General features: G+C 43.9%; 3 protein-coding genes across 3 annotated transcripts in view; 1 reads left to right on the forward strand and 2 right to left on the reverse strand.

Annotated features, from left to right (window-relative positions):
- Positions 1–18128, reverse strand: part of NAPA (NSF attachment protein alpha) — a 20979-nt gene extending 2851 nt beyond the window's left edge. Inside the window, exons 1-9 of the mRNA XM_070949344.1 lie at positions 17890–18128; positions 11330–11412; positions 10724–10840; positions 7579–7625; positions 6915–6992; positions 5444–5499; positions 3750–3834; positions 2090–2194; positions 122–190 (exon numbers count right to left, since the gene is read on the reverse strand). Of these exons, the coding sequence (XP_070805445.1) occupies positions 122–190; positions 2090–2194; positions 3750–3834; positions 5444–5499; positions 6915–6992; positions 7579–7625; positions 10724–10840; positions 11330–11412; positions 17890–17993 (744 nt within the window). The 5' untranslated portion in view covers positions 17994–18128. The remainder of the gene's footprint in view (positions 1–121; positions 191–2089; positions 2195–3749; positions 3835–5443; positions 5500–6914; positions 6993–7578; positions 7626–10723; positions 10841–11329; positions 11413–17889) is intronic.
- A 1666-nt stretch (positions 18129–19794) lies between these two features.
- On the forward strand, positions 19795–25316 carry LOC139321233 (E3 SUMO-protein ligase ZBED1-like). Its single transcript, XM_070949891.1, has 3 exons — positions 19795–19836; positions 21643–21796; positions 23059–25316. The coding sequence occupies exons 2-3, from the start codon at positions 21649–21651 to the stop codon at positions 25107–25109; spliced, it is 2199 nt and encodes a 732-aa protein (XP_070805992.1). The 5' UTR covers positions 19795–19836; positions 21643–21648; the 3' UTR covers positions 25110–25316.
- A 4502-nt stretch (positions 25317–29818) lies between these two features.
- On the reverse strand, positions 29819–59399 carry ZNF541 (zinc finger protein 541). Its single transcript, XM_070949817.1, has 15 exons — positions 59096–59399; positions 57165–57408; positions 52582–54298; positions 50362–50420; positions 48981–49140; positions 46193–46336; positions 40680–41013; positions 39630–39693; positions 38822–38964; positions 38209–38312; positions 36234–36309; positions 35025–35113; positions 32830–32970; positions 31787–31968; positions 29819–29978 (listed from the first exon to the last, which is right to left on the reverse strand). Exons 1-15 carry the CDS (start codon positions 59397–59399, stop codon positions 29819–29821), a joined length of 3921 nt encoding a protein of 1306 aa, XP_070805918.1.
- Between the last annotated feature and the right edge of the window lie 11638 nt (positions 59400–71037).

Below are 71037 nucleotides of genomic sequence, written 5' to 3' on the forward strand. Positions count from 1 at the left end.
GGAGGTGGGGACCCTTTGAGAACTGTATGCAACGAAATTTCATTTTAATGTATGACGATTAGTGTACATTCGAAGTGACCATAAAGTTATTCTAAGTCTTCTAAGTGTAAGGACTACTCACTTTAACCAGTTTGCATTCTCTGGAATCCGTGAAAGCCGGGAACATTTCTTCGTACTTCTGTATAGCCAGCTGATTAAAAGGAAGGAAAAGTACGGAATCCCAGTTAGGGGGCTGGGTGAATCCAAAGGTATAGTAATAGTAAAGGACCTCAGGTTTTACAAAAGGTGAAACAGCAGATGAGCCTTTTAGACTGCAACACCTCTCTTCCTGCATTGAAATACTGCACAGGTAATAAATCACATTACTTTTAACTACAAGGTCTCAAGCCTTCACTCAAGATATTGCTCAAGCTTATACATAAGAATCTTCTCAGACTGGCTGAACTATGAGCTACACTATATAAGGTTCAAAGGCATTAAAGAGGAGGGTCAGATTTGAATCTCTTGTGTCCACATAGGGATTCCAGACTAATTCCCCATTTGACTCCTCCCCAGGATTGGCCAGCCTCTCTCCAACACCTTCAATATAAACTTCCGTTTGGGGGATTATTAAAGCAAAAATAAAGTTACTATTTGTCATGATGGTCATGAAGTTTTAGCTATCTTTTTCTCAACCATACACACCCTTAAACCCCTTGCTCATTCTGAAGAAATCAGATTCTTTCATGCAGAAGATCTCTGGCCTAGAGCTGCTTCAATACAAAGCTTTACAAAGAAGCATAAATTGAAAACATTGCATATGTCCCATTCAATTTTTATTTGTAAAGTTTTAACCCGTTTTTTAATTTTTAATCTACGATTTATTCACATGTGGCTTTACTATGATGCTGTAAATCGCCCAGAATCACTTAGGTTAAATGGGCAGGGTAGAAATTTAATTACAGAAATTGACAATTATACACTTCTGCATGGGCTCGGTATTTACGGACACTACCTGACAGAACTATTTACTGAGACTTTTAATAACCGATTATCTTATTTCCTTCAAGGCACAAATATTTATGTAACCCCCTAGAACCAGTAAGTTTATAGTCAGGGCTGTCCAACAGAGAAGATATTTTATGGAACGCATTGGGATTGCATGCAATAGTGAATTCACTTAAACATTCAGTGCTTTTGAACTTTAAGATTCATTTTATGCTGTCAGGCACGAAAGACCAGGTCTACACATGAAAGTTCAATTAAACTGATGTATTGCTACTTATGCCCATACACAAGAATATTTTCAACTAATTCACCTGCTTGGAATTCGATAAGGGTCAGTGGAATTCAAGGCGGGATTGGACTTAAGTTTGCTTGTGGATACTTAGGGATTCTAAGCTGATCCCTCTTTTCACCCTGCCCTCATCTGCCATTCCTTCTCCCACAATTATATATCTTTGCATTCCATTTTACCTTATGCTGTTTTATCTTACTCTTTTATCTTTACTCCATTTTATCTAGTCCCTTTTAGTCAGTGGTGGGATCCACCGATTGTAACAACCGGTTCGCTTTGCACGCTCTCTGGAGGCCAGGAATAGCCCCGTTCCTGGACTTCCAGTACTTCTGGTAGGCCCTCCCCAGGCTCCAGAGGCTTTCCTGGAGCCTCCAGGAGGGTGAAAACGGCCTCCGCTGTGCACCAGAGGCCGGAAACAGGCCTGTTTCTGGACTTCCAGTAGGCCAGTTTTTCACCCTCCCAGGGCCTCCGCACATGCCCTGCACTTACCTGGCATCCAAAATGGGCTGCATGGAGACTCCTGGGAGGGGAGGGGGTCAAACAGTCCTTGAAACAACCGGTTTGCCGAACCAGATTAAAATTAACATCCGGTTCGCCCGAACCGGTCCGAACCAGCTGAATCCCACCCGCTTTTAGTCTATTTTATTTCACTGTAGTCTATTTCATCACATTTCACTGTATCCTAACTTATCCCACTTTCCTGTATCTCACTGTGGCTGCAGCTCATGCTTGGATACGGCCAGCTACCTCAATCAGTAAAGAATACCATAAAGTTTTACAACAGTTCTAGAAACAAAACAACATTGTCCAAACCTTGGCGTTGAGCATGTCAATGCAGAAATGACAGAGGGCTGCTTTGAAGAAGTATTCCTTTGCACTGTATTTCAGCAAGGGGCTGTCCATGGCACTGGTCCCGACCTGGGGAGATTATAGAAAAGGTGGGGAAAAGAAGAAAATCAGAAAGGGAAGGTTGTTTTGAAGGACTTTTAAAAAAAAAAGAAGGAAGAAAATGATATGGTTATTTATATCCTTATAGTCAGGATGCAGCACCTGCCACAAAAGAGGCATGAAGGTTTGGTTTTCTTAAGAGAAGTCAGCAAATCTTACATACCGAGGAGTCCAAATATGGCAAATGCAGAGCAAAGAAGCAGGGTGGGGCAGGTAGGGAATATTAATTTGTGCTAGTGGTGTTTTTATTGATTGATTTGTATCTGTGATGTCTCCCTTGGACAACTCCTCCGATACCTGCTCAGATGTCAGCTCAGGGGAGGATGAGCCCATTCCTGGCACATCAGGAGTTGAGTTGACGGATGGCTCTAAACAGCCATCCGGAAGGGATTTGGAGGCGGCTTCAGCTAGGGAAAGTTTGTGTCAGAATATTCATGACTGGGAAGACATGGTAACAAGGTCAGCCAATGAATAGGCATAGCAACTAAGTCAGCCAATTGAGAGCTGAGACAGACTGGAGCCAGGGTGTGTCTTAGTCTGCAGCTTCTGAGTCTGTGCAGAGAAAGAGAAACTGAAACCAAGCAGTTGTCTGCTGATTTACTCTGCTGAAATGAAACTCTTCTCTGCTGTTGGTATTGTATATATATTCTTGTATATTAAGAAGTTAATGAATCTTGCTGAATCAGTTTATCTGTGTGCTTCTGGATTTGATTTTTGCAAGAAACTCTTGACAGTTTGCAGTGGCAAAGGGGGGAACTGCCTTCTGCACCTCATCTGAGAACACGTAGGACAGAGACACCATGTTCGGAATTGTGCCTTGGAGCCCCAATCTTGCAATCCTTTAAACAAATACAAATCTTGGTGCTCTCTTGAGTTTTGTTGTTTTCTTGCAGACGTTTCGTAAGCCAACTAGGTAACTTCATCAGTGCTAGAAGGGAGTGGAGTTTGCGGTTTATGAACCCCCCTCCTTTTTAGCACTGATGATGTTACCTAGTTGGCTCAGGAAACGTCTGTAAGAAAACCACCAAGCTCAGAGAGCACCAAGGACCCCGCGGTTCAATCCTGAGCTACAAATATTCTCTTCTATTGAAACAAAGCATGAAAATAGTTTCTCCCCCAAGTTCTTGAGGCAAGTTTGGTATGTGTCCATTTGGCACGGACTGCTTGGGTTATGGAGTATGTATGTTCCTCTGCTATTATGCTTATTCTTGTGCTTGTGCTTTAATGTAAATATTCTTCAGAGTCAGTGTTGAGCTGGGTAGCCTTATAAATGAGCAAACTCATGAATTATCTGACATTTAGCAAAAACAGAACTAGTCACAATAAATTTGTAAAATCCACAGAAGCAGCATCCCTGTTTCTCTTAACGTAAAATTCCGACTGCCGCCCCCCCCCCCTTAAAACTGGCAAATCTCAGCCCTGGTAGATTTTTGTTTTCACACCTCTTGTGATTCGATATGTTAAAGAGGTGCAGTTTTACGAGGGTTCAACGGAAGGAGGGGAAAAAGAACAGAAGCAACTGGACCTGCTCATAGATTTCAATAGCTTTCTGGTACTGCTCCAGCTGAGCTGCATAAGTGGCCACTTTCAGCAAACATTTGTTGGCAGAGCTGCAGGAAGAAAAGGGGAAAAAAAAGGATTGGAGGCAACTGGACACGGGAAGACCAGCAACTCCTCTTCCCCACCTGCCATCCCAGCCTCCATCATGCCCACCTGGGCAACATCTGTGGACCCCAAGACACCCTAACCAGCCAAGATGCAAAATGCAAATATGAGTTTTAAAAAGTAGCCTGAATGGGAGACAGTTGGGATTGCATTTTCCCCCAAGGCTTCTCTTCCTAGTCTAGAGAGACTTAAGAGTAGAACTGTACCTCTCCAAGGCAAGCATTGAGATAACGTGTCTATAATGAAGATTTCCAGAAAGTGCTCCTAACAACCAGGCTCTCTGCTTTCCCCAGGAGCCAAGATCTTTTTGAACTCGAGGACTAGCCTCAGATGCATTTCTGACTTCTTAGGTCTTGAAGCTGCTGCCTAAGCAATAAATCCTTTCTCCATGGTAACTAAATTCAGAATAATCCATTCAGACTAGATAACATATAAGGAGTTGGACCCTGGGTGTAAAGAATTATGAAAAGTATGATGCCACCTTGGATGGCTGATAGCCTGAAGACACTCCCACCGCCTTGTTAGCCTCCTAGCTTTTGAACTTTTTAACCTGATTCATTTCGACTTGCTTTAACTTGTTTTAACCCTGTTCTTAAACTATGCTTTTTTTATTCGTGTGTTTATATGGCTTTCATTAATTTGTTGTAAAATGCCCAGAGTCACTTAGGTGAGAGGAGTGGTGTAGAAATTTCTGAGAGTGATGAAGCTGCTCATTCTGATTCCAGAGATAATGTGTGCCTGAGGCACCGATCAAGCACTGATAATTTTGCCCACAGCTCCTATACCAATAGGAACAGCAAGAGCGCTTAAGTTTTATATACCGCTTCACAGCACTTTTACAGCCCTCTCTAAGCGGTTTACAGAGTCAGCCTCTTGCCCCCAGCAATCTGGGTCCTCATGTTACTGATCTTGGAAGGCCAAGTCAACCTTGAACCGGCCAGGATTGAACTGCTGGCAGTTGGCAGAACTAGCTTGCGATGCTGCATTCTAACCACTGCACCACCACAGCTCTAGGAAAATCCTTTGATGCAAATTTACTCATCTGGGGCAGATTTCAAACAACTGCTCCAAATCTCCACCACTGCTCCAAAACAGACCAAGTCATTTTGGTCTAAGTTTATAGAGAACTGTATTTCAAACCTGCGGCAGCCATTCACATGAAGAAAGCAAAAAAAAAAAAAAAAAAAGGTCTAATATGAGGTCAAAATAAGGCTGGATTAGTAGCGTAAGCTTTTAAGTCAGAGAAACTCATGAAAACATGAAGTACCAGCCAAGCCAGAACCACATTTTCATTGCTTTCCTATCCCCCCAAAAGCACAGCTATGATGAAATATTGCTTCAACTTTGCTTCAGGGAGCTGAATCACAAGGTCAACTCGAAATATTACATTAGCTTGCCATCACTGGAACACAAAAATCCTCTGGCCATTTCCAAAACAGATAGGCTGTCCATCCAGCTTTGATCCTTTTAAACCAGTCTGTTTTCTGACAAACAGGAACGGAACCATCGTAAAGCAGCCCAGAGCAGAAATGGAAACAGGAATGCTTGAATTACCTGTTTGATTCTTCACCTTTATAGTAATCGGCAGCTTGTTCGTAATGAGCTATTGCCTGAAAAGGAAGAAAAAAGGGAAATGGAAAGAAAACTGAATATATATGTGGCTTGAGTTGAGACCAAAAGTACACACACATACATAGACTTTTTCCCTGTAAGATCTTAGCAGATTCTTCCAAGGAGTTCATAAATAGCCAGTATTCCTTACACAATAGGGCCTTGCATGCCAAAGCTACTAGTCACAAAGAGTTTTTTCCCTCTGCTGAACACCAACTTCTCACAGTACTGTCTTATCCCTAAAGATATTTACCCAGGCAGTAGGACTGTGTTACTATTACCCTTCTCATCTTTTCTACTACCGTCTCCTATTGGTATCTCATGATTATATTACTTTGTTGTTAGCATGTACACGGAGAGCTCATGCATCAGGGACAAAATTCTTCTGTGTCTAATTACACTTGGCCAATACTTGTTATTGTTGTTGTTAGTTGCGAAGTCGTGACCGACACATTGCGAACCCATGGACTACGTTCCTCCAGGCCTTCCTGTCCTCTACCATCCTCTGGAGTACCATCCTCTGGAGCTCACGCCTACTGCTTCAGTGACTCCATCCAGCCACCTCGTTCTCTGTCGTCCTCTTTCTTTTGCCCTCATTCCTTCCCAGCATGAGGCTCTTCTCCAGTAAGTCCTTCCTTTTCATTAGGTGGCCAAAGTATTTGAGTTTCCTCTTCAGGATCTGGCCTTCTAAAGAGCAGTCAGGGTTGATCTCCTCTAGGACCGACCGGTTGGATTGCCTTGCAGTCCAAGGGACTCGCAGGAGTCTTCTCCAGCACCAGAGTTCAAAGGCCTCAATTCTTCAGTGCTCAGCCTTCCTTATAGTCCAACTTCCACAGCCATACATTGCAACTGGGATCACCATAGCCTTGACTATACGCACTTTTGTTGGCAGGGTGGTGTCTCTATATCTATATCTATATCTATATCTATATATAATATTGTATTCTGTTTAAAGACTCCAGCCTTTCTCCATTTTGGCAGTTAATTGTACTTAGGTCATTTGCAATGGGAGACACGATCCTCTCGTCTTTCCAGTCAAAAGTTGTCCAAAACTTCCAAATGAACTTTTAGTTCCGACTGTAACTCTGACTACAAACTGGTTTAATAAAGCACTAAACCTAATTCCTGGAGCCCATCAATTCCCCTTTTCTGCCCATCCGCCAACTAAATCCTTTGAAAAATGAACTTTTCCAAAGCTCCCACAATCTCAGGGTAAAGCCACCAGATTCACTGTTACAGTGAGAGGGGCGGCCTAATTGAATGAATAAAGAGCACACCATCGTAGACTCAGGGAGACAGGGTAGGACAGTGGGGCCTGGCGTGGTAAGATCCCTAGGGTCGCAAAGAGTTGGACACGACCACTGTAAGCAAGCTTGTTGAGACAGGGTCTACATGACCCGCCTGCTCGCCATACCTTTTCAATGTCCACCAGCTCAGACTCGTAGATCTCAGCTATGGTTATATGGTGCTTAGCTGCAATGGTGAAACGTCCCTGAAAAAGAAAGCCCAGAGAAGTAGAATGAATTAGAAACCAACTTTTGGGGATACCTGGATGTCTGTGTCCCACCCAAGGCAGTGCTCATCCATGGGTGATCCTCCTCAGCTATGCTGAAATCAGGAAATTATCCTGAACCTCCAGATTCTATAAAGGTCATAAAATTAGGCATGGCTTATTTAACGATCACTTTGCTTAGCCACAGAATTTCTGGACCTGACTGTGGTCATAACTCAAGGACTATCTGTAGTTTACTGCAATTCTGTAGCAAGAAGCACAAAGTGCCTTCTACCTCTAATGGGGATGTTTATTTCATCTATGGGCAATTCCGATGCACAAACCTTTGTCAGCATGATGACAGTACTACTACACAATTTGTGTGTTAGCCAGACAACCCGCCCCACACAGACACACACACCATTTGTGGTTTCCTTACTTGGGAGCCATGTCTAAAAAAATCCAGCCCGGAACTCGTGAAAAGCCATCCTCTATGTGGATTTGCCAAGTGAATGCTTTTTTCAAGCATAAAATATTCCCCGTTTTTAATTAAGAAGGGAGCTTCTGAATTATATAAGCAGCTTACCATGTCTGTGTAGATCTCAATAGCTCTGAGGAGACAATTAATGGCCTCTATTAAAAAAAAACACACACACACAAAGTAAGCCATTTTAAATACAGTAACGTGAAGAAATGAAGCCATTCATCAATGCAGCTCTCGCTAAACCTCCCTGAAAGGAACAGAAGGCAGGAATATTTATAGCATATTTCTTTTCTTGGATGAGATAAATAAGCACTTAAGGAAAAAAAAACTGCTGAGTTCTTCTTGGAACTGGGACAGAGTATCTCGAGAACGGAAGGGACTTTTCTGCGTGGCATTCTTCCTGAAGTGAGAACAGGACAAACTGCTGGGCACAGTCCTGGCATTAGGGACAGACGGAACTGCCAAGGATAAGCAACCCTAGGAAGGGTTCCAATGCTGCCATCATGTGGCTGTTTGAAGAACTGCAACACTGAACCTCTAAAAACACCTGGACAGGTAGTCCTCGATTTACAACAGTTCGTTTAGTGACCGTTCAAAATAACAATGGCACTGGGGAAAAAAGTGACCTATGGCCGTTTTGTTACAGTTACAATTTCTGCAGCATCCCCATGATCTTGGGACGGTTGCAATGTCCCCGGATCACATGATTTCCCTTTGGCAACCTCCTGACAAACAAAGTCAACGGGGCAGCCAGATTCACTTAACAAGTGTGCTACTAACTTAACTGCAGTGACTCACTTAACAACAGAGGCAAGAAAGGTCGTAAAATGGGGCAAAACTCACTTAAATGTCTCATTGAACAAATTCTGGCCTCAGTTGTGGTCGTAAGTCGAGGGCTAGCTGTACTGATATTGCAGGGAATTGGGCGATATATATTTAAAATAGCCTGAAAAAATAAAAAGTTGCACCTAATGCCAAAATATCAAAGCAAGAAGCACCACAGAAAAAAAAATACTTCTAGTAGACACCCACTGCTCCTCTTGGGCGATACAGGGAGAGCCTCAAAAGACCTATATTTCCTCTTATATAGACTGGCATTATTCCAAGCGTTTTTTAAATCAAATTATAAGCAGGAGAAAGTTTCCATGTCCCACTATTTCCTGCTCAAGAGAGGGATTTTTTCAACGCCTCAAAGCAGTGCAGGGATTCAAATAATTTTCAAATAATTTAACAACCGGTTCTCTGCCCTAATGACGCGCTGGGTGGGTGTGGCCAGGGGATGCGACAGCCAGCACTCTGCCTCCTCTCATAGCCGATAATCAGCTTCCAAGTCTTCAAAAAGATTAAACAAATCCCCGGTGAGGATTAAACGTGTTTTCTCCTCAAGTAACGTTTTCATCTTTCCAAACTATTGTCTGAGCCACGGTAGCTACCGAAAACAGATCTCTTGATTCAATTGCTCGCCGTTTTCTCATTAACAACTGCTAGCAACAAGGCGCAAAAAAAAAAGGATTTCTCGTCCTAGAAATAGACTCAAAAGCAAGAAGCCGTGCCTGAGACAAATTGTGGGTCAGTTAGATGTTGCCAGAGATGCATTCAAGAGAGACCAAAGCAAAACAAAACAAAAAAGTAAAATCTTCCTTGTAATCCTCTCCTAATCACAAAGGTTCGGGGTGGGTGGGGGAGGAAGAGCAGATTCATAATGCAAAGCTCGGATTTACTCTAAGCTACACAAAAAGATGACTTCTGGGCAAGCCTTCCTAAACTTAAACAGTAAGGCATTCAAATGAAGTGTGCGTTCATGGATTAGAATCAGGCAGTGTTGTTAAACTGCAACACTGCACCTAAAGGAAGGTATCTCTGTATATCCTGACAGGAGGTGAGCTGGCGAGTTTTTGCTCTTTGGCATTCTAGCAACCTGCAGCTTGATGGACGGTTTAAAGGCAGATCAAGTTGGTTAAGCATTAAGAGGCAAAGTGTAGTCCACTAATGTCATCGGATTAATAAAGCAGATACTCAGAAGTAGAGAATAATTGTAGTTTAGGGCTAAACTGAGGAGTCCTTGGTGTTCTCTGAGCTTGGTGGTTTCCTTGCAGATGTTTCATGACCCAACTAGGTAACGTCTTCAGTGTTAGAAGGGAGTAGGGTTTGGAGGAGGAGGAGGAGGAGGAGGAGGACTGTGGGGTCCTTGCTGCTCTTGGAGCTTGGTGGTTTTCTTGCAGACGTTTCATGACCCAACTAGGGAACATCATCAATGCTACGTTATTATGCTACTACTGATGATGTTCCCTATTTGGGTCATGAAATGTCTACAACCAAAAACCAGCCTCAGAGAATACTGAGGATCCTGGATACTCAAAATCTTTTCATCCCCTATGATGTATTTAACCAGAATCTAATTACTCATATTTTCTTATTTGAGCTGAACCAGGAAACTATGATTAACAGTCTCTCAAGAGAAGCCAGGGCCTTGAAGCTATTTCCATAGGCCATGGAAATGACTTAACAACAGGAGAAGGTGCTGCACATCTGGATGGCAGGGTCATGTGTGACTTGGCCCCTGAAGCCGTTGCTTAGTTCAGTTCTTGTCTTCCTCCTTCTAGTCATGCTCGAAATGACCAAAAGGGAAATAACTATCAATAAGTCAACAGCTATGTTGATTTACTTTTTTTGGGGAAAGGAAATATATATTTGTTGAAGCCTAAAGCATTGCTGGATACACTGCATGATGGAAACTCACATACTGTAGATCAGGGGTGTCAAACTCAAGGCCCAGGAGCCGGATTCATCCTGCAGGGTGCTTAGATCTGGCCCGCAGAGCCACCCTGGAAACAGTAAAGGACTGGCCCACCGTGCCTCTGCCAAGCAAAAACAGAGCTCAGGAGGGTCATGCACGGCCCTCCCAAGCTCTGTTTTCGCTGGCAGAGGGCTGCAGGAGGCCATCGCAGCTGAAAACAGAGCTCAATGGCAGAGCGTTTTCGCTGGTAGAGCGCTCGGGCCACCACCTGAGCCCCCGACATGAGGGATGTCGAGCTGGCCACGCCAACCCCGGCCCACGCGAGGTCAAACACAACCCTGAAATGGCCCCAAAAGAAATAGAGTTTGACACCCCTGCTGTAGATTAAACTGGTTTGCATAGGTTTAGTGGACATGATGGGAGATAGGAACGGATCATCCTCATGCCCCGAGGGGTAATCCTATCTTATTCTGCTAAGGCCGCAGGAGGACCTTACCCCCTTTTACTTACCTTGAGGATCAGCCTTTTTGAAAGCATTACCGGCGTCCACAAAGCTCATAGCTGCGTCATGCTTGTTCTGCAGCTGGAGATGGAGCTGAGCAGCCTGACAGAAAGCGTTCCCAGCAGCTACGAGAGAAAGAAGAGAGTCAAGGGACGGGGAGGGGGAATGAAAGGCTAGGGGCTTTTTAATCTGTAACTTAAAAGTTCAAATCCAGGGCTAAATTCTGAAGAGTTTGTGCTTTATCCTCCTCAGCTAGAAACAAAAGGCTAACAGGAAGAAAAATGCTTGGAATGTACAATCTTAGTCACTTTGTCATCATTGCTATCAAATCTTAGGGTATACCCATTGCTTGTAGAGCTCATACTTAAAACTGCATCACCTCCATAGCTTTGGGCAGTGGCAATTCCACAGCCAATGTGAATATTAGTCACTGTTCCAGTGCACTTGTCCAGCCCTTCCTGGTTCTGTAAGGCTGGTCAGGTACTTCCAGCAACTCGGGCTGAGGAACGTGCCTCTTTAAGAGGATGATCTATCAGCCGACGAAGTGATGTACGTATATCTTAGCAAGCCAAATACACCACAGTATGGGACACAGGATCAGATAGGCTACATACCACTCCAGTTCTTGGCCATTTTGAACATATTAGCCGCTCTGGCATAGATATCACATGCTTCTTCAGTCCTGGAGGAGCCACCTCTAGGGAGGAAAAGAACATGGTGCATCAGCAGAGAGCAGGTAGAATCATGAGCCAGAGGGAGGGGTCAAACGGGTCATCAGTCACGAGTCCCTTCGTGCCCTTAAGGCATCTAAGTCCAGCCCACCTTGAATTCCATTGACTCCTATCTACCACCAATTTGCTTTGACTGTTAGTAGTTTGGATTCTTGTAGAGAGCTTAAACTTGCAATAAATCTCTATATCCATTTGAACTGCCCGGATCTTCTGATTTCCCTGGTGCTTCACAAGAAGCATCTTAAAAAACTCTCCCTTTCTCCATATTGAATGTCCAACAGTTGTAGTGCTTAATATGTTGGCAAACAAAAGAATGTACAAGTATATTTTATATTTTAAATATACAAGTATAACTAAAGAATATTCTTTCTTTGTTGTATAAACATCTACATGTTTACACCTTTTTGAATAAGAGTCTACTATTAGCCACATAATTCTAACAAAAACTCTGCATGCAATTAAATAATGGCATGGCCGTAGGGGCTCCAAATACAGATTGTGTATTTCACAAGAAGGAACATGAATCAAAGGAAAGGCAAGTATAGCTTTATTTCAATCCAGATAGTAATATGATTTATGAACAAAACGATTGTTGTCTAAAGTATATGCCTTTGGTAAATTCAATCTGCATTTCACTTTCAATTAATACTTAGAAAATACTAAAGCACAAACCTTTGGAAACACCAAGTCTTCCTTTTTCCCCCCCTTAGAAATAAATGAGACATCTTGTGTACTACTGAATTACTGAATACAGACTCCAACATAAATATTAAAAAATGGACCTTTAGATTTATAGCATAATCAAGTCACACAACTTGTAGTTTATTGGATTTTAGTGTTTCAGTTCAAATAGCATCGGCTACTGAGACTTTTAAAACATACAACTTAAAAGCACTAATGCTTTAACTATGCCCACTACAGTTAAACATATTAAACCAGACCTCAAGGCTGGAGCTCAGGAAAAATAGTTGATCCATGTTTTCCAGAAACCACACATCATATCTGCCACAAAATGTTGCACCTGGTTATGCCAGCTCTGCTCTAATACCACCAGTTTGCAGAAAGCTTAAATTTTGTCTTACGGTTCCAGCATATTCCCTTCCAGAAAGTAATTTCCCTGCTCTGTCACTAGAAACCTACAATTCATTTTCTTCGAGAATCACTTACAGATGGCAGTCAGACTTTGCCAAATGCCAGAGTTTCAACCAAATAAAACCCAGGAAAAGGAAGTATTTTTAGTTAATGTTCTCTTGAAACATGAGAACAGAAAGGAAGGGGCCAAACTAAAGGGGCCGAGAAGCATAGAAATAATATCTCAATGCATGTATTTTGAGATGTTAAATTTCTTCAGTCAGTTCTGAAAAATGTACAGAATCCAATTTGGGAGATTTCCAAGCCATAGTGGTTGGAAAGCTTGCAGCCTCTAAGGAAAGTTGAGTTGTCAGTCACGGCTTAGCTCAGAGACATGAGTGATAAATTCCAGAAAATATTTTAACTGTTGCCCAAGATACATGGAGTATGCTGGCCTGGGAACAATTCACAGGGCTGGATGCAAAGAATTATTTCAAATTTTAAAACTCTGAAAATTTTGGACAACAGAGCTAAAAAAAAGGCGGGTCATTGTATATCCAACATATACGCTAAATGCTAGGAAGCCAAAATGTTTTGTCAGACTACAATTCTGTACAACATTTTATCCTTGTAACTAAGGAGAATGTCTTAAAGTAATCCAAAATGCTGCCTGCCAAATAGTTAAGAGGACCTTCTCTTAACAAAGAAAAAAAACATGCTATCTTTTCTGAAGCCAAGGACATGTTTAACATGGAAGGGATTTATGTACTGCCTTATACTAGCCAGTCAATGGCATGAAAACAAAATAAATGAGTGTAATAGACAAACATTTTAACCCACACAATGCATCAGCTGCCCTCATTTAATCAAGCTTGCATTCTTAAGTCCTTTAAAATCAACACATTCCAATTTACAGTACATAGTTGGCATTTGCTGTACATGCTATGGAAATTGTCTCTTGGGACCTTACTATTTTTGTAATGGACAGAAGGAATCTAGAGTAAGTTTGACTGGACCACAAACCTCAACCAATTTAGCAGTCAGAGTTCTTATCCTGGGAATTGCATTTTGCTATGAGGTAGATAATTTCAACGGCTTCCTTTCCAGTATTTCCATAGTTTTTTTTTCTGGGAGTAGAGATTTGTGAATTTAAGTATTGTTCTACACAAATCCCACCCAGTTACTACCAGTATGTGACCCCCTAATTGACTCTACACACATAATTATTCCCAGCAAACCTAGCACAAAAACAGGTAGGTGACATCATTATTGTTTGCACAGGAAGAATCTGGAATCTTTATAATCTATCACAGTTTCTCTACCTTCTTCCAGGTAACATACACCATCAATGTTGGCAATAAGATGGAAACTAATCTACAATTATTGTCACACCAGGCTTTTATTCACAGCCAGTGAGGAAAAAATAAACACCAATGTCCTGCTGCAGAAGTGTGTCCCATCTTTCAAGTCCCAGACTGACATTATATATAATACAAGGAATCAACCTTTATCATATACTCTCCATTCTCTCTTTGCCCATCTCCCACCTGGCAACAGTTGGTTGCATAATTGCCATATTAAGGCTCCCATATAGCCTTAAAAAAATTGCAGATCAAACTATTGCTCTTCCACTCGCGGGGAAAAAAAACAATTTCTCCTGAACTAGAGACATTACTCGGGTGCATGAAGAAATAAACCTTAAGCAATTGGTTGGGAAATATTTTGCCCCACTTAACTGACCTACTTTTGGCATGGAGCAACTATTAACCTCAGTGACTTGGTTAAGATATCTACCGTAACATCTATTCTAAACTTGACTTCTGCACTAGACCGCTCACTGTATGAAAACTCATTGTAGTATGTGTGCATTTCATTCTCCAGTTCTTTCTGAAATGCAATGGGACTTTCGTTGGCTCAATTTTGTAAGTTGAGGACTAATTTTGTGTTCTACTATGCCGCCCAGAGTCATCCTATTGAGGAGATGGGCGGTAGATAAATTTAATGAATAAATACAATGTAATGTGCCTCACTTGCTTGTAAACAATCCCTTGAATACTTTGCAGAATTTCCTTCTGGGAAGATAAGCTGGATCCATGCAAGTCTTGAGTGTGTCTAACTTACTCGGATCTGCAAGCTCCTAACACTACAGGTAGTCCTTGACTTACAACTACTCATTCAGCAACCACTGCAAGTTATGATAGCCCTGACTGAGCAGTAGCTGCAACTGGTCCTCAAAGTTCCAACTACTGCGGTGTCCTCGTAGTTACATGATCATGACAATACAAGTGCTGGGCAACTGGCTCACACTTATGGTGGTTGCAGCCACTCATGATCACAGGATCACCATTTGTGACCTTCCTTGATGTCTTCCCACAAGAAAAGTCAATGGGAAAGCCAGCAGGGAAAGCTACAAGTCATTCCCGTAAGTTGCTGCCACCACTTTTTCTCAAGAGGAGTCCTGTCCACTAGTAAGTGTCTGTCTGCAGCACCCCCACCTCAACAGCCCTCAACAGCCAGCTCATACTCACTAGAGCATGGGTGTCAAACTCACCCGCGTCATGTTGATGTCATCTGACATATCACAACATTTTTGCCTTCACGGAGCTGGGGTGGGCGTGGCCTGCATGTGACACATCTGGCTCACAGGCTGCCAGTTTGACATCCCTGCCCTAGAACCTACCACCCCCTCTGCAGGCTCACCTGCATTCCCTAGCATATGCATGCAGCTCTCGCCTGACCCTTATACTTCCTAGTGCCAAAAGCACCCTCCACTCCCCTTGCCTGGGGCTCCCATCTCTTCCCACTTAACTATCCACATGGTCCTGTAATTATGATGGCAACCAGGACTGATGTCACTAACTGGAGTGGTCACATGAGGTTAGACTTTACAACCATATCATTTAGCACTAGAAATTTTGGTCCCAATTGCGCTCATAACCTGAGGACTGCCTGCAGAGCTCAGCAGAATTTTAATTTTAGTCAAATGAAAATTCATGAAGGCAGAACAATGAATGACAAACTACACTGTTGTCCTCTAATAACATCATTCAAAGCTCTGTCATTACTTAAGATTAAATTAGCATAGGAAATCTATCCTCTTTATGACCTCTTTCAATCCTGTTTTGCCAACCACTAAAATCTGCTCATTTTTTTATACTGGGTTTCAAATAAAGAATAGTGCATTAAATCAGGACAGACTAGCTGTTCTACAGTGCTTAGTCCTGCTGCCTGCTCTAATTTTTTAACAATTATATTTCTACTATCTTGATAGTAAAACAAAAATCCACTAGCACCATATTACTACTAAGACCCATACTTTATAACTTTTTTGAGTTCCTGGCAGTCTTGCCCACACATTTTCAGACAGTTGTTGATTGGGTACTTTATCATCATTCAGCATCTTTTCTAGATCAGTATAAGCCCCCAAATGTGAACAACTATGTCAAATCAAATAGAGGGCAAAGCCCACTCCTTCTAGCGCTGATGATGTTCCCTTGCTGGGTCATGAAATGTCTGCAAGAAAACAACCAAACTCAGAGAGCACCAAAAACTCCAGTGTCCTCCTCCTCCTCCCACTCCCTTTTGGCACTGAAGAAGTTCAGGGAAAACCAAGGACCCCACAGTCCTAGTCCACCTTCTCCAATCTTCCAAAATCCCCATTCCCTTCCAGCACTGATGATGGTACCTAGATGATACCTGGTAATGAACTGTCTGCAAGAAAACAACCAAGGATCCCACAGTTGTCCTCCTTCTCTTCTCCACAATCCCCACTCCCTTTTGGCATTGATGATGATGAAAACCACCAAGCTCAGAGAGCACCAAGGACACCACAGTTCAACCTGGAGTTACAAATATTCCCTTCTATGTGGGTAATTTGTAATTGCTTGTTTGCCACTTTGGGGCAGCCACTACTGAGATGCTTAAGGCAACACAACTCTGGGGATTTTTGGTGTGTGAGTGGAATGTCTTTATTTGAGACTAGCAAAAGGGGCAATTCATTCTAGCATTTTAAAAACAAGGTTTTTCCCTAGAACATGGCTCCCCCAAAGGTCGATAAGTCTATCCATTATTATGGTTAAACTAGGATTTTTGTTTTCATAGAATACATGTTTGAGGGTCTCCTGCCTTGGACAGAGGGGGTAGGACTAGAAGACCCCCAAGGTCCCTTCCAAACCCTATCCTTCTCTGAGTCTGAAACTTCATGAAGGGACAGGACGAGCTGAAAGTACAGATCGTCCCCGACTTACAACAGTTCATTTAGTGATGGCTCAAAGTGACATCAGTGAAAAAAAGTGACATTTGGCCATTTTCGACACTTATGACAATTTGCAAAATCCCTAAGGTCACATGATCAAAATTCGCACACTCGGGCAACTAAAATGTACTTAGCGGGGTTTGCAGTGAGTGTCCCCATGGTTACCTGAGCCTCTCTTTTTTTTTTGCGACCTTCTGACCAGCTCAAAGTCCATGCGGGAAAACCAGACCCACCGAACTGCCTTCTTAACCAACTGCGGCGATTCACTTAAAAACGGTGGCGAAGGAGCCTTGGTGGAGCAGCGGACTAAAGCGCTGTTAAAGTAGCACTTAGCTGCCAGCTGCCTGCAATTACTGTGAGTTCGAATCTCACCAGGCTCAAGGTTGACTCAGCCTTCCATCCTTCCGAGGGAGGTAAAATGAGGACCCGGATTGTGGGGGCAATAAGATGACTTTGTATAAAATAGAACACCGCTTGGGGGGGGGGGCAAAAAAGCCCTACAAAGCAGGTATATACAAAAAGTATGAAGGCTATTGCTTAACGCATTGTCAGCCGCCCTGATTCTCCGGAAAAGGGCGGCATATAAATTGAACCAATCAATCAATCAATTAATCAATCAACAAATAAATAAATAAATAAATCCCCATTCCCTCCTCACTCCTGAGGGAAGGATATTGCAAAATCTCCATTCCCTCCCCACTCCTGGGGCCACCCAGAGGTGGTATTTGCCGGTTCTCTGAAAACGGGGGCAAAACTCCCTTAATAAAACCGCCCCCCTAAATTTTGAGGGGGGGGGTTCCACTTGTGGTCGTAAGTCGAGGACTACCCCTACCAGAGTCGTCCTAAAAACCGTTTCCTGCCCCTCAAAAACCCCAACGCGAAAATCGGCCGAAAGGGAAGGAAGCGCCGCCAAAGCAGCAAGGCCCGCAATCCAGGAGAGACCGAGGACCCGCCTGACAGTTTCGGCCGTACGGGCAAAAAGGCCTCCGGGGGCCCCTCAAGGCGGGAGAGGCCGGCCCGCTTCGGCCCTCCCTCTCTCTCTCCCTCTCTCTCTCCCCCTCCGTCCGCCCGTGCCGTCGGTTCTTCGCCTGACAGGCCGCCCGGCGCTGGGCCTTACCCGAAGAGCCCCGAGAAGAAGCCGTGGGAGCCGCGGACTTTCTTATCCGCCTCGGCGAGCAGCTGCAGCGCCTCCTTCTCCTTGCCGCTGGTGTCCATCGCCATGGCCGGCGGAGAACGGGCCCGCGCCCCGCGAAGAAGCCGAAGCTGAGGGGGAAAAGGGGAGGAAAAAAAAAAAAGAGGCCGGACGGACGAGCGTAACTGTCTCCCCTCACGGCTGTCTCCCCTCAGAGCGGTCGCTCTCCCTTCAGGCTGAGGGGAAAGAAGAGACGTCGCCTGACGCTTCCACGTCGGCACGCACAGCCAATGGGCGGCGGCGGCGGCTTGTAATTCCCGCCCCCACGTGACCTAAGCCGCGCCCTCTGGGCCGCCGACGCACGCACGCCCACCGCTGGAGTCTCCCTCACGTGACCCAAGGCCGTGCTGACTCACCAGAGTCACGTGAGGCCGGCGAAGTCCACCGCCGCAAGGGAGGTAGAGATGTCCAGGAGAGGGGGAGTTGGGCTGTACCATTTTTTTTTAATTTATGGGGGGTGGTGGTGGTGGTAGGGAGTTGAAATCCAATGCTTCGCTCAAAGGTAAAACTGGAACTGCGGACTTTTCCAAGGCGCGCTTCGGTTTTTGGTCCTCCCAAAGTTGCCCATGATCCGCAGCCAGGTTGGTTATGGATGATGGGTGTTGTAGTAGACCAGTTAACTGTTTCTGCCTTCCTCTTGGTGCACCCAGCCGGGGGAAGATCTGGGTTGCTTGAAAAATCAGGGGAAAGGAAAAGCACATTTTGCAAATGTGCCAAATTTGCAAAATTGCAGCAGTCTGGCTTTTCTTGATTCGCTCCAGTTAAAGGATTGGGTGCCCATCTCAGGATCTTCTAGATCTGGGGGGGGAGGGGGGGAGAGGAAACCAGAATCCCAACGTCCGTTTTTCCGAATTATTAGTCTGGTGCTGCTTTTAGCTGCTTCACACTGAATTGGTGAAATTCAATTTTTTTTACTACCGGTTCTGTGGGTGTGGCTTGGTGGGCGTGGTGTGGCTTGGTGGGCGTGGCAGAAGGATACTGCAAAATCTCCATTCCCACCCCACTCTGGGGGCCAGCCAGAAGGTTCTCCGAACTACTCAAAATTTCTGCTCCCGGTTCTACCGAACCTGTCAGAACCTGCTGGATTTCACCCCTGCACTACACCCAAGTGGCTCTCTTAAAAGACAAGAATGGTGGTGAAATAAATCGTAGGTTTAATCTGATTAAAAAGTGCATTTCTCCATACAATGCGCGCTTGTTGCAAAACTTTGCTCCGCGAAGGCACACTGTTCAATCCCCTCGAGAATCCAAGGACATTTTCAATTATCAAGGTCCTTTCCAACTCTTGTTATACTGTCACTCAATCAGAATAAAGCTGGAAGGGACCTTGGAGGTCGTCTAGTCCAACCCCTGTTCAAGCTGGAGACCCTATAACAGTGTTTCTCAACCTGCCCTATAACATTTCAGACAAGTGACTGTCCAGTCTCTTCTTAAAAAACTCCAGTGATGGAGCACCTACAACTTCTGACAGCAAGCTGTTCCATTAATTGGTTAATTGTCCTCACGGTTAGGAAGTTTCTCCTTGGTTCTAGGTTGCTTCTCTCCTCGATTAGTTTCCATCCATTGTTTCTGGTCCTGCCCTCGGGTGCTTTGCAGAATAAGTTGACCCCCTTCCTGTTTGTGGCAACCCCTCAAATGTCACCCTAATCCTTCTTTTCTCTAGACTAGCCAAACCCAAACTCTGCAACCGTTCTTTTCGCTCTTCATATCTGTTAGCTCTTGTCCTCAGCATTCTTCCTCTGCGGGAAACCCAGAAAGCGACTTGAGGTCAGTCCGTCTTTGCCAGGGGAAGTCCAGCATCCAGGTAGCAAAAATCCCAAATGCTGAGGACACACCTGAAGGGGAAAACATGTTAACACCACTAACAACACGGTAACAAACAAAATAAATAAATAAATCTTTGCAGCCATCGCACTCCAAGCACTGAAAGGGAGCTTCTAACAACTCCGGCAGATAAGGGCATCCTTTGTGGCTTGCCAGCTAAGCAGGAGAAAGGCAAGCTTTCAAAAAAAAAAATAAAAAGGCAGAAACGGGTTTTTTTAGCCTGGTTGTCCCAGGGAAGGAACCCCTCTCAATCCGCTTTTAGCCCTGCTGCGAACTTTTTAGAGGAGCCCTACAGGAATCACTTCCCCCGAAGAAAGGTTAGCCCTGTAATCCCATTTTGCTGCACCAGGAGCTGTGAGACCGCAAAGAACTGGCGGCTGCCCTCCCGCTCACCATAACAAAGGAGTGAGTATCCCTGCTTACAGCCGTTATCTCCCGCGTTAAGGATGGCAGGAATCTGAGGTGCCAAGTAGGTTGCCTTGGCTCCTTGAAAACTTTCGCCTTGCCTTTCACACGGTCCCAAAAGTGGCATTTGACTCGTTTTGGGGATGTTTTAACGGGAAGGATGGTGGGAAGGGCAGAGCGGAATTCCAGCAGGAAATTCACCTGTCCCTAAGGAACCTTTTGGCTTTTCCTGATGGACAGATCCGGTGAGTGTGTATGTCTAGCAAGATTGGGGTGAGCCTCTAATGGGAATCAAAACCTAATTCGCCTTGCCTCCCTCCGGATTTGAGGAGGTGCGTTTTGGAGCATCTCTTCGGTTATCGGATGAAATTGATACGGAGAAACCGGTGTCATAGGAGAAATCCATACAGACAAAATAATACATTCAAATTCGCATCCTCGTTTTAAATTGCTGCCCCGAACAGGTACGCTGTTGGCGCACACAGGATATTCGTATTTTTTTTTTCCTCCTTAGGTGGTTGCAGCAGCAATACAGAATTTTTTGGAGAGGGAATAACGGGGGCTAGTGTGCAACGGATAATAGCATCGTCGCTTTTCCTACCCTGGCGCATTCCGGTTCTGCTGGATTACAACTTCCATTCATTCCAACCAGCATGGCTTTACAGGATGATGGGGGTTGGAATCTCTTTTATGTAAAAAGTAAAAAAAAAACCATGGGGAAAGCTGCGCTAGCAATATGGGGCTGCGAGCTTGCATGGAATAAATCGTGTACGATTCTGAGATCGCGAGAAACAAGCGATGGAATAAATTGTGTAATTAACTACACATATTAAACATATCTATTCGTTATAAGCCAGCAATGCTGAATAGATAGACTTTTTTAAAAAAAAGACCAAAAAATCTGGAGTACTAGGACAAAGAAATTTCTAAACAGTTTGGTTGTATTAATAATCTACATACGAAAAGGATATCTGATTTTGCTGACTTAATAAATAAAATGCTGGCTGGGGAATTCTGAGAGTTGAAGTCCAAGCATCTTCCAAGCTACCAAGGCTGAGAAACACTCCATTAAACCTGATTTCTGAATTGTCCTTTACTATAATTTCAAGGACTTCTTCAGATCCTCTCCCTTAGCTGGACGCTATGCTGTTTTAGGTGATGGGAGTTGTAGTCAACGACGTGAGAACATTAAGTAGAACAAGGATTTTTTTCGGGATGAAATGTGGGTGTAAAAACCAATATAATGTAATTGACTAACCTCTATTATTTTATATTTTAACCTTTTATACTAGCACTGGATTACATGCCAGTGGTTTGCCCCAAACTGAAATAAACAAGTGTTTCAGCATTCGGTGCCAAAAAACACTGCTCTATATGAAAACGTATAAAGATCGGATTCACATGTTGTTTCTGATTCTGTTTTGCCCTGTTTCTCCCTCTCTTGATAAGACCGCAATGGAAGATGTGAGCTCCAAAAGGGTCAGCGACTTCTTACAGAAATGCGTCAAGCTTGAGGACAACGAAGGGGAGCCTCCCCCCAAGGAGATCTTGGAAGTTCAAAGCCTCCCTCTACTTGCTCCATCCTATCCTCAGACGGTGCAAGGTATGGGAATTTCTCCAGAAATCGCTGCACTTAGAACCAGGGTGGATAAAAATCAATGATTTTTTTTAAAAAAATCAAAAAAATCAGATTTTTTTTAATTTAAATTGGGGTTTTTTTTATTTAAATCGGATTTTTTTTTATTTAAATCGGATTTTTTTTATTTTTATTGAATTTATTTTAATAAAAAACTTTTGGGGCAAAAATCTATCGTAAGATAGTTTTCTATTTAAGATACATAAATAATTTAGTTTATTCAGCATGAAATGGAGCTTAGTTATGTAGCACGAGGCTGTATATTCTGCAACACTGGGACTATCGGTGAGTCAACAGCGGGTCAAAGGAGGAGCAGAGATGACAGTTGCTCTTTAAAAATTATGATTTAAATCGAGTTGATTTAAATCAAGCCTTTTTACTAGTGATTTAAATCATGATTTAAATTGTGATTTAAATCAACTCGATTTAAATCAAATCCACCCTGCTTAGAACAGTGTTTTTCAACCTTAACCGCTTTTAAGACAGGTGGACTTCAACTCCCAGGATTCCCCGGGCAGCAACTCTGGGTGGCTCTCTTTAAGCAGGTTTATTTATGTATTTCTCTAGTTATTGATTAGGGGTTTTTCCCCCCGCCTTTACTATAAGTAAGTTAAGGTGGCAAACACACCTAATACTCTTTCCTCCTCCCACTTTTCCCACAATGATTCTATGAGATGAGTTGGGCTAAGAGACAGAGCGATTGGCCCAAAGTCACCCAGTCAGCTTTCATGTTTAAAGCAGGACTAGAACTCACCATCTCCTGATGATTGGTTCAAAGTCACCCAGCCGGCTTTTGTGCCTAAGGCAGGACTAGAACTCACAGTCTCCTGGTGATTGGCCCAAAGTCACCCAGCCAGCTTTCATGCCTAAGGTGGGACTAGAATTCCCTGTCTCCTGGTGATTGGCCCAAAGTCATTCAGCTGGCTTTTATGCCTAAGGCAGAATACTGATTTCTAGGCCAGCCCCTTAACCATTAAACCAACATCCTTTGTAAAGGACAGAGTGATTGTATCATGAAAACTGGGAATGCACCTAACATAAAAACTGTCATGAGGTCCATGTAGCCTCCCAATAACACTTTCCTGAAAGCGTTCCCCGTCTTTTGACGATGGTGCCCCCGTCCCAGCTCTCCCTTCCCAGTCCTTTGATATGTGGCCCATTTTCAACTATGCTGCGATTAACCACAAAGCCCAAGGGTTACTATGTCCTCTCCTGTTCCATTTTGACAGAGGAGATTTCAATGGTTTTCAATACTTGTGCAGTGCCAGCCAATCTGGGCCCCTGTGCCAGGAGGCGGCGTGAGAAAGGCAATGGCCACGACGGGACCAGCACGTCTCTCTACGTTGACCGCCGGAAGTCCAAAGTGTGGAACTATTACACCAAGCTGGGAGACGCTTACGTAGAATGCAACGTCTGCAAGAAGCAGCTGTCCTTCCACAACAGCACCACCACCATGAGGGAACACCTGGTGCGCAAACACAGCATCCGTGACACTCTTCTCTCGCAACTGAAGGATGACCAGGTGCCGGACCCCGACTACGTGGCTCAGGAGAACGCCATAAAAAGAGCTCGCCAACTGACCCCCGAGAACAACAATCCCTACCACACGGTGACCTGCACGGAACCCAGGACGGATGTGATTCTGGAACTGGTGCTAGAGATGATCTTTCGGGACTTGCATCCGCTCTCCGTAGTGAAAGACAAAGGTTTTGGCCTTCTCATTGGCTACTTAGAACCTAGCTTCGTTCTCCCGTCTCCTGTGCAGCTCTCTAGCATGCTGTGGCATCGATACAACGTTGTCAAGCAACACCTAGAACACTACTTGCAGACCGCTCAGTCGATTGTCATCTGTGCCGAGTTCTGGCTGTCTCACCCCAACCAGAGGTACCTAACAGTTGTGACGAATTTTATCGACGGAGAGTGGCGGCGGGCAAGGTGCATCCTAGAAACCCAGCAGGTGCACGAGAACAAAGAGGAGAGCAGCCTGGGAGATAGGCTGTACCCGGTCCTCACGGACTTTGGCTTGTCCAACAAATCAGTCTTCTGCATGATGCACGACAGCCTGCAGAATCTGGAGGCCAATTCGTCCCACCTGAAATGCGTCTACGGCTGGACCAGCCTGTGCTGCGCAGCTCACCTGCTGCACCTTTGTGTTGAGGCCGGCCTCAAGGTGGAACAGGTGCAGGAAGCATTGACCGCGGCTCGAAGCGTCGTCCGTTACTTCCAGCAAGATGCCAAGGCTACTTGCTCCCTCAACAGCAAACTGGAAGCCATCAACAAGACCAAGCTGAAGTTGGTGACGGACACCGGGGCTCGGTGGATAACCACCATCGAGATGTGCGAGTGCCTGCTAGACCTCAAGTGGGCCATCATGTCCGTTTTGGAGGAACATCCCAAGGGACCTTCGGTGGTCCAGAATTTGGCCGATCACCAGTGGAAGCTCTTGCAGGACCTGGTGCCCGTGATGAGGACGCTGAAGATCGCCACGTCGTTCTTGCGAGAAGAGCAGAACTTCTCCATCTCCTCCCTGATGCCTTGCATCCATGGTATCGTCACCGCCATCGGTCAGCAGTCCGAAGAAGCCAGCGGCATCATCAGAACGGTGGTCAACAACATCAGAGGGGAGCTAACCCAACGTTGGGGTATTTTGGAGGAAAAGAAGTTGCTGGAGAGCCCGGCGGTGATCGCGTCGTTTCTAGACCCTCGATTTAAGGAAATGAGGTTCCTCAACCCAAGTCTACGGAGGGAGTTGCACAAGAAGGTCAAGGCCATGTTGTCCCAGTTCTTCAATCCTCAGACCCCGCCGACCAACCCGTTCTGGGTACCCAATTCTGATTACAAAGCAGAGGTTAGCGAAACAGCCAGCCAGCTGGCTGCTCATAAAGACAGAGGTTCAAGTGGACAATCTCAAAGTATGTATGACATCCTTCTGGGAAAAGACCCTACGGAAAGCATGCCCGAGATCCATCAACAGCTGGAGAACTACATCGTGGAACCTCTCTGCAAGCGTAGCACTAACCCCTTGGATTGGTGGAAGAGCAACGAACACCGGTTCCCCTCGGTGGCCCGATTAGCCCGGCAATATTTGGCTATACCGGCGACAGTTGTACCGCCAGATCAGGCCTTTGCCGCTAGCGAAAGTGCGCTGGAGCACCGGAGAGGCGTGCTGGCCCCCGAAAACCTGGACCAAATTCTTTTCTTGCACCAAAATTTTGACTTTTTAGAATCGATGCGAAACGGGAACGAGAACCCGAGTAAGTCTGTGCACAGCCAGTACTGAAAAAAATAAAGAAGAACAGGCGTGGGAAGAGCATAGAAATCAGCGTATCCTGATGCAGCCAAGGGAGGAAGAGGATGGTCAATTTTAAAAAAAGGATTAAAACATGATTTTCAGGTCACTTTAGTCAAACTGGAGTGGGGTATGAGCTCATCCTTCAATGTAAAAACCAGTTTGCCTACTGCCTAAGCTTTCCCGAGAGTGCAGATTGTCCCGTAAGATTAGCTTTTGTTTTTTTAAAAAAAAAATATGAGACATAGATAGTCCTCGACTTACAACAGTTCATTTAGTGACTGTTCAAAGTTACAATGGCACTGAAAAAAGTGACGACAGTTTTTCACACTTACGACTGTTGCAGCATTCCCATGGTTCACTCGAACAAAGTTCAGATGCTTGGCAAGTGGTTCATATTTACGACCGTTGCAATGTCCTGAGGTCACATTGATCCGCTTTTGCGACCGTCTCGACAAAATCAGTGGGGAATCCAGATTCACTTACCAACCGTGTTGCTCACTTAACGAACACAATTCACTTAACAACAACGGCAAGAAAAGTTGGTAAAACGGGACAAAGTCACTTAACCAATGTTTCACTTAGCGACATAAATGTTGGGCTCCGTTGTGGTCGTAACTCGAGGACTGCCTGTACTTAAAAACAGATTGTAGAGCAAGGACCTTCCTGTTGCTGTTCTAAAAAATTTCAGGCGTATTCTTGGAAGGCCGATGGTCTGGGGAATCATAAATCGGAGAACTAGATATATGCCTCCACTATTTTGGAAAGAGAGGTAATAAGGACAAGTTGAATTGATTTCACATGACTACATTATAGGGCAAGATACTTTTAATAAGGCAACAAAACACTGCAATAAAAACAGTGTCATGATTCCAAGTAATAACTCCATAGAAAACAAAAGTCCGAGGCAGGCATGTTCCTCAAAGAACAATTTTATTGGAGATATCATATTGGCACAAATTGGTTAAAACCGACACTGTAATTGCCCGCAGTTTTCACCCGATTAAAAGGTGAAAGTTTCCCCCTTTCCCCAAACAATCCGTCACATTGTCCAATCAAGGTGCTGGCTGGTTGCCTGGATACTGGCTCCTCCTCTCTCCACCCACCTGTTGGAATGTCCTTGGTTCCCACAGGAAACTTATTTTGTTTTGGCTACAAACCTCCCCATCTATGTTTCCCCCCCCCAACCCATCTTCGCATTGTGGCAAACCCCGAAGCCTCCAAAATGGCCCCAGCCAGAGTTGACAGCCTGAATTTTGATCACATGACCCGTGGGGATGCTGCGACGGTCATGAAGTGTGACGACTGTAGAGAATCGTTCTATAATTTATTGCAACCGGGCTAGTTTTGATGGCCTTCCAGATGTAACTAGAAGGCAACGCTGGGGAAGACGGAGGATGACAATAGACTCGGCAGGATGTAAACAGCTCAAACCCCAGCCCTAACTGAATTAAGAAGCAAGAGTAGCTTTATACGAGCGCAGGAGGAAAGCAAACCCATAGGTGAAGATCTACAACCACCAATTACGGTTAGTGCCTGAAAATAACCACAATCTATAAAATGCTGGAATATATGCCTGCTTTTCAAAGTGTTTAAATACGACTTGCCCTGGAGGAACCTGGGTTTCGTTTCCATCAATAGGACACGTGTCGGCTACACTGCGAGTCGTAATAATGGCCTCTCGCTTTGAAAAGGTTCATAGAGATAAAACTCATGCTGCTTATTTATTCTATTTTAATCCTATTTAGCAAGTAACCAGATGCAAAGCTTAGGAAAGCCCATTTGGCAAGTAGCTGCCACTGTGTTCGCCTCCGGTCATACCTCAGCTCATTTTCACAGCTCTGCCGTTATCAATTAGTCCCACGTCGCACACGCTATCGTAAAAGTGTGGAAAGAAATACTGCTTGGTCGTCTACCGTGAGTGTAGATTATTAATTCTAGTTTCAGGATCTCCAGGGTGCCCTGGGGTCGTCCACGGCGATCGCAAATGTGGATGCAAAAAGCTGGCCACGATGTAAGAAAGTGTACGACGGCAGTGAGCAAACGTGTTTTAAATGAGTTTTATGGCTCTGAAAATACACAACTGCAGCCATTTTTATTTTTTTTTGTATGTCCTGCTCTCAGGAGTGTAACTCAAGCTACGACAAGACCCCTATGGAAAGAGAGGTAGACAGCAATAACTTATTGGAGTCTGAATGAAGAGTCAAGTTCTGAGTGGTCTTAAGTGTCCAATTTACTCGTCCGTTGATTGAAGATGGATTTGTAATCCTTGTTTCCTCCGTCAATGGATGAAGTGGGAATAAATGTCCGTAGGAGGAAATTGTACAGTGGAAACCTCGGTACTCAACTGCTTTGAAACGCATCGAATTTGGTACTTGACACATTTTGATGTGAAAATTTTGATCCCGGAACTCATCGTTTGTTTGGTAGTCAATCCACAAGCTAGAACTTGTCGGTGTCGGCTGCCTTGTGGACTCACTACATTATTCCTTGTGGGAAAAAATGGTTTAGTAGCTATTGTTTTTGGTACTCATCGTGCCTCCCAGAAACAATTAATGATGAGTGCCGAGGTACCACTGTATCTGACCGGGAGGGGTAAACCAAGTTTCCTTAACCAGGATTAACAAATTCATTTAGGCTTCCATAGTTTCTTTCCTCTTTCCTATATGGGCTTGTCACTTATGCAAAATCGTTGTGCAATAAACCGAAACAAGGTTAACAAGATAAGCACGGAGGCTATTCAGTGAGGTGAATAGATTCGGTGGATAAAATAAAGAAAATAATTCAGTTCATCTGTCTAGTGTTGTTACTGGGCACTGCTGAGGTTGATGTAGAATTATATTGAATACGTACACGAAGAAGCCTAGCAAAATACAGGTAGTCCTCGACTTACAACAGTTCATTTAGGGACCGTATGAAGTTAACAACGGCACTGAAAAAAGTGACTTATGACCGTTTTTCACAGTTACAAAGCTTTGAAGCATCCCCGTGATTGTGCGATCAAAATTCAGATTGCTTGGCAGCTGGTTCATACTTACGTCCGTTGCCGTCATGTGATCCCCTTTTGCGACCTTCTGGCAAGCCAAGTCAATGGGGGAAGCCAGATTCACTTAACAACCAGGTCACTCACTTATCAATGGGGAAAGACTTACCGTATTTTTCGGACTATAAGACACACCGGTGTATTAAGATGCACCAAGATTTCGAAGAGGTAAGTAAGAAAAAAAAGTTTTTTTGCCCTCCCCAGGCCCCAGGAGCACTCTGCAGGCCTCCCAAACCCTCTGTGCACTATTTGTGCAAAAAACCAGCCGACGGATTCTGATCGACACACAACAACCAAGCCCCCATTCTCTCTGGATTTCCGCATTGTCATTTGGATCGGAGCTAGCTAACCAAAGAATAAATCCAGAAAGCTGCTGCAGTTTTGGTTGCAAAAACCCAATTTAATAACCAACACTGAGTGCATACAAAATAACAAGAACACAGGTCACTTCGGCGCTATATAGAGTGAATCAAAAAAGCAGTTGTACAATATCAGTCACAGAAAAGATTCGAAATACAATGTCAATTTCTCACTGATCGGTTCTACTTTATCCTCCTTCAAAATAAAAATAGTAATATTAACAGAACTCTACAAGACACAGCTGGGGAGGGATGGAGGGGGGAGAGAGAGAGAGAGAGAAAGATAGAATTAGAGTATCATAACATTTGAACTGAACAAGATATGCAACAAAATATGATAGGCAGAGGATGCGATTTGTACGTTAAATCAACTGTTAAATTACCTGTTAAGGTTATACCTTCAAATCTGGAAGTTAATCCTCAGGATCAGCCTGTTTTGTACTGAACCACCATAAAACCCTTCTAAATGGGAGGATTAAGTTCCAGAAACCATCCTTAAAACAGCCTGATCAGGAGATCTCGCACACGCTTAATAAAACATACTTTCCAAGTCTTTGTATCTAAAATTTAATGCAGTCTTAATTCGTTAAGTCACGTAGGATGGAATATGAATTGTCCGGTGCGATATAATATTGAGGGGTTTTTTTTTAGAAAGTTTAATCTGTACTGGCACAGAAACTCCCCCAAAATACTTGAATACAAATGGTTAAAGCTGACATCGTTAAGTTGATCGGTAAGAGGCTGTTATTATCTTTTGTTTCTATTGCAACAAATTGGAACAGAGATGATAGTCCTCCTGTATTAAAATGTATGCAACGAACTTGCTGGCATCAACAGTACTTCGACCATCTTAACTTTTGCCTTATTTCTTGTAAATTTTACGAGTCTCCACTGTGCATGTTGGTCACAGTGAATTCCCTGCCTTCCCCTTTTGTCAGCTTTTCCTAGAGTTTTAACGCCGAAGCTGAGGACATGATCGTGTCAAATCGTAGGGTGAATTTAGCTACTTGTAATGAAGGGTTCAAGGAGGATTGGGGTTCTTTTTTTAAGGGCACCACCGCGCCCATCCTGGATGTCAACTCCTGGCCTGTAGTGAGGGACGAATGATCTTGGCAGATGTTAAGCTGGCCTCTCCCCCTTGCTAACTCAAACCCAGGCATGTCAAAACTAGGAATCGTTTTATCTACTTACTGTGGGAGCGTTGAAACATAATTTTTACAAGAAACCTGATACCCACCACCCACCCCCAATCCGGTAGTTTTAACAGCATTCTTACCCCGAAACGGCTCCTTCCCAGTTTACCACTGGAGGAAATCCATGTCCAAGTTTTTTTCTTCCTTCTTTGGTTCGTTTTTCAAGTGCTTTATGGGCCACTTAATTTTTATCATTGGTTCCATTTGTTCTTGTAGGCGATGGCGCTTCATGTGGGCATTCCGACTTTTTATCTTGTCGAACACTCTAGAGGTAGACCAGAGAGAAGCACTCTTCAGTTGCACAGTTCTCTCCCTCCCTCCCTCTCTTTCTCCCTTCTTCTCTCCCTTCCTCCTTCCCTCTCTCCCTTTCTCTCTCCTTCCTTCTCTCTCCCTCCCTTTCCCTCCCTCCTTCTCTCTCCCTCCCTCCCTCTCTTCCCCCCTTCCCTCTTTCCCTCCCTGCCTCTCCCTTCCTTTCTCGCCTTCTCTCTCCTTCCCCTCTCTCACACACAAACACACAGAAGCCATTATCAGCTAGTGCAGCCTTAAATACTCTAAAGAGCCACTTGGACCCATTTCCCACAGAAAAGAAAACACCGGGAGCCACAAAACCTGGGTGGGCATGGCCAACTCGATGTCACTCACTTCCACCAGTCACATGACACCCCCCCTAGCCACGCCTACCCAGCTGGTCATTAGGCCAGAAAACCGGTTGTTAAAAATCACCAGGAACCACAAAATCCTTTTGACATCTCTCTCCCCCTCCCTCTCTTCTCTCTCTCTCTCTCCCCCTCTCTGTCTCTGCCCTGGCTGATTCCCCATCCCCTGCCGTCACCCTTGCCTTCTCAGGCCAGGCGAGGAGTGACTGGGAGGGGAGGGCGAGGGGCGGGGCCAGCCAGTGGTGGGATCACCCGACAAGGAGCCACAAAGAGGGCCCAAAGAGCCGCATGCAGCTCCGGAGCCGCAGGTTGCTGACACCTGACTTAGTGTAAGCAAACACTAGTAAATGGTGCCAGATACATGGCATTATGTAACACCATTTCTGTGTGAGCTGCATTGGTTACCGGTGTGTTTCGGGTTGCAATTCAAGGCGCTGGTGGTTACTTTTAAAGCATGGCTTGGGACGGTGGTGCCTGAGGGGGTCACCTTTGCCCAAGACCCTCTGCTCGTCCAACTAGATCGAGAGGAACAGGCATGCCGCAGATCCCGTCAGCCACAGAACATCGAGGACGAGAAGAAGGGCCTTTTCTGCAGTGGCCCCTGCCCTATGGAACATCCTCCCTTCGGAAATTAAGAGCGGCTCCCGCCCTGTTAAGCCTTTTTTAAGGCCCTAAAAACCTGGCGGTGTTCTCGAGTCTGGGCTGCTGAACCTGCTAATTGTTAACTGGCCAAGTGTCTCGGCTGCTCTGTATATTTATTTTGGATATCTTTATTGTTTTAAAATGTTTTTAGCATTTCAAATGAAATGGGTTTTTTTAAATTATAAGCCGCCTGAAGTCATTGACAAAGGCAGGAGGCTATAGAATGAATGAATGAATGAATGAATGAATGAATGAATGAATGAATGAATGAATGATCAATCATCCTCTTTTAGAGTCCCCATAATCCCATGTAGTCTGGGCAACTGAATGGAGCTGAGTGAGTGTTTACTGGCCAGATGCCCTTCCTGTCACCAATGCGGAGTGTTATTCAGCAGATATATTCTCATCGTGCCCAGAGAGAGAGAGAAATATCTGCCTCTATCTAGGATCGAACTCACAGCCTCCTGATAACCCACCGCACCACTCGAATGAATGAATGAATGAATGAATGAATGAATGAATGAATGAATGAATGAAAATAAAAGTAAATATAAAATAAAATAAAATATAAAATGAAACAGGCTCTCTTTTGCTCCAGCTTTTTCTGATGCTCATGGACCAATGGCCATCAGATGAAGGCAAAACTTACTGGGATGCCACAGCAAATGACCCCCAACATGTAAAACATGGAAGTGGGGAACTCTTTTGGAGATTAAGCATCACAGCCAAACACAATCACAAAACATCAAGAGCATGAATAAACTTCCGTTACTACCTGGCACACTCTTTACACGGGAAGACCCCCTGGCTGCCTGTGTTTCTGGGGGTATCCAGAACGTCCTTCTGGCTGCTGGCTGGACTGAAAGCACTATGCGCTGCCTTTTTGTAATTCCTTGATTTCGGCTTATTCTCCTGTTCAGGCAGGTGGCAATGCCTTTTCTTGGGGCTGCATACAATCTGCAAGTCATGGAACATCCACGTGTTGATTTAATGACAATTCACTCGTTTTCCAATTATGAAAGCTACTTGAGCAACATTCAGAGAGAACCAATTAAAAGCAACATCGCCCCAAACTCTTAAGTCAGTCGATCAATGCAATAAACTCTAAAAAGCCATGTGAAAAACAGAAATGAAGACCGCATCGGCCACGAGTAGGTACAGTACTCTTTAATTTATGGACCTTAGTTGAGCCTGAAAAAAGAAGTGGTGTTATTAGCTAGCTTTAGAAAATACACTTTTCCCAAAAGGTTTCCACAATTTTGGCCACTCCTGTATATTCACCTTCCATTTTCTTTATGTTTGGAATATGGCTCTAGGACGGGGCTTGGATTCCTGAAAGCCTCCCATTTTTATGTTAAGGATAAAAAAATAAATTTGCCAGCAATTTTGGAAAACTGCCAGGGTGCAGTCTTCAAATGGGAACAGTACAGTTGCTTCTGATTTACGAGGCAGTCCGTTCTTAACAGTTTGTGAGGAGCCCACAAAGCCATAAAGGAGCTGAGACAACTTCAACCTGAAAGTCAACAAGCTGCAAAGGTGTGGAAAGAACCACTTTCTAGATTGCAAAATACAAATACGGGAAAATACCACGAATTTTTACAGAACAAGTATTTATTCCGACAGCTTTCTGACGAAAGGGAAAGAGAATCAGTTTAGGGATATCTCCTCCTGCACGACTCTGAAAATTGGCTGCGTGAATTCTGCATTTTCTAAAGTAAATGGCGGATACGGTATAAGGGGGGAAAAATGTGGCTTTTTAAAAATCCATCTCCTAAATCTCAGCTGTCGTTCCCAACAAACTTTTCAATCTTGTTCTACCTTTTCTTCATCCAATTCCGTCTCATCCTGCTCAGTCCTGGGTCTCTTTTCTCCCACCTGCGCTCGGTTGCAGTCAAATTTTAATATTTTTTTCCAGCTGTAGTAGTATTCGACACACTGAGAAACGGTCTTAGTTTGTATCTATTCAAGGAGGAGGAAAGAAAAAAAAATCATTTCAATACAGACAAAACAGAAGGAATCCCTTTAAACGGTTAGATGAACAAGTTGTAGATGCTGCCTTTCTCAGCACACCTTCTGCCTTCAAAAAGATTTGAGATCAGAATTAAGATTCAGGTACAACCAGTCCTCAATTTACGACCACAATGGAGCCCAAAATTTCCACTGCTAAGCAAGACCGTTGCTAAGTGAATTTTGCTCCATTTTACGACCCTTCTTTTCACACTTGTTAAGTGAATCACTGCAGTTGTTCATGTCAGCCCCGGAGGCCACCTTTTCTTTTGGCTCTTTAGGGCTGCCACACTGAGTGCTGTGGGAAAGTGGGAGGGGGGATTGCATGGAGCTGGTAAGAGTTATTTAGCCATAACAACATTCTTTTCTCGGAGAGTCAAGGACGTTCAGTCTGCACCTGGAGCGGCGTGACTGGGAGGCCTCTCCAGTTGAGGCAGTGGTTTGATTGGATCATGTGATGGACATGTGGGTGTTGGGTAGGGACTCGCACTTTCTTTTGGGTGGTGTTGTGGCCCATCAGCGGCCTGTGCGGATTGTAGCTGATTCCGACAATGAGGAGGCTGGTGTGGTGCTGCGCCAGCAGCCTGTGCAGGTGGCACTCGAGTTGGACAGTGAGGAGGCTGGAGAAGATGTGGTGTCAGAGGCGGGGATTCAGCCAGGGCCTTCAGAACCTCCGGAAGCTCCCATAAGTGAAGAGGATGAAGAGGAGGAGCCTCTTCTCGATGCACGGGCGCGCAGAGCTGCCAAAAGGCAGGAGTGGCTCCTCAGGAGGAGGTCTCCTCGAGAGTAAAGCTTGGGGCTAATTGGCCACTCCCTTAGCCTATTTAAGGAGGAACGCTGACTGAAGCAATTTGTAGGGAACAACTTTAGTTCACTCTCCTTCACGTCTGCAAAATTGCTTCTGGGCTTTCTGCCAACTCTAGTAAGACTGTGATTACCTTATCTGAGAATTCTAGTGGGCTGTTAAGACAGTTCATTAACAGCCTTTGGTTGATAAAGACTAAGTTATTTGAGTAAAATAAGCTTTGTATAGAGTTTGTGTGTGCTGCATTCTTTGGGATCCATAGCTGGGGCAGAACAGGGTGGGGAAAACTCGGGAGCTTTCAGATTCGGGTTTTCCCAGATATGCCAATATAACATCTCTAGTAAAATGGATCTTTTGAGGAATTGCCTGCCTCGGAGTCTTACTTGGCTGCTTGGGACCCTGATAGTTCACTTAGCAACACCATCATTCATCCGGCTTCCTCATTGTCTTTGCTTGTCGCAAAAAGGGGATTACGTGACCCCAGGACTCTGCAACTGTTGTAAATCTGAACCAGTTGCCAAGATTCTGAATTTTGATCACGTGATCCTGGGGATGCTACAATGGTCGTAAGTGTGAAAAAACGGCCGTCCCTTTTTTCCCCCACTGCCGTTGTAACTTTGAATGGTCACTAAACAAACTGTTGTTAAGTCGAGGGCTGCTTGTGATAAAAGTGACCTCAACGGCTCTAATGTAAAATGAGCCACTGAGCTCTCCGTCCTGAGAACAACTAATGGATTCAGGGGTGAAATCCAGCAGGTCCTAACAGGTTCTGGAGAACCGGTAGCGGAAATTTTGAGTAGTTGGGAGAACCGGCAAATACCACCTCTGGCTGGCCCGAGTGGGGTGGGAAAGGAGATTTTGCAATACCCTTCCCCCAGGAGTGGGGTGGGAAAGGAGATTTTGCAATACCCTTCCCCCAGGAGTGGGGTGGGAAAGGAGATTTTGCAATACCCTTCCCCCAGGAGTGGGGTGGGAATGGGGATTTTGCAATATCCTTCCCCTGGAGTGGGGTGGGAATGGAGATTTTGCAGTATCCTTCCCCTGCCACGCCCACCAAGCTACGCCCACAGAACCAGTAGTAAAAAAATTTGGATTTCACCACTGAATGGATTGTAAAGAGAAGAGAAAAGCTGGGATATTCAAAACAAAGGGTATATTTTGGGAAGAGGAAATGAAAGCGCTCCTTTGTGGAAAGGCTCACCTTCTTCTGTATGAGGTAGAAGTCCTTTTTGTGCAGGGCAAAGGATTTCTTGAACAACTGCTTCTCAGCAGGCGTCCACAGGTGTGAACCTGGAATTCCAACCAGAAACAAATTAACAATATAAGCAATCTGGTTTAACAAAATTAACCTCTTTATTACCTCCCTTTGGCTTATTTTTGTCTCCTGGGAAAAACCTTCTAACGCCGTGAGTTTGTCGATACCTCTGAAAAAACTGAAATTTTTGCTTTATTAATTACCGTATTTTTCAGAGTATAAGACGCTCCGGACTAAAGGCGCACCTACCTTTTTTGGGGGAGGAAAACAAGAAAAAAAAAATCTGCCTCTGCCTCCCAGCAATTTGCCTCCTTGCAGCAAACAGCGGAGGCTGAAAATGGGGTGCATGGAGGCGGAAATAGGCAATGGCAACCCCTGCAGCCTGAAACAGCTGATGATCGGGAGGCCGACAATCAGCTGCTTGTGCTAATCAGGCTGTGCTGAAGCTGAAGCGGGCTGTTTGCTGCAAGGAGGCAAATTGCTGGGAGGCAAAGGCCAAAGGGTGGGGGCCGGCAGGTGGGCAGGGCTACATTCGGTGAATAAGACACACCCAAATTTTCACCCTCTTTTGTGGGGGGGGGGGTGCGTGTTATACTTTGAAAAATACGGTAACATTTAACAGCCACAAAGGTGAACGAACCAATTCACATTTCCCAATAAAGGAAATGCAACAGTAGAAGTATTTCCTATCTCAGTAGTGGACGAAATGTCCAATTTTCCCTGAAATTTACATTAACGGACATCCCTTTTTTTTATTATTTCCTAACTCCTAATTTTTAAATCTTGCAGCTTCTTTTCTTCCAAGGAGTTACTTCACCTTGCCAAATATCACTGGTTTTACAACGAATGCCAAAATTGTAATTTTCCATTTTTCTTTTCCCATTTTAAAGAACTTGATTCTCCCCCCCTCCCCCCCGGTAAAATCAAGAATGATGGGAAAAGGGCAAGGAGCTTAAAAGATTTCAAAAGGGTACAACCCTCTCTACCCAAAAAAGTTAATATCCTAGAAGAAAACAGAGATGGGCTCACTGCACACAACCCCACTGCTCACTGCACACAACCCCACAACCCCACTGCACACAACCCCACTGCTAAATTTAAATATCTTAACCCTGTGGCTATGTATCCTGACCAACCGAGGTCGTCATCTTTTACCTGAGTAATGGTAGTTAGCAAGAGAATGTCCAGGAGGCTTCTGTGGCCCTTGGAGTAACATCATCTCCAGTGCTTCCTAGAATTGTTTGTAGAGAAGACAATCATTAACTCTTGTCAAGTAGAAAGAGCCGGGGAAATCTTAAGATGATATGGGTGTATGCACTATGCTAAGTTTTAATATGATTCAGATGCTTCTGTGTTATTTACATGTGCCATCAACTACCGTGTTTCCCCGAAAATAAGACCGGGTCTTATATTAATTTTTGCTCCAAAAGACGCATTAGGGCTTATTTTTTGGTTAGGTCTTATTTTGGAGGAAATACAGTACAAAATGCATCCATCTGGCTGACAATCTTAACTAGGGCTTATTTTGGGGCAGCCCAAAATATTATTATGAGCATCCTGAAAATATGCTAGGACTTATTTTCCAGTTGGCTCTTATTTTCGGGAAAACAGGGTACTACTACGTTTAATATACCCTGTTTCCCCAAAAATAAGACCCTATCGGAAAGTAAGTCCTAGCATGATTTTTCAGGATGCTCATAATATAAGCCCAAATATGGCTTATATGGTGCAGTATTCGGAGTACAGCTGGCTAAAATGGCCTGTTTAACAAGCCAGGTTTCCTGCAATGCTTGTCCCCAGCCAACGACTCCTAATTGCTGTAGGAGAGAAGCAGTCTTACCATTAGCTGACTTCCTGTAATGGTTAATTTGAAAGAGGAAATAGGTTTTTTTGCATGGGTCAACAAAACTCACGCTTAACCAGGTTGAATTATTTCTCTCTCTACATAAAAGTCCCCTCTTAATGCAGGAATCGCTTATATCACCTGTAAATATGGAGGTGTCAGGAACTGAACACAGAAATTTCTCAGGCAAGCCAAGTTTGCTTCTCTGCTCAATAGGAGTTAAGGTGGTAAACTTGGTTATATTCTGCAATGCATTGTGTCAAGCCAATAAGAATTGTACTTGTTCCATGACAAAAAACAGGTTTGCTTTGTCTAAGTTTCAACTGGAGCATACCATATTTTTCAGACTATAAGTCACACCTAAATTTAGAAGGGAAAAACAATAACAAAAAGTTTTTGGCTTTCCTTTTTTGGGGCGTGTTTTTGGTCTGCTTTTTTCTGAAAAAACGGGCCGAAAAAAGCCTCAAAAACGGGCCTCAAAAACGGGCCAAAAAGCCTCAAAAACGGTCAAAAAAAGCCTTGAAAATAGGCCGAAAAGCCCTAAAAATGGGCCAAAAAAAGCCTCGAAAATGGGCTGTAAAAAGCCCAGAAAAAGGCTTTAAAAAGGCCCAAAAACGGGCGTGTGAGGGCCAAAAAATGGTGGGTGGGACTTCGGCAATATTTGGTCGATAAGACACACAGACATTTTCACCCCCTTTTGGGAGAAAAAAGTGCATCTTATAGTCTGAAAAATACAATATGTCAGGCGCAAGCAAGTAGGACCACTTGTGAAGTTTTACGAAACAGAACTTGTGTTGCTAGTCGGCTGTTACAACAATCTTGTCAGACTTGGAGACAGTCAGATAAGGCTTCAGGGACCCTGGAGGAGATCAAGCCTATTCCGCTTTCTGCAGTGCAAGGACTTTAAGCTTGGGCCTCCTTAACGCCTCCCTCCAGTGGCTCAGTGATTAAGACGCTGGGCTTGTCAGCTGGAAAGCCGACAGCCCAGGTTTGAGACTTGTGCATCACACGATGGGGTGAGCACCTGTTTCTGCCTAGCTCCTTCCCATCTAGCAATTTGAAAGCATGCAAATGCAAGTAGATAAACAGGTACCACTTTGGCGGGGAGGAAACAGCAATGACAGCAACGACCAGCGAAGTAAAATCCGCAGGGATTCTTTTTCAGAATTTCATTTTTTTAAAAAATGTGTGCCAGTGTGTTCACAGGAAAAAAGCGAAGTCAATAAAGGTTAGCTTTTTTTTTTTTTTCTTTCCAGTCCAGCTGGAGATTCCACCCCAGCATCTTACCAAAATGTTTCCTTGGGCTTCGTGCAGACAATGTATAGCTAGTTCTAAATTGGTCCCTCCGCCTGGCATCGCGCTGGAGCAGGCCAACTTTAGCAGATCTGCCACTGCAAGTGAATTCGTTTTTAAAAGAGTTAGTTAAGTTCTGCTCAGCAGGAATTACAACTACATGGTACACAGGCCGTCCTCGACTTACAAAAGAAGTCGTTGGGTGACTGTTCAAAGTTACAACAGCCACTGAAAACAGGGGCTTAGGACCATTTTTCACACTTATGACCGTTGCCGCATTCCCAGTCACATGATCAAAATTCACATGCTTGGCATCTGACTCGCTTTTATGACGGTTGCAGTGTCCCGGGATCATGCAATCAAGCAGAAGCCAGATTCACTTAACAACGGTGTTACTCACTTAACAATTGTAGCGAATCACTTAACAACGGTGGCAAGAAAGGCCGTAAAATGGGGCATAATTCACTTAACACATTTTTCACTTAGCAACAAGAAATGTTGGGCTCAATTGTGGTCGTAAGTCGAGGACTCCCTGTAGAAGTCAAAGAAGAGGGTGCATGTGGGGTGGAAAGAGCTTCAAAGTGGGAAAAAAAACCTGTCCCCACACCTCTTTTCTGGGTCTCCTTGTTGGTGACGATGTCTCCCCAGGGCTTCCAGACTAATGAGGCTGGGTGCTCATAGTCCTCAAGGTTTGATCTGTCTTGGAGATCGGGTATAGCTGCCTGGAATCGGCTTCCAATGTTAATGTGCCTGCAATGACGGAAAAGAGATGTGAAACAGCGTATAATTTCTTTCTTTTTTAAAAAAGCATGAATGAGGAGGTAACTATTAGAAAGAAAAAGAAGAAAGAGTGGATGCTTGTATAAAGAGGATCTCTGAGAGACCCTACAGTAGTGGCCAAAATTGTGGAAACCTTTTGGGAAAAGTGGATTTTCTAAATCTAGCTAATAACGCCACTTTTGGGGGGAGCAGTACCATAAAATTAGATATCAATGGAAAGATAATTTAATCAAGAATGTAATGCAATAACTATGATGAAGGATTTGCTATTAGGATAGTTATAGTATAAAGAAGAAAACATGTAGAAAAAAAGAAAGTGAAACACATAGAAAAAATTAGATATACAAAAATTATCACCATGTCTGTTAATAGTTGGGTAACCTTAGTATGAATTGTGCTGTCAAGTTTGTCTTTTGTTTTTGCAAATCACCTTGTGAAGCTAAAAGACTAAAAACATGTATCTGAATTAAATAGCCAAAAGGAAAAGTTTTGAGTAGAGAATAGATGGAAGAGGAAAAAAATGGAAGAACAGTTACGACAGTCAAAATATTGTGCTTGCTAAAGCTACATGGCATTAAAAAGGAGAGAGCATTAAGGTGTTATTGCATCCACTGATTTAACACTATGTCACTTACGGTTCTATGTTAATTTTGGTAGTATCTTTCACAAGGGAGAATAAAAGGGCTCCATCCATCCCGTCTAAAAATAAAAGCACAAGTTAGAAACAAAATCAACATTTATGGAATCTTTCTCTTCTCTTTAGCATTGTCATCTGCAACCTCAGCGGCAGGACTGGACCCAGATGGTTCCTTCTATTTTCCACTGTTCTTTTACAGGTTCAATCACAAAGGTTTTTCAAAATTATTAAAAAAAAAATAAACAAAGGGCAAAAAAAAGAGATAAAAATGAAGGTGTTCAGTAAGGATCGACCATTTTCAATAGTTCATTTATTTATAAAATTTATTGGCCATCTTACCACAAGTTAACTCTTTATCAATAGCTATGATAAATAAAGACAGAACAATACTCTTTTTTTCTGGGGGAGACTGATTGGAAGCAGAAAAAGGAACACTATATAAATGAGAAAGAAAGAAAGAAAGAAAGAAAGAAAGAAAGAAAGAAAGAAAGAAAGAAAGAAAGAAAGAAAGAAAGAAAGAAAGAAAGAAAGAAAGAAAGAAAGGAGGAAGGACAGAAGGAAGGAAGGAGAGGAAGGGAGGGAAGGAGAGAAAGACAGAAAGAAAGAGAAAGAAAGAAAAGGAAGGAAGGAAGGAAGGGAAAGAAAAGAGAAAAGGAGGAAGGACAGAAGGAAGGAGAGGAGGAAGGGAGGGAAGGAAGGAAAGAAAGAAAGGGAGGGAGAACAGAAGGAAGGAGGAAGGGAGGGAAGGAAGGAAAGACAAAGACAGAAAGAGAAAGAAAGAAAGAAAAAGAAAGAAAGAAAGAAAGAAAGAAATGAGAGGAAGGAAAAAAGGAAGGAAGGAGAGGAGGAAGGGAAGGAAGGAAGGAGAGAAAGAAAGAAAGAAAGAAAGAAAAGGAAAAGAAAGGAAAAGAAAAGAAAAGAAAAGAAAATAAGAGAGAGAGGGAGGGAGGGAGAGAGAGTAGGAGGGAGGGGATACAAATAGTGGATTTATTTTGCATTGGGCAGCTTTATGCAAACGTCCCAGAGGATGGAGGGCTGGGCAATTTACCTAAAACGGAGGTGTACATGGAGACAGGAGTGGGATTTGTCGAAGTCGAGCAGAGGGTGTTGAAGTAGAGCCCGGAGCCCTCACGGATGGGGCTGAGCATCGGGGGTGGCGTGTACGGAGAGCACTGCATTAAGCCCTGAAGAAAATGGTCCATGAGGAAGACAGGTGAGCGAAGGTTACTCTGGTAGCAGCCTCCAGTGCCAGGGTGAATCTCATTCCCAGCAGGTGACGGAGGTGGGATGAGCAGGGATTTGGGATGAGCTCGCTTCTTCTTCTTCTTGGGGGGCATGCCTTCCTGAAGATCTTTCTCATCCTGGCTTTCCTTCTCATTAACCTGGCCCAAAAGAAATAGAGTCAAGGAGTTTAGATTTGATTAACTGGAAAAGAAAAATTAAGGTAGCCTGCACAGTAGTGTATCCTTAAAAGGAATACTCTATCTTTGCCCCAACTATTCAAGCTATTAAAGACTACTTCGAATCAGTGTTTTATAACCTGCAATGATAGGATCCAGTCCAGCTTCAGTTTCTCTAGAATCCACTATACCCAAGTTGTCTCTTACACTATCAAACAGCTTTGACTTAAGACTTCTATTTTTTTTTTCTTTTTAACCACCTCATAATCTCTTGCATCAGGGTGGAGTCAGGGTGACTGAATGGAGCTGAGCATTTACTGGACGGATGCCCTTCCTGATGCCTACATGGAGTTCGCAGATTTTTTTTTTTCTCATTGCGCCCAGAGAGAGAAATATCTGCCGCTACCTAGGATTGAACTCACAGCCTCCTGACTGTGAGGCGAGAGCTCCACAACAAGGCCACTACACCCCTCTAAGAAGTTTCTCCTATGTTTAGTTAAAATCATTTTCCTTACCAGTTTTATGCTAGCTATGCTGCTCTTTGGAATAACAGAAAATAAATCTGCCTCAACTTTTATGATGTTTCGTAAAATTATTTTGTCTGTATCCCGCCTGTATTATTTTTACAAGTAAGTCAAGGCAGTGAACATATTCAACACACTGTCCTCCACCTATTTTCCCTAGCAACAACAACCCTGTGAGGTGGGCTGGGCTGAGACTGACCCTAAGTAACCCAGCTGGCTTTCATGGCTAAGGCGGGACTAGAACTCACCGTCTCCTGATGATTGGCCCAAAGTTACCCAGTTGGCTTTCATGGCTAAGGCGGGACTAGAACTCACCGTCTCCTGATGATTGGCCCAAAGTTACCCAGTTGGCTTTCATGGCTAAGGCGGGACTAGAACTCACCGTCTCCTGATGATTGGCCCAAAGTTACCCAGTTGGCTTTCATGGCTAAGGCGGGACTAGAACTCACCGTCTCCTGATGATTGGCCCAAAGTTACCCAGCTGGCTTTCATGGCTAAGGCGGGACTAGAACTCACCGTCTCCTGATGATTGGCCCAAAGTTACCCAGTTGGCTTTCATGGCTAAGGCGGGACTAGAACTCACCGTCTCCTGATGATTGGCCCAAAGTTACCCAGTTGGCTTTCATGGCTAAGGCGGGACTAGAACTCACCGTCTCCTGATGATTGGCCCAAAGTTACCCAGCTGGCTTTCATGGCTAAGGCGGGACTAGAACTCACCGTCTCCTGATGATTGGCCCAAAGTTACCCAGTTGGCTTTCATGGCTAAGGCAGGACTTGAACTCACCGTCTCCTGATGATTGGCCCAAAGTTACCCAGTTGGCTTTCATGGCTAAGGCGGGACTAGAACTCACCGTCTCCTGATGATTGGCCCAAAGTTACCCAGTTGGCTTTCATGGCTAAGGCGGGACTAGAACTCACCGTCTCCTGATGATTGGCCCAAAGTTACCCAGTTGGCTTTCATGGCTAAGGCGGGACTAGAACTCACCGTCTCCTGATGATTGGCCCAAAGTTACCCAGTTGGCTTTCATGGCTAAGGCGGGACTAGAACTCACCGTCTCCTGATGATTGGCCCAAAGTTACCCAGCTGGCTTTCATGGCTAAGGCGGGACTAGAACTCACCGTCTCCTGATGATTGGCCCAAAGTTACCCAGTTGGCTTTCATGGCTAAGGCAGGACTTGAACTCACCGTCTCCTGATGATTGGCCCAAAGTTACCCAGTTGGCTTTCATGGCTAAGGCGGGACTAGAACTCACCGTCTCCTGATGATTGGCCCAAAGTTACCCAGTTGGCTTTCATGGCTAAGGCAGGACTTGAACTCACCGTCTCCTGATGATTGGCCCAAAGTTACCCAGTTGGCTTTCATGGCTAAGGCGGGACTAGAACTCACCGTCTCCTGATGATTGGCCCAAAGTTACCCAGTTGGCTTTCATGCCTAAGGCGGGACTAGAACTCACCGTCTCCTGATGATTGGCCCAAAGTTACCCAGTTGGCTTTCATGGCTAAGGCAGGACTTGAACTCACCGTCTCCTGATGATTGGCCTAAAGTTACCCAGTTGGCTTTCATGGCTAAGGCAGGACTTGAACTCGCAATCTCCCGCTTTCTAGCTTGGTGCCTTAACCGTTAGACCGAACTGGCAAATTATGTTTCTTTCTCAAACATATACCAACCATCAGACTTTGTTTTCTCTTCCCCACAACCGATAACCAAAGATTTTATTGATATTAGCCTACCAAGATAAATAACAATCAAGATCAACCCACAATACCAAATATATCAGGTTTGATACCATATTAAATGTTATCTCCCCTAGAGAATCCTAGGAATTGTAGCCTGTCAAGAGATAACTCAGAAAATCCATTATCTGTACCGCCTGCCCCATGCCCAGAGGACTTCAGAAACTCGACACTGTATAACCATGGAGGGGACGAGGGGTGGAATCAATAGTGAAATAAACAAGAATTACTGCTAGTCTCTAGTTTTCATTTTAAAAAAAAAAGTACTTTAAAAAAGGTTGAAAGCTGCAATCCTGAAGGGAAACTGAAAATGTCAACTCCGTTGGCGATGGGATTATGACATCACTATGCTTCCAGCTACAGCCTTTCTATCTATAAATGTTGACCTAGGACAGAGGTGGGGGGTTTATTGTTTTAAATTGTGGGCCAAAGCTGTATAATTCTTTTAATTGATTTTAAATTTTGTATTGGTGTGTTTTTTATCCTTGGCTGTGCACCGCCCTGAGTCCAATAGGAGAAAGGCGGTATATAAATTGAATAAATAATAATTATGGTCTCTTTATGACTTATGGATTTCAATTCCCAGAATTCCTGAGCCAACATGGTCATAAAGGGGCCACAGTTCCCCACCACTGATGTAGGACTTCACTCTCTCACCTAGCATTGATAAAAGCTAGTGCTGCCTGCCGGGTCCCAAATCTAGGGAGCCTTTAAAACGTACAAATTTGTAATTTCACCCACTAATCATTTTCATTTGATGACCTCATAATCCCTTGCATTGGGGTGGAGTCTGGGCAACTGAATGGCGCTAGTAGAGTGACTTAATGGCCGGATGCCCTTCTTGTCGCCAATGCAGAGTTTTGTTCATCAGATATATATTCTCAGTGTGCCCAAAGAGAGAAGTATCTGCCTCTACTTAGGATCAAACTCACAACCTCCTGACTGTGAAGCGTGAGCTCCACCTCGAGGCCACCGCACCACTCCATTTCACCTACTAAAATTTCACCCACTAAACGACTATAAAATGGAGGTTTCTATTCCTCTGCTGGATTTTACTTAGGAGCAGTCCTACTGTATCTGTTGAGGACATGATGGGTTTCCGCTTTTCCTTAGGAGGGACAGAAGAGATGACTGAGAAATCCCTGTGTAGGTATCTAAGAAACTGAGCCACTGTGAAGCAGAAGGCCAGGAGAACCTCTAGGTCCAACAGGGAGAAGTAATGGCCTACAAGTGGCCTCCTTCCTTTAGCTTTGACTTGTGACATAAACATGGCTGAGCTCAAATCAGGATGCTGGTGAGCTGCATCACAACTGGGTCATGATTAGGTAGCTTTAGGCAAACTATTGTTTCTCAGTCCTTTCCCAGGCAAACTCCATCTGTCCCCTCCATGGGGACAGCCTTACAGGTAGATACAGTAGTGGCCAAAATTGTGGAAACCTTTTGGGAAAAATGTATTTTTGAGGTTTGATGGCTAAGGAGCCTTGGTAGTACAGTGGTTTAATGCACCCTGTTATTAACACAGCTGCCTGCAATTTCTGCAGGTTCGAATCTCGCCAAGGCTCAAGGTTGACTCAGCCTTCCATCCTTTCTAAGGTAGGTGAAATGAGGACCCAGATTGTGGGGGCAATAAGCTGACTTTGTATAAATATACAAAAGTATGAAGGCTATTGCTTAACACACTGTAAGCCGCCCTGAGTCTCCGGAGAAGGGCGGCATACAAATCAAATAAAAAAAAATAATTTAAAAAAAAAAAACACCACTTTTTTTTTTGGGGGGGGGGGGGGGAGTTTCAAGATAATCCTATTCCACTGCTGGAATGGCCTGGGAATAGCCCAGACCTTCACCCAACTGAAAATCTATGGAGCCGACTAAAGAAACTTGTTAGTCAGAAGCGACCCAGCAATAAAACCCAGTTAATAGAAGCCGTCATTCAATCTTGGTTTCACATGATAACAGCTGCAGAACGAAAAGACTTGGCTCACTCCATGGGAAGACGTTGTAAGGCCGTCATTCATGCTAAAGGTTACTCAACGAAGTATTAACTGACATGGGGATCATTTTTGTATATCTCGTTTTTTCTATGGTGATCATTTTTGTATATCTCATTTTTTCTACGTGTTTCACTTTTCTCCTTTATACTGTAACTGCTATTCTAATAGCAAATCCTTCATGAAAGTTATTGCATTACATTCTTGATGAAATTATCTTTCCACTGATATATACTTTTATGGTACTACTCCCCAAAAAAGTGGTGTTTTTAGCTAGTTTTGGAAAATCCACTTTTCCCAAAAGGTTTCCACAATTTTGACCACTACTGTATAACCCTTACGAGATAGCAATAGCATTTAGCGTTTAGACTTATATATAACCCCATAGTGCTTTACAGCACTCTCTGGGCTTCGTCCATCATCTTGCCCTGGTGGCGCAGTGGTTAAGATGCAGTATTGCAGGCTGACTGAGCCTGGAGTTCGATCCCGACAGGGTTCAATTCAGCCTTTCATCTTTCCAAGATCGGAAAAATGAGGACTCAGATTGTTGGGGGCAAAATAAAAACAATGCTGACATTGAAAACCGCTCAGAATAACAGAGTTGGATGGGACCTTGGAGATCTTCTAGTCCAACCCTCTGCTCAAACAGGAAACCCTATACCAGTGATGATTAACCTTTTTGGTGCCAAAAAGCAAAGCTGGCTGAGGAACTCTGGGAATTGAAGTCCACAAGTCTTAAAAGTCGCCAAGGTTGGAAATCCCTGCTATAAGCAATAAAAAATGGTGAATTGCTTATTCTTCGAAATGGCCAATTCAGAGACTCCTGCGCGACGTGTAAAGTTCCATGAATCGCTGTTGTTAACCAGAACTTAAAAGCAATTCATTTTATCTTTGTAATTACAAATCAGAACCCACTTGCTGTTGGTTGGCAGCCATTATGGGCACCGAGACAGGCATTACGATTGGCGCTACTGCTCCATCTTCTGAAAACCTTTTCATCTCGGGAGGAACCGCTCGGTCCGCTGCTGCCTGGAAGGGCCACTTCTCTGCCTCATAGGCCTTAAAGGAAATATAAAAAGAAATATCTGTTCTAGCAGCAAGACTACAAGCTGTAATACAAATGCTGCTTCGTTCTTTTAAATTGCAGGTAGTCCTCGACTTACGATCGTAATGGAGCCTACCCATTACAGTCATATGTTGCGACGGTCCTAAGACCGAACCCAATTTTATGACCTTATTGCGGTGGTCATTAAGTGACTCCACAGTAGTTAAGCAAACCCATTGTCGTGGGGCATTTTTGCTTTAAAAAAAAAAAGAAAGAAAAATCAGAAGTAAATGCCGGTTTTCAGCCACATAGGTGTAAATTGCGGACACGTGACCATGGGATGCGGCAAAGAGCCTTGGTAGTACAGTGGTCTAAAGCACCCTGTTATTAAGACCAGCTGCCTGCAATTACTGCAGGTTCGAATCTCCCCAGGCTCAAGGTTGACTCAGCCTTCCATCCTTTCTAAGGTAGGTGAAATGAGGACCCAGTTTGTGGGGGCAATAAGCTGACTTTGTATAAATATACAAAAGGATGAAGGCTATTGCTGAGCACATTGTAAGCCGCACTGAGTCTCCGGAGAAGGGCGGCATATAAATCAAATTAAAAAAAAAAAATGGTCATAAAATGCCTGGTGCCTAAAACACGATCACATAACCGATCGCTAAATGACAGCTCGTAAATTGAGAACTACCTGTCTTTTGTCCCAGATTCTGTATTGGTCTTTCTAAAGGACTTAATCTGGAAATAAATATTTAAGATTTAAAAAGCAGCGGAGAGAAAAAGAAAGTTTTGTTTTTCTTTTTTTATAACCTGGTAATTTCTTAATTGGGGGTAGAGTCGAGGTGACTGGATGGAGCTGAGAATTTACTGGACGGATGCCCTTCCTGATGCCTACGTGGAGTTCACAGCAGACATTTTCTGTTTGTGCCCTGAGAGAGAAACATCTACCACTATCTAGGGTTGAACTCTCAACCTTCCGAGGGAAGGTTCACCACTAGGCCATCACGCCATCCTGGAAAGAAATATCTAATGAAATAAAAAACCAAATTGTTCACATTTCCCCTTTCAAAGATGTTAGAACTGCAATCCTAGATAGATTTAACCGGCAGTTAAATGTCATTTTATTCAATTCTAGTTATGCCTTCCTGGAAGCCAACCCTAAGTAATAACCATGCTGGGATATGTTCAAATAAAAGTCAAAAGACTGAATTGTAGATTAATAATTATTAGCATTTTATGTAGCAATTTCTCAACATTCAAAGCATTTCACACACATTAGTGCAATTATCTTCTTTAAAATAGCTTCATATCCCCATTGGCAAGTTCACCGTCCCTTTTTAATGCAGTGGGTTGTTTATTTCTACATGGATTATTAGCTGCCTGGAGCTTTTGCCAGTATAAAAAAACAAAAAAAAAAAAGCTTAATAGTAAAAAAGTTCTTACAGTACCACTGTCTGGGAAGAGGATGAAAGCAGCACATCTCTCTTAGTGTGTGAAAAGATGACGTCTTATTTCCCTGAATACATTCTGGCAATATTTGAGTTTTAAAAAGTAGCTGTGCTCAGAAATAAGTAGTGTAGTGTGCAGATTTCTTCTGGAAACCTTAGCAAAGATCTGGTGATCAAAGGTAAGGAATGCAGTGAGCAGACTACCAATATAAAAGAATATTTGTAGCCCAGGGTCTATCTGTGGGATCCTTGGTGCTCTCTGAGCTTGGGGGTTTCCTTGCAGACATTTCATGACCCAAGTAGGTAACATCATCAGTGCTAAAAAGGAGTGGGGTTTGTGGAGTGCAGAAGATGGGGAAGACGAGGAGGAGGAGGAGGAGGAGGAGGAGGAGGAGGAGGAGGAGGAGGAGGAGGAGAACTGTGGGCTTCTTGATGCTCTCCGAGTTTGGTGGTTTTCTTGCAGATGTTTTCTTGCAGATGTTTCATGAGCCAAGTGGAGTTTGCAGGAAAGAGGAGGAAGAGGAGGAGGAAGACGAAGAAGGAGGAGGAGGAGGACTGTAGAGTCCTTGATGCTCTCTGAGCTTGGTTGTTTTCTTGAAGATGTTTCATTTACCCAGTTAGGGAACATCATCAGTGCTAGAGGGAAGTGGAGTTTGCAGGAAAGAGGAGGAAGAGGAGGAGGAAGACGAAGGAGGAGGAGGAGGAGGAGGACTGTAGAGTCCTTGATGCTCTCTGAGCTTGGTTGTTTTCTTGAAGATGTTTCATTTACCCAGTTAGGGAACATCATCAGTGCTAGAGGGAAGTGGAGTTTGCAGGAAAGAGGAGGAGGAGGAGGAGGAGGAGGAGGAGGAGGAGGAAGACGACAAAGGAGGAGGAGGAGGACTGTAGGGTCCTTGATGCTCTCTGAGCTTGGTTGTTTTTTTGAAGATGTTTCTTTACCCAGCTAGGGAACATCATCAGTGTTAGAAGGGCGTGGGGTTTATAAACAGAGAGCAAACGCCGCTCCCTTCTAGCATTGATGGCATTCCCTAGCTGGGTCATGAAACGTCTGCAGGAAAAGCGCTAAGTTCAGAGAGCACCAAGGACCCCACATAGAGCAGAATCGAGGCTGAGTCAGACTAAAACATTTGAGATGGCCTCCTCCTTTTTACGGCCTACTTCAGCATCAGTGATAACGAGCATTGATTTACCGAGGTGATATTCCCTTTACCTGCTGCTTTTCCTTCCCTGACGGAGACTGCCACTGCTCACCATAGAAACACATGTGGCTGTTCAGGCCCCTTTCGGTATAAAACAGCTGATTGCAGGTTGCACAGCGAAAGCTGTTCCCTTTCTCACTCCTGTCTCCAGGATCTGCCTCAGACTTACTACTGTTGGCAACAATCGACGTAAGCAAGGTGAGAAACGTAGTATTAGGAAGCTTGAATGTCTTATGTTATGATTTATACTCCAACCTTATGACAACCTTAACTATGTTCTAGTACTTCAGAGACCCTTTGAGGCCAGCCTGGGGGAGGGGGGGGGAATGCTTCCATGGATCATTTGCCACTGAACCATGAATTGGGGAAGGAATCTCACTGGGACATCGTAGATAAAGAAGGGCTGCCCAAGAGGAGATAACTGGGAAGGGGAGAGCTGCTTAGGGCCATATGCTGCCAGCCCAATCAAATTTATTATTTATTTTCTTTGCCTGCCTGCTTAGAAATCACTTTAGAAATTCCATCTTTGGAAGCACCGATTGTCTCTCTGCTTCCCGGATGTCTCGTCTCCCCCCCCCCATATATATATATATATATATACCGAATTATAATCTGTTCAACGCCCAGGAAGCTTATTTATCCAACTCGGTTTTATTAGCACGAGCAAGAGAAACCTCACATTTTATTTCTTCCTGGGCTTTCCCAAATTCTCTCCCCGATAAGATTAAAATTAAGAATTATTATGAGAGGGCCAGGTTTTAGCTCTCTTTTTGGTTTATTTTTTCTGGATGCCTTTATCAGACAGGAGAAGTAATCTCAGGGAACTTGACCGGTAAAGCTGAAATTACCTGAACAAAAACTCACTCTCTCTCTCTCTGTGTCTTTGTGTCTGTGTGTGTGTCTTGAGTGTTTATTCAGCTATGGTGAAGGATATTTGTTTTGTAACCACAATTGCAATTAAGTCTCTCTCTGTGTATGTGTATGTATACATGCATACGTACATACATACATGACGTATTTCCCTGAAAATAAGACCCCATTTTATATTTTTTGAACCCTGAAATAAGCGCTTGGCCTTATTGTCATGCTCTCAAAAGCCCGATTGGGCTTATTATCAGGGGATATTTTATTTTGGGGGAAACAGGGTACATACATATATATATGAGAGAGATTGATATAGCTATAGATACATACGCTCAGTGTGTGTGTGTATGTGTGTGTGTGTGTGTGTGTGTGTGTGTGTGTGTATATGTATATATTTATATATGTGTCCGTGTCTGTGTATGTCTCTGAATGTATGTGTGTGTATGTATGTGTATGTATATACACACATATACACTTACATACACTAATATTTTAGGCAGTATTAAAACATAATACACCCCTGCTTACCATCCAGGAGAAAAGCATTCCTCTTTGACTGCATTAGTAAAGCTGTAGATATTTCCACCCTGTGTTTTCAAAGGAAGGAAGGAAGGGAAGGGAAGGGAAGGGAAGGGAAGGGAAGGGAAGGGAAGGGAAGGGAAGGGAAGGGAAGGGAAGGGAAGGGAAGGGAAGGGAAGGGAAGGGAAGGAAGGAAGGAAGGAATTAAATACATATACAAATAGGTTTTTTTATCTACAGATGAGGACTATTATTTAGAAGATTTTTCCAAGGTAAAGATTATCATAAACTTTCCGTGGTGCATTTCACACAGGTGGTTTCTTTACATCTGGCCCCCTGAAATCAGGCTTGATTCCTGGTGCTGACACAGATACAAACCTATGTATACAGGTAGTCCTCCACTTACGACGGTTCACTAAGTGACCATTCAAAGTTACAACAGCACTGACAAAAGTCACTTATGGCCATTTTTCACACCTATGACCGCTGCAGCAACCCCACGGTCATGCGATTGACATTCGGGTGTTTGACAACCGACTCACATTTATGACGGTTGCGGTGTCCCTGGGGCCACTCGGTTCCCTTTTGCGACCTTCTGACGAGCAAAATCCATGGGGGAGACAGATTCACTTAACAACCGTTCTAACTTCACCATTGCAGTGATTCACTTAACAGCTGGGGCAAGTAAGGTCTTAAAATGGAACAAAACTCACTTAACCCGTCTCGCTTAGCAATGGAAATTGTGGGCTCAATTGTGGTCGTAAGTCGAGGATTACCTGTATCGCCTCTATGCACCTCACCGACCATTCCCAATTTGTCTTCGGTCAAATGGTGCTTTGGACCTCACCTTTCTTTCCGCATTCTAGTGTTTTGGGGTCATTTCTAACTCTCGTTGCTTTTAAAAATGGACATTTTTAATATCTTTTGAGAGCCAAGCCCACCGCAGTGGCTCTTTTGTGACTAGTGCAAGACCTTCTTATCATGGCTGACAACTTCTGGCAGGTTCCTAAAATACACATAATTCCAAATATTCATCAGCCCCAAAACGTTGAGAAACCCTGATATGCCTGGAGGATTTACTTCTGTCCCAAAGGTTGCTTTTTCCAAAACGCCAGCGGACTTTGTTTTCTTCCCTGGAAAACGTTTCACTTCTCATCCAAGGAGCTTCTTCAGTTCTGGACCAGAAACAAAACGTTTTCAAGGAAGAAGAAGAAAAAAAAAACCCGCCAAGGAAGTCCATTTTGCCTTTTGGAGAAGCTCCCTTGGGACAACCATGACGTAGATCACGGGTGTCGAACTCAAGGCCCATGGGGTGCTTAGATCTGGCCCACGGGACTGCCGTGGAAACAGTGAAGGACCGACCCGTGGTCCCTCTGCCAGCGAAAACGGAGCTCGGGAGGGCCTCCCGAAATTTTAGCAAGGGGTTCTCTGCCCAATTGCTGGGTGGGTGTGGCCATGGCCTAGTCGGCATCCTGCACCATGGGAGGTGTGTGCATTTTTGCCCTCCCTGGGCTCCGGAGGATTTCTTCGAGCCTCCAGGAGGGCAAAAACGGCCTGCCCAGGCTCCGGAGGCTGGAAACGGGCCCTTTTCTGGCCTTCCCAAACTTCCGGTAGGCCTGTTTTCGCCCTCCCCAAGCCTCTGCGTGCACCCTGCACTTACCTGCATCCAAAATGGGCCGTGCAGGGACTCCTGGGAGGGGAGGGGCTGGGCCAGCCAGGAGTGGGATTTGGGGGTTCTCTGAACTGCACAGAATCTTAGCTAGAGTTTCTCCCGAACCCCTGAGAATCCCCAGCAGCCCACCCCTGGTCGCAGCCGAAAACGGACGTCGAGCTGGCCACGCTCCCCCAAGGTCAAACACAACCCTGATGCGGCCCTCAATGACACCCCTGACCTAGACGACTAATAATCTCCATAGGCCTATTCTGATTTCTTTTTTTAAAAAGAGCCTTGGTAGTACAGTAGTCTAAAGCACCCTGTTATTAACACAGCTGCCTGCAATTACTGCAGGTTCGAATCTCGCCAGGCTCAAGGTTGACTCAGCCTTCCATCCTTTCTAAGGTAGGTGAAATGAGGACCCAGTTTGTGGGGGCAATAAGCTGACTTTGTATAAATATATACAGAAGTATGAAGGCTATTGCTTAACGCATTGTAAGCCGCCCTGAGTCTCCGGAGAAGGGCGGCATATAAATCAAATTAAAAAAAAAAAAAAAAAAGCCTTAAAAACGTGCCTGAATTCTGTTGAAAATCGTCAGCTTGGGCTTCGCTCTGGACACGCTCTCGAATGAGGTGCTGGGCAAGGAAAAGGAAGCCATGGCGACTTGGCTAGGGGAGGCCATGGCGGTGATGTCAAACTTGGGCTTCTCCTTCCGGCGGGGCCGACCGCTGCGAGAATGTCCTTTGCTGCCGGACTCTTTAGCGCAAGCCTTGGCCTTCTCTTTCTTCCTGGGTAAAGGGGAGTCGTTTTCCAATTCCCTTGGCTTCCCGTAAGTGTGGTTTCCTGGGGTGTTTTCGTACTGATTGGGGCTGGAAAATTCTTTACACTCCAGGCACCTTTTGGAAGGCCGCGAGTGCTTTGCCTGAGGAATGCCGCTTGTGGTTACAGAGGGCAGGGCAGACGAGTGAAAAGCGGGCAAAGGCGGTTGGTGCCCGTCTTTTTCGAGATCAGGTGAAAAGTCGGCTTGAAACGGAGTCAAAGGAGGCCCGTCGTTTTCCACGGCCGGGCGAGCCAAATCCGCCTGCTCCTGAAACCCACAGGGAACCGGTTTGGCTCCCACCGGTTCGGCCTCGTTCGATGGAGCCAACACCTTGGTGTGGGACACGATGTGCTGAGATTTGGTGATCCTCTGGAAAAGGTGACTCTGGACTTGGAGCTGATCCTGGCTCAGAGAGGATTCCTTGGATTTCATGAAGAGCTGCCGGAAGAGCGGCGTGGCCTCGCCCTTCTGGAGTAGGCTATGTTTCGGGGCGTCCGAAAGTCTCGCCGCCGGGCTGAACGTCTCTTCAAAGCACCGGAGTCTGGCTTCTCCGGAAACTTCCCCGTGGGTCTTCAAAGAAGCCGGGGGGAAAGGTAAAACATCTGGACACTCGAAGGTGGGCCTCACGGAGTCAAATGCATGAGACGGTCCCATTATCCCTTGGGAAGCTTCGTGACCGGTAGAAGACAGTTGAGCAACGTAAAGGCCGTGTCCTTTGGCTTTGGCGCCAACCGGGGCTGCGTTTCTGGCCCATTGGACGCTGCTGCTTGGCTGTTGGGTGGCGGTAGGAAACTTCTGGCCTCTGAATAAGGGGAAACGGGGCATACCGCTGTTGGACCAATACTCCAAAGCGCTGGCTTCTATGGGGAAGTCGCGTTCCGAGTGGGAAGGCCTGTCTGGCAAATTTGTATGGCTTTCCGATGGCCCAAGTATGGATAAATTCCCCGTGTTGATGATGGTGTACATGCTGGAAGAAGGTAAGTTCTTTCGGCAAGGGTAAATGTCCTTCATGGCTTTCTCGCCGGGGGTTTCTCTGACCGCAGTAGCGCTGCAGGTGGGCGCACAGGAAATCTGACCGTAGACCGAGCTGGAAGGCTGCAAGGGTCCCCTGGAGTTGGTTTCGTTCGGTCCTACAGATGAGGAAGGAGCGGGCGGAAGCTTCGGGCCGACCAAGCTGCTAACGATGCATCTCAGCAGGTCTCGGTTGGGCAGGAGGGAATGATTGGGCGCTTGCGATTCCGGGTGAGCAGACAAGCTCTCTGCCGCTCTCAAACTGCTCTGTCCCGCCTGGGCGTGCGAATCGTGCGGAGGCGGTGTGCTCTCACAGGCTTCCTCGTCCTTCAGCAGCCGCAGGCCGTGGTGCATTTCGTAATGCCGGCGCAGCGATCGATGGTCCGAGTAGCTCTTATTGCAACCTTCTTCTATGCAAATGAAGGGCTTTGTTTTTTGGTGGGTCAGCATATGACCGCTCCTGATGGTTTTTTTTAAAAAAAATAAAAAATAATTAAAAAAAAAAAAAGATTAAGCCACGAAACATGCAAAGAAGATCTAGGCTTATCCCTCATTGCTATCCAATACTAAAATCCCTTCCATCGCTGTGGTGGTGAAATCCAATTTTTTTTACTACCGGTTCTGTGGGCGTGGCTTGGTGGGCATGGTATGGCTTGGTGGGCGTGGCAGGGGAAGGATACTGCAAAATCCCCATTCCGTCCCCACTCCAGGGGAAAGATATTGCAAAATCCCCATTCCCTCCCCACTCTGGGACCAGCCAGTGGTGGTATTTGCCGGTTCTCCGAACTACTCAAAATTTCTGCTACCGGTTCTCCAGAACCTATCAGAACCTGCTGGATTTCACCCCCGTTATACATTGATACAGAAGCAAGAAAAGGAATATGATGGTTGGAGCCTCTAGTACCCAATGTATCCGCTGTCTTATCCTAAAGGACTTCTGGGGCTACTGTTTCTTCAGTTGCTTTGGCCACAGAAGTGGTCAGAGCTCGCAAGAACGATAAGGAAGGCAAGGCTGAATAAGCAGTCCCTTCCCAATAATTCTGATTTTTGGGGGTTGAACACTCGACCCGGTATTTTTTATTTTAAAAAAAAAGTTTAAATCAAAGTGAAAGAATCTACCACAGCCTTCTAACACAATGAGCTTTTTTTTCCCCCCCGATCCACAAGGGCTTTTCTGTTTCAAGTTACCACACATTCCTTCCTGTTAGCCTTTGCCTTCAGACTGAAATGATACCGCCAAGCACAAATTTATCAATGATCACTTGACTCCAGATTATGTGCAAAAAAAAACCAAAAAACAAAACCCTCTCACTGTGTGACTTCCCCTCCACAATAATGGGAGAGCTGTAGAAAGAGGGCAAGGGGTGGGTATGTTCTAAAGGAGAGGTGGGGAAGGATGGCCCCTTTATGACTAGTGGACTTCAACCCCCAGAATTCCTGAGCCAGCCATGCTCAGGAATTCCATACTGGCTCAGGAATTCTGGGAGTTGAAGTCCATAAGTCATAAAAGGAGCCATCGTTCCCCACCCTTGCTCTAAAGGAAAGTAGCATTAACAATTTGCTAGCAATTAAGCTTATTTATGGCTAATTCCCTGTTGCCACAACCCATCGCTCAACTGCTTCCAAAGAAGGGCGTTTTATGGTCCCCTGGTCCTTTAACTATCCCCATCCAATCTGCAAGGGTTGCTTTTATTTTGAAGAGGGCCTGCTGGTTTTGTTTTTTTTTTCGCCCCAATGTATATATGAGAATGGGGGCATGCTTGCACACTTTCCCAGCCCTCTTGTTTCAGCCCTCTACAAGTCTCAGTTTCTCTGGGAAAATTAATTGCCCGCCCGACTTAGAGGACTCGTTTTTTTTTCAGGCATTAGAAAACCTTTCTACTTTTCTTCAGCTGCCACTTCATCCCCAATATCCAGGGTAAACTAGAACTGTACGTGAAAACTTGGCACGCTGTAAAGCACTAGCAGCTCCGTTAAGCAGAGCTAAACTGGCAGCTTTGCCTTTTTTTTTCCCCTGGGACAGAAAAAAAAAAACGACAGCACATCTGACTCCGCAGGGCCCCCCACACGAGCCCCTGCCTGGCACGGAGCGGATTCCACCAGGGATGCTTATTGCTTACAGTAGTGGCCAAAATTGTGGAAACCTTTTGGGAAAAGTGTATTTTTGATGGCTAATAACACCACTTTTTTGGGGGGAGTATCAAGATAATCATATTCCACTGCTGGAATGGCCTGGGAAACCTTAAGGCCCAACTGAAAATCTATGAAACCGACCAGTGGTGGAATTCAAAATTTTTTACTACTGGTTCGGTGAGGATGGCTTGGTGGGTGTGATGTGGCTTGGTGGGCGTGGCAGGGGAAGGATACTGTAAAATCTCCATTCCCTCCCCACTCCAGAGGAAGGTTATTGCAAAATCCCCATTTCCTCCCGATCAGCTGGGACTCGGGAGGCAGAGAATAGATGGGGGCGGGGCCAGTCAGAGATGGTATTTACTGGTTCTCCGAACTACTCAAAATTTCCGCTACCGGTTCTCCAGAACTGGTCAGAACCTGCTGAAACCCACCTCTGGAGCCAACTAAAGAAACTTGTTAGTCAGAAGGAACCCAGCAATAAAACCCAGTGAATAGAAGCCATCATTCAATGTTGTTTTCACATGATAACAGCTGCAGAATGAAAAGACTTGGTTCACTCCATGGGAAGACGTTGTAAGGCCGTCATTCATGCTGAAGGTTACCCAACTAAGGATTAACTGACATGGTGATCATTTTTGTATATCTCGTTTTTTCTACCTGTTTCACTTTTCTTCTTTATACTGTAACTGCTATTCTAATAGTAAATCCTTCATAAAAGTTATTGCATTACATTCTTCATTAAATTATCTTTCCACTGATATATAATTTTATGGTACTACTCCCCAAAAAAGTGGTGTTATTAGCTAGTTTTGGAAAATCCACTTTTCCCAAAAGGTTTCCACAATTTTGACCACTACTGTATAACCCTTACGAGATAGCAATAGCATTTAGCGTTTAGACTTATATATAACCCCATAGTGCTTTACAGCACTCTCTGGGCTTCGTCCATCATCTTGCCCTGGTGGCGCAGTGGTTAAGATGCAGTATTGCAGGCTGACTGAGCCTGGAGTTCGATCCCGACAGGGTTCAATTCAGCCTTTCATCCTTCCAAGATCGGAAAAATGAGGACTCCCCAAAAAAGTGGTGTTACTAGCTGGTTTTGGAAAATACACTTTTCCCAAAAGGTTTCCACAATTTGGGCCACTACGGTATGGAGCACGTAAGTCGCTTTTTGTGTCCAGGAAGATACCTACAAGTGGTCCTGTCGCTTGAAAGCTTTGCTGCAGATCTTACAGATGTGCTTCCGTTCCTGACTATGAGTCACGTAGTGCTTGCTGAGGGAGCTGGTGCTGCTGAACACCTTCCCGCACAGGCTGCAATCCAGGAAAGGAGCTTGAAGGGCGTTTTGCTGAGGTCTTCCTTTTTTTCCGCTGCCGGAACCGGATCTGCCTCCTGGCTCCACTTCTTTTGGCGCCGAAGGGGCATGAAGCCCCAATTCTAAACAAGGAAGGCCAACTTTTAGTTCCACTGGCACAGACTCTCCTGCAAGGCACCCAGTACAGGTAGTCCTCCACTTACGACAGTTTGTTTAGCGACTGTTCAAAGTTATGACGGCGCTGAAAAAAAGTGACTTATGACCAAATTTCGCGCAGTTACGACTGCTGCGGCATCCCACGGGATCAAAATTCAGACGCTTGGCAACTGACTCGTATTTATGACAGTTGCAGTGTCCCAGGGTCGTGCAATCCCCTTTTTGCAACCTTCTAACAAGCAAAGTCAATGGGAGAGTCAGATTCACTTAACAACACTTTGACTCATTTAACAACTACCCTGATTCACTTAACAACTCTGGCAAAAAAAAAAAAAAAGGTCACGGTTCCAAGTAATAAATCCATATCAAGCAAAACTCTGAGGCCGGTAGATTCCTCAAAGAACAGCTTTATTGGAAATATCGTATTGGCACAGATCTGGTGAAAACCGACTCTGGAAAATCCTACGGTTTTTACCTAATTAAAAGTTAAAGGTTTTCCCACTTTCTCAAAACAATCAGTCACATGGTCCAATCACGGTGCGGTCTGGCAACCAGGTAACATCACTCTGCCTTCCTCCAACCAGGTGTGAGAATGCCCTTGGTTCCCAAGAGAAAACATGTTGTTTTGGCTACAGAATCTATCCTCCCTATCCCTCAGCTCCACAACACCGAAGCAGTCAAAATGGCTTCGGTCAGGTCAGCTTCAGGATTGACAGAACAAATGTTTTCACTTAGCAACAGAAATTTTGGGCTCAATTGTGGTCATAACTCAGGTAGCCCTGGATTTACGACCACAACTGAACTCCAAATTCCCATTGCTGAGCGAGGCAAATGAGTTGCATCCCGTTTTTACGACCTTTTCTGCCACTGTTAAGTGAATCATGTGGTTGTTAAGGGAGTACGGCTCCCCACCCCCCACCCCCCATTGACTTTGCTTGTCGGAATCCAGCTGGGAAGGTCATCAAAGACGATCACATGACCCCAAGACAGTGCAACTGTCGTAAGTACAAGCCAGTTGCCAAGTGCCTGAATTTTGATCACCTGACTGTGGAGATGCTGCAATGGTTGTCAAGTGTGAAAAACGGCCGTAAGATAAATTAGTCGTTCGGTTGTTAAGTGAATCTGGCTTCCCCACTGATTTATAGCTTGTGAGGAGGTCGCAAAAGGGGATCGCATGACCCTGGGACACTGCAACCGTCATAAATATGAATCAGTTGCCAAGCATCTGAATTTTGATCATCTGACCGCAGGGATGTGCAAAAGTCGTGAGTGTGAAAAACGGTCGTAAGTCACTTTTCAGTGATGTAACTTTCAATGGTCACTAAATGAATTGTTGTAAACTAAGGACTACCTATATGGACAAAATATACAATTACCTCTCTTTTTTACCTCTAGCCTTATATATATATATATATATATACAAAATATACCATCAGCAAACAATCTCCTGGCACAGCTGTTTCTTTACATTGGCTGAGAATTCTTGACAGTTGAAACCCCAACCATTCTGGGAAAACATCCAACTTAAAAAACACCATCTTAGCTGAAAAAATATGAAGCTTAATAAGGTAAAAAAAAACTCGAATCCACAGCTGAAATAAGACAATTCCCCTTATACGTATTGCCACGTTAGCTCTGCACTGGGCTACTCACCATGCAAAAGCGGTTGTGAGTCTGTGTCACAATCATCGAGGAGTTTAGCGGAATCACAGTCTTTTACCGAATACAGAGACAAGGTGTCCAGGTTGTCTTCCAACGAATCACTGTTTATATTTGTAGTTGAAAGGCTGGGATCCACATCCAGATTGTTCAGTCCAGCATAAATCATGTCCCTCATATCTGGACAAAGATCATGGCTGAATGTATCACTACAGTCCAACACCTGATTCCCAGAAAATTCAGGGAGCTGAATTTCAGAATGGAGTGAACTGTCGTCACTCAGATGATACTGGTCCATATTTAATCACTTCGGTATTTGAAGTAGTTGTTCCCTAAACACACACACACACACACACAAAGAGGCAATGGGGCCAATTCTTCAGTCAGCAATATCTAAGGAATTCAATAATTGATCATGAAATTCTATGAAGCAGAGCTATTGAAAAACTGTTTCTGCTTAGGAAAATCTAAAACTTCTGCAAACTTATTTGATCCACTGTTTCTTAAGCCAAACAGCTTTGTCCCTTTTATTGTAGCTTTTTTTGTTGCAGCTTTACGTGTTTGTTTTGGTTTTATGAAGAGTATACATTTTGGCATACTATCTTATTTTTAATGATGATGCTATTCTTTTATTGCTTTTTGTGCAACACTCTGGGTACTTTTAACAAAGGCAGTATTAAAAAGTATTGCTTTTTAAAGCATACGTGCGATTGTTTCGTCTCTAAAACAGTACTTTTAATTTAGTAACAGGGCAAATAACTTATATTGCAAAATTACACATGAAGATTCATGTTTGCTGAGTCAGTACTTTCCTTCTATAAATCCCGTAATTAAACATTTGCTTAAGATGTGCCATTCACTAGCAATAAAGCTAAAATCATCAGCACTTATTTTTGTCTTATATCAATAGTGAAAACAAGTAGCAAAATTTCAGTTATCTGTATTTTAGGCCATAACATACCTTTTGGGAAAATCCTGGAAAAGGAGTCTCCTTCAAATTAAAAAAAGTAAAAGGAATTTTAACTTGCATTCACTCAGAAGTAAATTCAATATTTAATCTGAAGTTCTAATCAAATTTGCTATTTGAAGAATATGCATACTTTTTTTAAAAAAAGAACTTATGTTCATAAGACACATCATCTATAAAACACACTTGTCTTGTCATTTAATTGTTATACAATCATTTACTGCTAGGAAAACTGGAATGGGGTAGTTTTGAACAAGGGGGGGTGAGGATGAGGAATTCATTAGATAGTCAAGATAAACACAGAAAAAACTTTATAGCAATCAGACTTTTAGGGGATTTTTTTTAACTTTATGTAATTACATGGCTGACAATAAAAATAATAGTCAAAGCACTATTTTCAAGTAATGTTAATGCAAATAAACTTTTTTTGCATTGTGGTGTTGGTGTGCTAACAATGTCATTACTCAGCCAATACGCCTGTGCAAAAACATGCAATTGCTGATGTGCAAGTTTGTTTAAAAAGATCACTTTAACAGCAGGAAGATTAATCAACCAAAGCCTTTCAATTATCTGTCGATATTCACTTGCATCATATTGATTTTCACAATAGTTTTTCGTTTTGTTTTTTAAGTACTGACGGTCTGAACTCTGGTAAAAATAAAGTCAGTGTTTAAAGGAAATTGTGCCATTCTGTGACCCAAATAAAAAAATCTGATTAAAAGAAAAAAAAAACGTGCAGAATTTGATTTATAAAAAAAATCTTGATTATAAAGGGGTGGCAAAAAAGTGGTTTTAAAAGACGGGGCAACAGAATTTGAATTTCTCCAGAGTGGTTTAGAAGGAAGACCTGCAACCACCAACAGAAAAGATCTTCCATTTCATCCACATTCTATTTCTTGGGCCATAAAATATTCCTTTTTTTTTTTTCTCCCCTTCCCACATCTTGCTCCTGTTTCATTCAGGCAACTTTCGAACCAACCAGGGAATGCTGATTATCTGTGTCCTGCTAAGCTTTTCAGGAGCCCCATTTTCAAGTTTGGGTTCTAACTTTAAAAAGTTATTATTATTATTTTTTTTCATAAAAGGGATCTCCAAAATGGGCCTGGTTTTCCTTCCCTTCCAGGCCAACTCAAAACACATTTTTCACACCTTCCCCAACTTGGCAACCTCAAGGCCAACAGGCTTGGGATGTGGGTGGGTGGGGGGCACATCCCACTCCCCCCCACACTCAGAGGCCCAAAGCACCCCTTTCTCTGAATTGCAGGGAACCCCCCCCCAGCAAAGCCCAGGCTGTGCAATGGCTGCAGGCCCCCTCCTCCTCCTCCTGGGGGGGGAGCCTAGAAACAGCCTTTTTTGCACCCAGCCCAGCAGAAACCCCCCCCACCTCCTTCTTGGGGAGGGGGGGCGCGTGGTGGTGGGGAGGCCTCTTACCACAGGCCCAGAGGGAGCCCTCTTTTGTTTGCTCTTCGAGAGGGACCCCCTGACAGGGGGGGAAAAAAAATAATAAAAGTGGGGGGGGCTGGCTTGGAAGGAGTACAAAGCCCCCTGCCTCTTTTCTGCTGGGAAATGGGGACGTTGTTGCACGCACAGCCGGGGGGGGGGGAGGCAGAGAGGGCTGTTCCCACCCTTGGAAAGTGGGGGGGGGGGGTATTTTCCCCTTGAAGAGACGCAGGGAGGGGGGAGGGAAAGGGAGCTGTTTGAGGGGCGGGGCCGTTGCATCTGCACCTGAAGGGGGCGGGGCGAAGCTTGGCGTCTCCTCCCAAAAGAAACGGAGGGAGAGAGATCCAAAGTGGGACCGCCCCCTTTCTTGAGGAGGGGGCGAAAGGCGAGCGCGCGGGGCGGAGCGAGCGAACCAAACCCCCAGCGACTGGCTTTACCCGTCGCCTCGCGCCGGCCCCTCCCTCTTTTTTTTTTTTTTCTTTCCCCACCCCCCCTCCTCGACGTCGTCGTTCTTCTCTTCGGGCTGGCTGTGGGCAAAGAGAGCGACAGCGCGCAGGCTCCGCCTTCTCTCCCCCCGCGGACAGCGAAACACCGCCCACGCGCCGGGCGGGGGGGGAGAAAGGAGGAGGGTGGGCCGAAAGGGGCGGAGCTCGTTGATGACTTTTTTTTTTTGTCTTTATTTTTTTTTTTCTCCTCCTTCAACTCTTTTGGGCGGGAAAAAAAAAGAAGAGGCGCCGCCATTTTGGGAGGAGGGAAGGAAAGGCGCGAAAGCGAAGCGAGGGGAAAGCCTGCCTGTGAGGGAGAGGACGCAACGGGGATGGGAGGGGTTTTCATGAGGGAAATACCGGCGGGGATTTAAAAAAAAAAAAAAAAAGGAAAAAAAAAAGAAGACACGGCAGTTCGGTGTGCGCAACGTTAATTCCTGAGGCCGTCAGTCCTAGAAGACGAGGTTGCCGAATGAGTTAAAATCGAGGCGTCTGAAAGTCACTTTTTATATAGTTCTATACAGGGTACTCCGCAGGAGTGAAATCCAGCAGGTTCTGACAGGTTCTGGAGAACCGGTAGCGGAAATTTTGAGTAGTTTGGAGAACCGACAAATACCACCTCTGGATGGTCTCAGAATGGGGTGGGAATGGGGATTTTGCAGTATCCTTCCCCTAGGAGTGGGGAGGGAATGGGGATTTGGCAGTATCCTTCCCCTGGAGTGGGGAGGGAATGGGGATTTGGCAGTATCCTTCCCCTGGGGTGGGAATGGGGATTTGGCAGTATCCTAGGAGTGGAGAGGGAATGGGGATTTGGCAGTATCCTTCCCCAGGTGTGGGGTGGGAATGGAGATTTTGCAGTATCCTTCCCCTTGGAGTGGGGAGGGTATGGGGATTTGGCAGTATCCTTCCCCTTGGAGTGGGGAGGGTATGGGGATTTGGCAGTATCCTTCCCTTGCAAGGCCCACCAAGCCACGGCCACAGAACCGGTAGTAAAAAAAAATTTGAATTTCACCACTGGTACTCCGCAACCAGCCCAAATAGGATTAGGGATGATGGTCCAGCACACGTGGGAACGGGGCCTTTTTGGGTTTGGGTTTCCTTTGTGGTACGAACCCTTTTCCATTCCCTCCTCATACACCAACCAAGCACCATTGAGGGGAGTTTTATTCTATTATGAATCAACAGCTTATTTTAAAACTAAGCTATGCCTTATATATAATTTCTTACATTCCTCAAACTTTACAAAATTGACTATGTATTTCCATCATGCGTGCACAGTAGTAGTATGTGCTCCTGTATAATTTTATTAGTTACCCATGTTCTCTATATGCCATATTTTAAATAAATGAGGGTTTTGTAGCTCTAGCTGAAAGCGTCCCTATTTTGCGGTCATGCTGGCTTAATTTTAGGGATTGTGTCTTATTTATTTATATCCTGCCTTTATTACCTTTTTTTGAATAAACTCAGGGTAACAAACACGGTACAGGTAGTCCTTGATTTACAACAGTTCATTTAGGGACCATTCAAAGTTACAACGGATATTGAAAAAAGTGACATTTGACTTTTTCATAGTTAACAACCAACAAAAATCTTACCCACATTTTTGTCCATGTTTGGTTGGTCCTTATAAAGTATTGCTTGTGGCTTCCTTTGCAACCGGTGTAATTTCTATTTATTTGATTTGCACTAAAAAGTTGGGAACCTGTGAAAATACACATCAACAGAATAATTAAACACACCAATTAAAACAAGCCATGTCAATAAAAACTATCCACAACAAGGGGTTGAATAAGTCAAGATAGCAGAGACAATTATGCAACTATAGGTAGTCCTCAACTTGCAGTCAGTAGCTTATTGACCAAAACCATGACAGACCTCCCAAAAGGTTTTTTTCCTAGTAGTTCCCTGAAAGTTCAGGATCTTTTTTTTCAGATCAAGTGTTGATCCATTGGTTGCAACAGGAATTGACCGACCCGCCTGTTTGGGAGGAAAGCCTGAATCTGAAGCAAGGAGAGTCTTCTGAAAGAAAGATTTGCAGATCCACATCATACGTAAGTAAAGAAAAGTGTGAACACACTCCTATTAACAGACTAAAATACTATTTGTGATTATGCAGTGAAAAAATGTTATCAACTACTTATGTCTGCCAGTGTGTCAATTGATCAAAACTCAGGACAAGCTGTATTAGGACTGGCTTAAAACAACTGAGAAGAATGGCTGTGTGGTAGTTCTAAACTCAAAAAAATGATGTTAGTCTTATTCCAGTTGATACTGATTTGGGGTCCTTTTCATAACTGCCACAGCCCTCTGCTGTTCATATACCCACTTAATTTTTAAAATAATTTTCAAATTGGAAAATGCATTGCTGTGTTTACAATCAACATCCTTGCGCAGTCCCATGGCAAAGTCCCAATTTCCTAAATCCCAATTTCAGTAGTTTGAAAGCTCATAACTTCTCTATACATAGACTAAATCACGGGTGTCAAACTTGATCATGTTACATGACATATGATATATCGCAACATGTTTTGCCTTTGTGGAGCTGGGGTGGCGTGGCCTGGGCGTGATGCATCTGGCCCAAGGGCCACCAGTTTGACACCCCTGGACTAGATGGGGAAAAAAACAATTGCAATATATAAACAAGGGCATAATTAATGAAGCAAATGTAATCCAGAAAATAAGTTTGAGACTTGTAGTCTTGCAAGTAAAGATTCAATAATTTTCATTTTGAATTACAGTACTGATTTTTCTAGAGTACCATTCTTCATGTCACAATCTTTAAAATTAGGTTGTAACTTAATAGCATCTTCTACAATCTGTTCCTTCTACAGTCTTCCATTTTTAATTCACCACCATGTGAAAAATGCTAGGTAAAACTATTTCCTAGGGAATGCGGGGGGGGGGGGGGGGAGGAGAGTGAAAGCGACTGATACACACCAGTCTACTTCACCAAACAGAAGTCTGTCACCACACTCTACTCCTAGCTTTGGCTTTTTATACATGAAGCCTCCCCCTCCCTCTGTGTATATACAGTACAGAATTTAAAGGCAGTTCAAATCCAGCCAATTACAGAGTATAAACATTACGAAGTTCCACCCTCTTTTAATTACCAGCGATAGTCAATCACATTTAACCTGTCTAATCAGGGTGACGAGTACTGCTTTTAGCCCATCCCATTACTTTCTGATCCGCTTCACTTTCAGCCAATCAGGAGAGCGCTCTCTCCAGTGAAACCAGTTTTTAATTAGTACGCCAAGGACCCTTTCCTGAGTTGTGCTTTCAGCTGCCTGATAACAGTGCTTGTTTTAAGACGATGTTTGATTTGACTGTTCATCCGGAGTTAAGAACATCCGCAGAGAGTACTCCAAAAGTCATATTTTACTTTGATGATTTCAGTTTTGTTTACAGTAGTTTTCAGAGCAGCAATGAATGCTGTCTTCATTACTTTTGCTTAATTTGTTGGTTACAAAAGCAAAAGACTACATTTTATTTTGTTTGAGTACTAAGTTATAAAAACTAGAAAGTGTTTCCTTTACAGTGGATTTGTGCAGAAATGGCCTGTTAACAGCATTGCCAGATGTAATGAATCCATACTACTATAAAATCAACTTTGTTTGTGTTTCTTTCAATAAAAGGTAGCAGTGACCTAGTCACACATTTATAATAGGTTAGAAAGGTTAAGCTTTGAGCCTGTAGTATTAATTTATATTGTTAAGCAATAAACTACAATTACGTTGATAAACACAATTGGGTTGTTCTAAAAAGCCAGACTCATGTCTTTGGACTACTTGAACAATTTTCCTAAACTAATAACATTTCATTGAATTAGATTTATTTTATTGATTCAATCAGATTTATTTCCTGGTCAACCTGTTTAGGATTAGGTGCTATGCCTGCTGCCCTACACGTACATTTCAGTGCACCTTGTTTTACACCGTAGTACTTTGTCCTCTGAAAAGATGCACTGGTTTACACTTTACCAAGCACAAAACGTTATTAGAACCGATACTGTATTTGGATAAAAATAATATGTAATCAATAGGTTTAAAAGGGTTATGCATTTCCATGTATATGTTAAGCCAAACACCAGGCAGGCGGATTCATGCATCATGCTAAACTAAAATATAATTTGTTTGGTTTAATGCATTATATGAATCCAGTCATTGTAGTGTGTTGTGTGTGAACATTTCCAGTAAACCATGCTTAATGAGATCAATGTCTTCAGTTGGGGTGGTGTGACGGAGGCTTAGTTAACTTTATTTCGCCCAATCTGGGTTATAAAGTCCAGATGAAACTGCTTCTGTCTGTTTAAAATCAGCAGCAAATCCAGCACACACTTCCCAAAAAAAAAAAACCCCTCTGAAATGTTTAGTAGAATAAAGGTTTAAAGTTATGTTTGGGCCTGCTTAGTGGTTGGAAAGGAGACCACTAGGAAATCCCAGGGCTGGAGATTCAACTAAAACCCATTTTTATAGCACTGCCAGGAAAACTGCACGGATGTCTCCCTTTTAGCGTCAAACTGGGAGCTTTCCGATTTTTCCCAGTGTGAGATTTATAACACAAGGCACCACACAAGCTCGCCTTAGTCCTCCGCCCCCCGTCCCCCCCCCCGTGGTCCAGCACATGATTCCATGTGATCCCAAGTATATTAATTTCTAAGTAGATCCTGCAGAAGTCCAAAATCTAATCTCTTAATATTAAATAAAACACGCCCAGGGTTGTCGGGGTTAAAACGATTCCTGTCTGAGCTCCCCCTCCCCCAACCAGATCCTATTTTCACCCCTTGAAGGTCCTTTTATTTATTTTTCTTCTAAGCCCATCAGTATTTCCCCTCCCCCTCTCCCCTCCTAAGAGCTTTCAGGAAACGCCGTCCGCAGGTCGCGCCAAGCCCGTCCCGCCGGGAAGGGGCCGAGGGGCACAACCGAAGGCGTCCGCCCTGGGTGGGTGGGTGGGTGGGGGCAGAAGCTCCGCTGGCGGCGCCTGCTCCTTTAATGCACCCTTCCTTGACGAGCCCGGCCGACGGACGTCTCGCTACAATGCTCCCTTTTGAGCGTGCGCGCGTGCGGCGACGGTATTTTGAAAGAGCCAGAGGGGTGGGGCAGCACCAATGCAAATTAAGGCGAGTGGGAGGAGGGAGGTGGTTAATTTTTTTAGATATATAAAAAATGGTTTCGCTGAAAATGTACAAATAAAACTGCCCGTTGGGTTTTTTTTTTTTTCCCCTTTGCCTTTTTTCGCCCGCTTCGGTTTTTTCTTCCTCTTTTTTTTTTTTTTATAATGTTTCAGAGGAAACCTTCGTCGGTTGCAATCAGGCATTGAGCTGACCCTCTATGAGTCTGTGCCTGCTAGGGTCCTGCCTCCGGAGCCCGTGCGGGGATGTCTCGGAGACCCCGCGCTGACTGCTGCTCAAACATCACGGTGAGTTTGTTACAATGTAGCAATTTCTCTTTAAATCTCTTAACTCTCTCTACCTGCAACTCAGGGCTGTGACAGGGCGAAAAAAAACTGGGGGGAAGGGGAACCGTGTCCCCCCTCCTTGGGTAGTAGCACTGATCTCTTTCCACTGCTCCCTCAATTCAGTTCTGCCCCCCCAAACAGCCTTCTATTCCTGCGTCTGCAGAGCACGTCTACAGAATACAATGTAGCTTTATAAAATGATATACAATCTTCTAATCGTTGTAGCGGGGGGCGCTGGGAGATTCTTTCCCCACCCCCATCTCTTCCTTCGCATATCTCTACAGGCTTCTAGAATAGATTTTCCCTCTCCAGTAGAAGGGGTGGGGGCTTTGGGGAGCGGGGAAAAAGAGAGGAGGTTATCATTCGCAGGGCTGGATGATTATGTGTAGCTTTTTTGTTTTTCCGGTTGTAAAGGCATCGTCTATTTCATTTCCCCCACCCCCGCGCCATCTCCAAAGTAAAAGCAAAGGAGAGCTCCAGCCGATGGATCTTCTCCCGTGGTTTCTGAAAGGCTGGATGGGCAGTTGCAAAGCAAAAACATGTTTTCTTTGGTGTCTTCCTTAAAAAGGGAAATCAGATGTTTACACTGCTTACTTCTAAAGATATTTCCAGATAGTATAAATTCATTTATTTTGATCATGTAAAAAGGTGTTTTTGAGCTCAGTAAAACAAGGAAGAACTGCCAGGTGAGGTTATCCTCTATTAACCTGGTCTTCTCCCATCTCCCTTTATAAAATCTCTACTTAATAATTCCGGCCTTGTCCCTGCAAACACACTACATGTCTATTTTGTGCTGATTTGGCTGAAGAAAAACAGCAATACTACACAATTAAAAACAAGTCATTTGTTATTTTTTTTCCAAATTGCTTCATTTCAAATGGAATGTTATCGCCCCTTTATATTATTCCTACCCTTAAGTCTCATGGCTTTTATGTGGAATAAAAACACATTTCTTGCTTTTAAGGTATTTTAGTTTTGTATATTAACCATGGTCATTGGCCCTGATTTTTCTGCAATTTGTTTTTTGCTTGTTTCGTACCTGTTTATACATTGGTGATATGTACAGATTCAAATTCTCCAGCCTAACCTCTTGTGTATACTTAAGTTAGTAGTCCAATTTGGTTTAAACTCTGATAGTTTATCTGAATACTTGCATGCCTCAAAGTTCATAGTAATAAACACTACAATATGCCAGAGGTCATTTTGTGAAGGTTTTGCAAAGTCCAAAAATCACCATTTTCATCCTTACCAAGAGCATGTCAATGTTTTAAATGATAGACATATTAAGTGAGCATCTCTGAGATAAATGTTAGTAATCTTGGAAATAGTTTTCAAAAGCTATATTAAAATGGAAAGTTTAATAAGTGTTTGGGGATCTTTGAAAGCATAGATGAGGTCCTTTCTGCCACTCTGTTCCTTGTCTCAGGATAGTTGAAAACTGGCTTTTAACAATAACTATTGAATGTTTCCCAAGCTTTGTTGATTTGGAAGTACAGTGGAACTCTATTTAGAACATTCTTTTTTTAAAAAAGTCATGTTTGCATTGATTAGTAACTCACTAGAAAGGGTTATCCCATCATGTGTACATACCTCATTAAGCAGGGACAGAGGCTTAGCTGAAGCCATATGTGTTTTGCCAATTTAGAGCTATTTTCAATTTGTAGAAACCAGATTTTGAAATTACTGTATACTTTGGTTTCAAATGTCCATTTCCACAAACAGTGGAAACTGAGCTAGCTGAAAGGTGTAATTAACCACAATTAGTAGCATAATTTTTCACTGGTTAAACTGAGGCAGATATGACTTGGTATGGACTAGTATTGGGACTATAGGTTAGATTATAGTTAAAGGGCTATCGCATCGCTAGAAAATTGAATGTAGGAACATAGCTGCAGCTATTTTGTGTTTTTTACTCCTTTCAGGCCAATAGGGTACTTTTTAGGTAGCAAAAACTTTATTCCATCACCACAAATATAACTTCTGATTTTGTAGTTATTTGCAGGGGGGGGCAGGGGTGAGCCTGCCACCAGAAAATTGTTGAGATATCAAGTAAAAAGGAGAGGGGGTGACAAACAATTTCTACCTATGGTTTGGGTGAATTTGTAGGCATATGACAACTGACTTGCTTTAAACACAGATAATGTTCAACCACTGTGTCATGAAAAGTGATCAATTACTGTACTAAATTAACATGCTAAACTATCACTTGTTAAGTATGATTTGAATAATCCATATCTGCCTGGGTTTACTTAGGAAAGTATAAATTTACAAATCACAGTTCATATATTTGTATAGGATGCTAAGCAAAAATCAAATAGACTGCATTAAAATTTAGCATACAATAGATGAATCCAGCCAGTTGTGAATAGTTCAGTAAATAATGACTTAATAAACCACCGATAAACTTTATGTGTGATCTAGTCTAACAATGTACAACATGTTAAAACACAATCTGTTTGGTTTTGGTTTATTGCATGTGAGCCTAGCAAATTATAGTTTATACATCAAACCATAAAAAAGATGGCTTAGAAAATTATGTGATCCCACTTATAGAAAATATCCATTCATAATACTAAACTATGGTTTAACTGAGGTTTGAAAAAACCATTGTTATGCCTATGGAGCAAACTTAGGAACACCACATTATAATTTTGTGCGTACTCCTATAACCTGATTCACACATAAGCACATTCTTAATAAACTGGGTTGAACTAGCTATGGTGTTTTGGATTATATTTAACTTTTTTGAGTGAGTTTATGTCATACTATGCCAAAAACAATCTGTATTATGAAGAAGCTTCTTGGATTAGAAGCGAAATGTCTTCAAAGAAAAACAAAAGTACAGTTGCCTGTTGAAAAAGCACCTTTGAGACAACCTGTATTATTATGGCTTCACATTTTGTGTGAAGTGGGCCACTAAAAATATGGATTCTATTTCAGTTACATTCATTATCACTTACTATTATATTTCTAAATATTTGCTTAAGTGCTTGACCAATCTACCTTTTCACACCCATTGGTTATAAATGTGGACAAAATATGCTACTTAAACTCTGAACTTACATTTTCAAACAGTTCCTTTACAAATTGCCAAGATAGGCTTATAAATAGGTTTCAGAGAAAGTTTTTCAGTATCAAAATTCAAATAATATACAACTAGTACTCTAAAGCAATTTGCTACATAGCTTTTGCTATATTGTCGTTAAAGCCTTAAATGCAGTAATTATGGGGGGAAAACTGAACAACTAAGACTTCTTAGCTGCCACAGTTTTTGTTGATGTTTTAGAAACATGGTTTATGTTTTTCATGAGTTGCCATTGTTTATGTTTGTGCCAAATTACCTCTGCCAGTTGGTACAGTTCCACTATATTTAATCAAGTGGGAGCTTGTGTTTTGTATCTTTTAATTATTTTTCATCAAAGTAGTAAATGTATATTTTATACTTGACAGCCAAGAATGTTTAGGGAGAAGTTAATTGATAATATTAAAATTCGGAATTCTTGCTATTTTGTTGGAATGAAGATTTGTAGTTTGTAGTTTATTTGATTTGTGTACCGCCCTACTCCCGAAGGACTCAGGGCGGTGAA

Source organism: Pituophis catenifer, unplaced genomic scaffold (genome assembly GCF_029215685.1).
Source record: "Pituophis catenifer annectens isolate HBS135680 unplaced genomic scaffold, rPitCat1.0.hap2 SCAF_9, whole genome shotgun sequence".
NCBI classification, from domain to species: Eukaryota; Metazoa; Chordata; class Lepidosauria; order Squamata; family Colubridae; genus Pituophis; species Pituophis catenifer.

Coding starts and splice junctions, on each gene's coding strand:
- LOC139321233 (XM_070949891.1), top strand. CDS start 21,649: ATGGAAGATGTGAGCTCCAAAAGGGTCAGCGACTTCTTACAGAAATGC. Junction 21,797..23,058: donor CTATCCTCAGACGGTGCAAG/GTATGGGAATTT, acceptor CCATTTTGACAG/AGGAGATTTCAATGGTTTTC.
- ZNF541 (XM_070949817.1), bottom strand. CDS start 59,399: ATGGACCAGTATCATCTGAGTGACGACAGTTCACTCCATTCTGAAATT. Junction 38,965..39,629: donor ACCAAAATTAACATAGAACC/GTAAGTGACATA, acceptor CCGTCATTGCAG/GCACATTAACATTGGAAGCC. Junction 29,979..31,786: donor CCGTGTAAAGAGTGTGCCAG/GTAGTAACGGAA, acceptor GTCTACCTCTAG/AGTGTTCGACAAGATAAAAA.